Genomic DNA, 72,089 nt, shown 5'->3' on the forward strand with positions numbered 1-72,089 from the left:
TGGGTTCATGCCTCCATTAAATCTGGGACAGTGACGGAAAGTTCTAAGGTTGTGGATGTGCTGTTGCCACTAGGGATAAAACATTGATGCTATGTCCGAGGATGTAGTTATTGATTACATTACGCACCATACTTAATGCAATTTCCTGTTGTTTGCAACTTAATACTGGAAGGGGTTCGGATGATAACCTGAAGGTGGACTTTTTAGGCATAGATGCATGCTGGATAGCGGTCTATGTACTTTGTCGTAATGCCCAATTAAATCTCACAATACTTATCATATCATGTATGTGCATTGTCATGCTCTCTCTATTTGTCAATTGCCCGACTGTAATTTGTTCACCCAACATGCTATTTATCTTATGGGAGAGACACCTCTAGTGAACTCGTGGACCCCGGTCCATTCTTTTACATCGAATACAATCTATCGCAATACTTGTTCTACTGTTCTTTGTAAACAATCATCATCCACACTATACATCTAATCCTTTGTTACAGCAAGCCGGTGAGATTGACAACCCCACTGTTTCGTTGGGGCAAAGTACTTTGGTTGTGTTGTGCAGGTTCCACGTTGGCGCCGGAATCTCCGGTGTTGCGCCGCACTACATCCCGCCGCCATCAACCTTCAACGTGCTTCTTGGCTCCTCCTGGTTCGATAAACCTTGGTTTCTTTCTGAGGGAAAACTTGCCGCTGTACGCATCACACCTTCCTCTTGGGGTTCCCAACGGACGCGTGCTGTACGCATATCAAGCATATTTTCTGGCGCCGTTGCCGGGGAGATCAAGACACGCTGCAAGGAGAGTCTCCACAATCCAATCTCTTTACTTTGTTTTTGTCTTGCTTTATTTTATTTACTACTTTGTTTGCTGCACTTATATCAAAGCACAAAAAAAATTAGTTGCTAGCTTTACTTTATTTACTGTCTTGCTCTCTATATCGAAAAACACAAAAAAATTAGTTACTTGCATTTACTTTATCTAGTTTGCTTTATTTACTACTGCTAAAATGGCCACTCCTGAAAATACTAAGTTGTGTGACTTCACAACCACAAATAATAATGATTTCTTATGCACACCTATTGCTCCACCTGCTACTACAGCAGAATTCTTTGAAATTAAACATGCTCTACTGAATCTTGTTATGTGAGAGCAATTTTCTGGTGTTAGTTCTGATGATGCTGCTGCCCATCTCAATAACTTTGTTGAATTGTGTGAAATGCAAAAGTATAAAGATGTAGATGGTGACATTATAAAATTAAAATTGTTTCCTTTCTCATTAAGAGGAAGAGCTAAAGATTGGTTGCTATCTCTGCCTAAGAATAGTATTGATTCTTGGACTAAATGCAAGGATGCTTTTATTGGTAGATATTATCCCCCTGCTAAAATTATATCTTTGAGGAGTAGCATAATGAATTTTAAACAATTGGATAATGAGCATGTTGCACAAGCTTGGGAAAGAATGAAATCTTTGGTTAAAAATTGCCCAACCCATGGATCGACTACTTGGATGATCATCCAAACCTTTTATGCAGGACTGAACTTTTGTTCGCGGAACCTATTAGATTCAGCTGCTGGAGGTACCTTTATGTCCATCACTCTTGGTGAAGCAACAAAGCTTCTTGATAATATGATGATTAATTACTCTGAATGGCACACGGAAAGAGCTCCACAAGGTAAGAAGGTAAATTTTGTCGAAGAAACCTTCCTTGAGTGATAAGATTGATGCTATTATGTCTATGCTTGTGAATGATAGGACAAATGTTGATCCTAATAATGTTCCTTTAGCTTCATTGGTTGCCCAAGAAGAACATGTTGATGTAAACTTCATTAAAAATAATAATTTCAACAACAATGCTTATCGGAACAATTCTAGTAATAACTATAGGCCATATCCTTATAATAATGGTAACGGTTATGGTAATTCTTATGGGAATTCTTACAACAATAATAGGAACACACCCCTGGACTTGAAGCTATGCTTAAAGAATTTATTAGTACACAAACTGCTTTTATCAAATCTGTTGAGGAAAAGCTCAATAAAATTGATATTCTCGCTTCTAAGGTTGATAGTCTTGCCTCTGATGTTGATCTTTTGAAATCGAAAGTTATGCCTAATAAGGATATTGAAAATAAAATTGTTACTACAGCAAATGCCATCCAAGTTAGAATTAATGAGAATATAAGATTGATGGCCGAATTTCATGCTAGGTGGGAAAGAGAAGAAAATGAAAAACCTGCTAAAGAGAATAATGTAGCTAAAGTTTGGACTATTACCACCACTAGTAATGTTAATAATTCACATGTTGCTTCACCTCCTACTATCAATGGTAAAATAATTGGTGTTGGCAATGTTACTACTCCTAGTGCAAAGCCTGCAAAACTGCTTGGAAGCTGCTAAAACTGCCTGAAACCGCTCGTGATAAAACTGCTGAAATTTTTTCCAACATTGGGGATGATGATCCCATTGCTTTAAATTGTAATGGTTTGGATTTTGATGATTGCCACATCTCTGAAGTTATAAAGTTCTTACAAAAACTTGCTAAGAGTCCCAATGCTAGTGCTATAAACTTGGCTTTCACAAAACATATTACAAATGCTCTCATAAAAGCTAGAGAGGAGAAACTAAAACTTGAAACTTCTATTCCTAGAAAGTTAGAAGATGGTTGGGTGCCCATCATTAAGATGATGGTCAATGACTTTGATTGTAATGCTTTATGTGATCTTGGTGCAAGTATTTCCGTTATGCCTAAGAAAATCTATGATATGCTTGACTTGCCACAATTGAAAAATTGTTATTTGGATGTTAATCTTGTTGATAATGCTATAAAGAAACCTTTGGGGAGAGTTGATAATGTTCACATTACTGTTAACAATAACCTTGTCCCCGTTGATTTTGTTGTCTTGGATATTGAATGCAATGCATCTTGTCCCATTATATTGGGAAGACCTTTTCTTCGAACTGTTGGAGCTATCATTGATATGAAGGAAGGTAATATTAAATATCAATTTCCTCTTAAGAAAGGTATGGAACACTTCCCTAGAAACATAATGAAGTTACCTTTTGATTCTATTATTAGAACAAATTATGATGTTGATACTTCGTCTCTTGATAATACTTGATATACACTTTCTGCGCCTAGCTGAAAGGCGTTAAAGAAAAGCGCTTATGGGAGACAACCCATGTTTTTACTACAGTATTTTTGTTTTATATTTGAGTCTTGGAAGTTGTTTACTACTGTCGCAACCTCTCCTTATCTTAGTTTTGTGCATTGTTGTGCCAAGTAAAGTCGTTGATAGTAAGGTTCATACTAGATTTGGATTACTGCGCAGAAACAGATTTCTTTGCTGTCACGAATTTCGACCTGCCTCTCTGTAGGTAGCTCGGAAAAATATGCCAATTTACGTGCGTGATCATTAGATATGTACGCAACTTTGATTCAATTTGAGAATTTTCATTTGAGCAAGTCTGGTGCCTCAATAAAATCCATCTTTACGGACTGTTCTGTTTTGACAGATTCTGCCTTTTATTTCGCATTGCCTCTTTTGCTATGATGGATGAATTTCTTTGTTCCATTAATGTCCAGTAGCTTTATGCAATGTCCAGAAGTGTTAAGAATGATTGTGTCACCTCTGAACATGTGAATTTTTATTATGCACTAACCCTCTAATGAGTTGTTTCGAGTTTGGTGTGGAGGAAGTTTTCAAGGATCAAGAGAGGGAGATGATACAATATGATCAAGGAGAGTGAAAGCTCTAAGCTTGGGGATGCCCCGGTGGTTCACCCCTGCATATTCTAAGAAGACTCAAGCATCTAAGCTTGGGGATGCCCAAGGCATCCCCTTCTTCATCGACAACATTATCGAGGTTCCTCCCCGAAACTATATTTTTATTCCATCACATCTTATGTGCTTTGCTTGGAGCGTTGGTTTGTTTTTGTTTTTGTTTTTGTTTGAATAAAATGGATCCTAGCATTCATTGTGTGGGAGAGAGACACGCTCCGCTGTTGCATATGGACAAATATGTCCTTAGGCTTTACTCATAGTATTCATGGCGAAGGTTGAATCTTCTTCGTTAAATTGTTATATGGTTGGAATCGGGAAATGCTACATGTAGTAATTCTAAAATGTCTTGAATAATTTGATACTTGGCAATTGTTGTGCTCATGTTTAAGCTCTTGCATCATATACTTTGCACCTATTAATGAAGAATCACCTAGAGCTTGCTAAATTTGGTTTGCATATTTGGTCTCTCTAAAGTCTAGATAATTTCTAGTATTGAGTTTTGAACAACAAGAAAGACGGTGTAGAGTCTTATAATGTTTACAATATGTCTTTTATGTGAGTCTTGCTGCACCAGTTCATCCTTGTGTTTGTTTCAAATAACCTTGCTAGCCTAAAACTTGTATCGAGAGGGAATACTTCTCATGCATCCAAAATCCTTGAGCCAACCACTATGCCATTTGTGTCCACCATACCTACCTACTACATGGTATTTCTCCGCCATTCCAAAGTAAATTGCTTGAGTGCTACCTTTAAAATTTCCATTCTTTACCTTTGCAATATATAGCTCATGGGACAAATAGCTTAAAAACTATTGTGGTATTGAATATGTACTTATGCACTTTATCTCTTATTAAGTTGCTTGTTGTGCGATAACCATGTTCCTGGGGACGCCATCAACTAATCTTTGTTGAATATCATGTGAGTTGCTATGCATGTCCGTCTTGTCTGAAGTAAGGGAGATTTACCACTCATAATGGTTAGAGCATGCATATTGTTAGAGAAGAACATTGGGCCGCTAACTAAAGCCATGAATCATGGTGGAAGTTTCAGTTTTGGACATATATCCTCAATCTCATATGAGAACATTAATTGTTGCTACATGCTTATGCATTAAAGAGGAGTCCATTATCTGTTGTCTATGTTGTCCCGGTATGGATGTCTAAGTTGAGAATAATCAAAAGCGAGAAATCCAAATGCGAGCTTTCTCCTTAGACCTTTGTACAGGCGGCATGGAGGTACCCCTTTGTGACACTTGGTTAAAACATGTGTATTGCGATAATTCCGGTAATCCAAGCTAATTAGGACAAGGTGCGGGCACTATTAGTATACTATGCATGAGGCTTGCAACTTGTAAGATATAATTTACATGATACATATGCTTTATTACTACCGTTGACAAAATTGTTTCTTGTTTTCAAAACCAAAGCTCTAGCACAAATATAGCAATCAATGCTTCCCTCTGCGAAGGGCCTTTCTTTTACTTTTATGTTGAGTCAGTTCACCTATCTCTCTCCACCTCAAGAAGCAAACACTTGTGTGATCTGTGCATTGATTCCTACATACTTGCATATTGCACTTGTTATATTACTCTACATTGACAATTATCCATGAGATATACATGTTACAAGTTGAAAGCAACCGCTGAAATTTAATCTTCCTTTGTGTTGCTTCAATACCTTTACTTTGATTTATTGCTTGATGAGTTAACTCTTATGCGAGACTTATTGATGCTTGTCTTGAAAGTACTATTCATGAAAAGTCTTTGCTTTATGATTCAGTTGTTTACTCATGTCATTACCATTGTTTTGATCGCTGCATTCATTACATATGCTTACAATAGTATGATCAAGGTTATGATGGCATGTCACTCCAGAAATTATCTTTGTTATCGTTTACCTGCTCGGGACGAGCAGGAACTAAGCTTGGGGATGCTGATACGTCTCCGACGTATCGATAATTTCTTATGTTCCATGCCACATTATTGATGATATATACATGTTTTATACACATTATATGTCGTATTTATGCATTTTCCGGCACTAACCTATTGACGAGATGCCGAAGAGCCAGTTGTTGTTTTCTGCTGTTTTTGGTTTCAGAAATCCTACAAAGGAAATATTCTCGGAATTGGACGAAATCAACGCACAGGGTCCTATTTTTGCACGAAGCTTCCAGAAGACCGAGGGGGAAAGGAAGTGGGGCCACGAGGCGCCGCCACAACAGGGCGGCGCGGCCCAGGTCTTGGCCGCGCGGCCTCGGTGTGTGGGGCCCTCGTGTGGCCCCCGCGTTGCCCTTCCGCCTACTTAAAGCCTTCGTCGTGAAACCCCCGGTACCGAGAGCCACGATACGGAAAACCTTGCGAGACGCCGCCGCCGCCAATCCCATCTCGGGGGATTCTGGAGATCGCCTCCGGCACCCTGCCGGAGAGGGGAATCATCTCCCGGAGGACTCTTCACCGCCACGGTCGCCTCCGGAGTGATGAGTGAGTAGTTCACCCCTGGACTATGGGTCCATAGCAGTAGCTAGATGGTCGTCTTCTCCTCATGTGCTTCATTGTCGGATCTTGTGAGCTGCCTAACATGATCAAGATCATCTATTTGTAATTCTATATGTTGTGTTTGTCGGGATCCGATGGATAGAGAATACTATATTATGTTGATTATCAATCTATTACCTATGTGTTGTTTATGATCTTGCATGCTCTCCGTTATTAGTAGAGGCTCTGGCCAAGTTTTTACTCTTAACTCCAAGAGGGAGTATTTATGCTCGATAGTGGGTTCATGCCTCCATTAAATCCGGGACGAGTGACGGAAAGTTCTAAGGTTGTGGATGTCTTGTTGCCACTAGGGATAAAACATTGATGCTATGTCCGAGGATGTAGTTATTGATTACATTACACACCATACTTAATGCAATTGTCTCGTTGTTTGCAACTTAATACTGGAAGGGGTTCGGATGATAACTCTGAAGGTGGACTTTTTAGGCATAGATGCATGTCTGGATAGCGGTCTATGTACTTTGTCGTAATGCCCAATTAAATCTCACAATACTTATCATATCATGTATGTGCATTGTCATGCTCTCTCTATTTGTCAATTGCCCGACTGTAATTTGTTCACCCAACATGCTATTTATCTTATGGGAGAGACACCTCTAGCGAACTGTGGACCCCGGTCCATTCTTTTACATCGAATACAATCTACTGCAATACTTGTTCTACTGTTCTTTGCAAACAATCATCATCCACAGTATACATCTAATCCTTTGTTACAGCAAGCCGGTGAGATTGACAACCTCACTGTTTCGTTGGGGCAAAGTACTTTGGTTGTGTTGTGCAGGTTCCACGTTGGCGCCGAAATCTCTGGTGTTGCGCCGCACTACATCCCGCCGCCATCAACCTTCAACGTGCTTCTTGGTTCCTCCTGGTTCGATAAACTTTGGTTTCTTTCTGAGGGAAAACTTGCCGCTGTACGCATCACACCTTCCTCTTGGGGTTCCCAACGGACGCGTGATGTACGCGTATCCACCCACTGATGCATGGACCCCACGCTGTCAGCTGGCCCGCTGCGATGCTGGGCCGGCCCACCTCCCTCTCTCTCTGCGCAGCCTGTTAACTTTCCCGCCAGCCCACTTAGTTTGAATTAAAATTCTAGTTTAGATAAATTTTGCAATCTGATGTCAACTTCAAAATTAGATAGGGGCAAATCTACTTGGCCAAATTTTACAAACTTTATATTGTTGGAAAGCTGAGAGTTTTATCTACACAACTACACTTGTCCCAACCCTAGATCTTGTGTAGAATTAAAGGGACAAAATAAACAAGGCTGGGCCTTTTTGTGACTTCAAACAATTATTAAAAATCAACCAAAAGTGCTATTAAGTTTATTTCAACTCTCATAGCTCACATTTTACTTACACTAATTGTTTCTGCAAAAATATGGCATGGTTGCTTTGAGTGATCATGGCCTAGTTTAATTAGAGGACTATATGGCTATTTCTAGTCAATGATATTGTCCAAAACTATTTATAAATCATATGGGAGCTTTTCTCTCATTTAAATCTTGTCACAAACATTTCAAAATGAGATAGAGACCCTGGTCTATAGGTTCTGATGTGAAATGGTTTGATGATATTAAATCATTACTATGTTAGGATGAAATTGCATGAGGTGCTTCACCTCATTTAAATCTTTTTCTTAAATGATGAATATGAAGAGGTTGACTTTGGTCAACCTAGGTCATATATGATTCATGAAAGAAATTAAATCTTAATAAGTTAATGAGAGGAAATTATTTCTCTAAAGAAGGAAAAGAAACACCTTAATTAGTATGAGAAGAATTTTTTTTCTTAAATAAGAAAACAAAGTCCACCAACCTAGTATTAATGTGTGATGCTAGCCTAAGTTTGTGTGACTCATGTGTGTGTGCTTAGTCTAGTACTTAAGTATGGTATGATGATTGTATACCTCGTATTCGATTTTAGATGCTAGTAACGAGGAGTATCAAGAGGAGGAGGAGGTCTACTTCCAAGGAGAAGAAGACCACTTTGACCAATTCCCCAACCAAGGCAAGATAATACTCTTGCAAAGTGCAAAGCTCACCCAGAGCAAGGCATCATCCCTTTTACTTTTTGTTTATTGATCCTATTCCAAGTTTTTACTTTACAAGCTTTATTACCTTTGTTTTATCAAAGTACTTTTTGATTTATGATTCACTTGGGTAGTGCTAAAATAAAAATGACTACTCTAGATGGGAACTTGTGTTTGTGAAATGATGGTGAAAACCTTGGAATGATGAGTCATTTCGATTGAAAGATTTTTTAAGGTGAATATGACCTGAATTTGACTTGGTGAACTTGATAAAAACTGATGATTGTGTTGGATGCGATACCATTCCAATTCTTGAGTACCCCCACAATACCTGATTATGGGTAAGGCTTAGCTGGAAATTTATGTGTCTTAGTATGGGTTCCCTCTAAACAAGCGTCATAGAGGTTATGCCGAGGCTGCCTCCGATGAAAGTGAAATGACGTGAAATGAGGTGAATGTACGACCCAAGCCCTGTGCAGTTCCCGGGATAACAGTTGGCTATCACCGGGAGGCCAAGCTCATGGGGAGAGGTGCCTATACTAGGGTGTGTAAGTGAAAGGTTAACAGTTGATGATCCGCGTACTGAGTTACGATTATTCGAGGTTATCCTTGATGGATGTAATCAAATGTTGTGGCACAAGTGTGCAACCTCTGCAGAGTGTAAACCTATTCGAATAGCCGCGTCCGCGGTCATGGACATTTGGAAAGGCCATACTGTTTCCGTCATCAGAAATTTATATATTTTTGACTTGTGAATTGAACTTGAAAGGTGACTTTGGTTTTGAATCACAACAGAGTTGTGGGAATGACACTAATGTTCCCACTTGAGTTAGTTAGCATATGAGGAGTCTTTTACTAAAAGGTTTACGAACTAAAATTGGCTTTATGCAAACAACCCTAGAGCTTAGAACACTCTCAATAGCAATGTTAGTACTTACATTAGTATTAGTTTGCGAGTACTTGAAAGTACTCACGGCTTTGTCCCTTGCTATTCAAATGGCCAGACTATGAAGCCGAACAGCAATATGAAGATGACGGCCAGTAGGACGTCTACGACAACTAGGAGCTTCTAACGTCAAGCGTTGCCTGTGAAATAGATAGTCCACTACTACTTCGCTTCCGCTACGTATTTGTGTAATGATCATTAGATCAAGTGTTGTAATGAGACTGGATCATGTGATCCTACTTATGTAATGACTATGTTGGTATTGTAATGAATGATGACTCCATGATATTCAACTGTTATGTCTCGCAAAAACAATCTTCCCGGGATTGCGATGTATGGCATAATAGGCATCTGGACTTAGAAATCCGGGTGTTGACAGGTGGTCTCACCGAGATGCAAGGGTTCCAAGCTCTAGAGTTGATCTTGCGATGGTTCTACGTGTATAAGTTGTGTTCCGACAAATCCTCTCCTGGCATTTATATAGCAGGCCAGGTCTCGAGAGATCTGTCCAGATTCGACTAGGTACAAAGAGGCATAGTCTAATCTTTCCGTGTATCGTACCTTCTTACCTTGTTCATCAAGAATCTTCCTTCTTTGGATGAGTCTCCTTCTCCAACGTCGACGCGCAAGCCCACTTCGGATGTTAGGCAATCTTCATGGGCCCCTGGCTGGGCCGGTGGAGGTAGCCTATTGTTGGTTACCCGAAGGTTAATGCCCATATCATTTATCATATTGAATTCCCACATATTTGCAACATATATGATGATAATACATGGTTTACATTGATTTACAGGGATTTACCAATGATTCCCTTTATTCGGTTTATAACCATGCAGAACAGGAGAACCATGTACGATTGCCCTGATTTGTTAGCCCACCGACGCATTTTTCCCTAAAAATGACTATATATATATATATATATATGGCCCCGAAGAGTTATCGGGAAGAGAGCGCCGCAGAAAGACAAAAACACCAAAACGGAGGCTGCTGCAGAGAAGATTGGGGGTGAGGGGGAACTCCACCGGGATCACCGCCGGAGGGATCTCCACCTTCTCCAATGTCTTTATCATCATCACCATGATCAAGAGGGAGTAGTCCACCTCTGGACTACTGGTTTGTGGCACTAGCTTGATCTATTTCTCTCATGTTCTTCGTAGTACTTAGTGCCATATGAGTTGCCTATCCTGATTATGGTCATATTTTTAATACCTATGTGGTCTATGATATTATTTTATGAGATCTAATCTTATTATATATGTGAGATGTATTGGTAGATACATATTTTGTAGCCCATTTTTAAGTTTATGTTCTGATCCAACATCTATGCAAGAGCGTGTGTGGGGTGATGTGTGTGTTAGATGGAGTAGCAAGGTTTTAGTAATTGGATAGTGACAATATGTTAAAGAGCGATTATGGTTTTTACCTTTCTTTTGCTACATCACTAGGGATAAAGTGAATGCATGTGCTATGCTCATCTCGTGACAAAACGTGATAATCTTGTTTGTTCAAGGTAGCATATTTGATATTCAAACTTCATGTCAAAGTACTTATTGCTATGTTCTGTTAATTCTTAATACAATATTGATGAAGTTTCTTTCTTGTGGAATATAAGAGAGGTGTGTTGCATCATCTCTATGTTAGGACGTGATGCCCATATTAATTCTAATCTCACATATAATATGATTTGCACCTTCGTATCTCATTGATGAATTTCTTTAAGAGAGAATAGTCAAGTGAACTCTGGTCCACTTTTTATCATAAGAAACACCTTTATCTCGCATTTACATTGTTTTCTATTTGCTGCACTATTTTATTCCGAAAATACAAAAAACATTTACTTGCCTTATTTGCATCCAAAACACCAAAAACAATCAATCTATTTATAGTTTTTTACTTAGTTACTTTATCTATTTTAGTTTACTACTTGTGTTATTTACTTACACGAAACCTTGTGCTTGACAACCACACAGTGGATTTGGGGACACAAGGCATTTATATAGTTGCAGTATTGCTTGAAGAAGAGTGAAGAGAATACTTTTCCTTTCAATTCCCCGAGAGTTCGGTATAAACCCTCGAGTCATCCTTGTGGGGAAAATACTTCCTTGATACAACACACTCTGCACTTGGAGTCCCAACGGTTCAAGATCTTTTTGGCATTGTGGTTTATAGTCATCAAACGCTCTTCCAATTAACCTTGCATTTTCAAGCCGATGCGTTATCCTTACATGCCCAAAGGAAATCCCTCACAATCTTGTTGACGGTTTGCAAAGCGCCAGGAGGGACGACAGACGGTGCAATGTGGAAAATATCTTGGGAGGTGCTCACCGATTTGACAAGGATGTCCCTACCAGCAACAATGATGTTCCTTTCATACCAAGGAACATGCTTGGGGGCTGCCTTGTTCATGAGAGCCTGCACACATCAACATTCTTGAGGCTTCTAGTTGTTGGAGTTAAGCTGGTGTATTTTATTTTCAAGTTGGAGCGTTGTATCGGCAAGCTTTGAATGATGCCATCGAGATCAAGATAAGAGCATTTAATGGGAACGCGATGCTCTTGTGGACATTATTTCCTTGCCCCGTGACATCACCCAATTCATCCAAAATGCGAGCCAAGCTCAAAAACTCCTTTTTGTAAGGCGCGACAAAAATCTCCTCATCATGAGCATAAAGGGAGGTACAGGTCCACAGCCTCTTAGGCGACGATGAGCTCCATTTTCTGTGGCCAAGTCAAGTATATGCTAGAAGGGTTTGATGGCAAGGTCTAATAAGGGCCGCGAAAGTGGGTCCCCTTGGGCCCCATGCCAAGTGCAATGGGGTCGCCCAACCCCCACTAAGCAACAACGAGAGAAGGCGGTGATAAGCAAAGACGCAACTCGATTTCGATATCTAGCGGGGAAGCCACAACGTTGCATAAGGTCAAGAAAGATGTCCCATATCACACGGAGTTCAGCTATTACACTTTTGGAAATTATTTAATTTTTTTCATAAAGGAGATTTATAACCTCAAGGGGTTCATAAAGGCTGTAACACGTGACTTCCACATAAGAAAATGAACACATCTCTCCCCACCACTAGACTTAAAAAACTAGTTAAAACTATTAGATATAAATTGTATGTGTCGTTTTAATGGATAAAACCATTCTATTAAGCGGATACTTGTCTCATAACAAGACATCTAAGAGCATCTCCACGGGTTGCCCCAATAACCTCTCCAATAGGGTTTCCGGCGTCTACAATAAAATAGTCGGCAACCCACCCCACGCCCGGTACTTGGCGGGGAGATTGGAGCTGCCAACAATAACTCCACATGAGCACCATGTTTGTTGCGACACCCCTAAAGAGTCATTCTATCTTCTTTTTCACCTACCTCTCTCTGCCGAATATAGTCCGAGACTCCCTTCCTCTCTCTATGTGGTCCCTATAGCTATTGAGGTTTCCGGTGTGGACACTCAATCAATTTTAGCCGGCATCTGTTGTTGGTGGTCCCAATAGCATGTCCGGCATGCTATTGCGGAACACAATTTGGGAGTCAGCGGTGGAGATGCTCTAAGCCAGCACTTTCAGGCTAGCTATTTCCTTTTATTTTACTCATTTCTTGCTTGTAATTTTCCCTTGGTACAACTAATATTTCCTCGACATTATTACATAGCTAGATATTGTATGTTATTTCTACATTTTAATCAAGCTTTTGAAAACTTTTCACAATATATTTTTGAGCGATCCTTAGCTCACCGTGCTGGGAAAAATATTTTGTTTAGCTCTAGTCTCACAATAGTACTTTATTGACTTTTCCTACTTTAATTGAACACTATTTCAAAAACAAAAAATTGAACGATAGCAGGAGAACTGCTATATGATTGCATTAGAGGAAAAGGTCAAGATTACCGGTTTGACCCAGTTTATAGGAAAACCGGGCCTGAAAATCCTAACCCTAAACTATTTCAGTTTGATTCTTGATATATTTGTATATTTCTATCTTCGAAATCGTCTTGTGGGTAGTGTGGCTTTATTACGGTGTAAGCTTTGTTTTCTTGTGGGTAGTGTATTATTTCGGTTTAGAAATGAGCTGTATTCGATCATGAGAAAAAAACAATATCTACTACATTAATTTACATCACTGAATGGTTATATTCAAATTTGTTATTTTCCTCCTGCAGTAATGTAGTATACTGGCTTTATGTTGAGAATGCATGTTGGTATTGTTTATATTATCAATATATATGATTATGAATTTTCTCCTTTTAATAGTGTTATTTTGTCTATCCTTGCCGATCTAATTGTCAAAACCACTCTACTAAGTTGACACTTGTCAGATCAAAAGACAGCTAAGCAAGCAGCTGTGCAACCAACCTAAGCAATCTCTCCTATTTAACACACCCAACTCGATCAGATCGAAGCACATCACTGTAAGACCCGACCAACAAAAAGCCCTAAAGAGCAGAGTCTAATTGCATCTAGCCTAGCTTGTCATGGAGAACGGCGGCGGCGTTGGCGAAGGGGCAACAGCGACGGCGATGGCCGCGGTGCCGGCAGCGGCGGTGCGGGAGCAGGACTGTCTGATGCCGATCGCGAACGTGACCCGGATCATGCGTCGCGTGCTCCCTCCCAACGCCAAGATCTCGGACGACGCCAAGGAGCTGATCCAGGACTGCGTGTCGGAGTTCATCAGCTTCGTGACCGGCGAGGCCAACGAGCGGTGCCACGCCGAGCACCGCAAGACCGTCACCGCCGAGGACGTGGTGTGGGCGATGGACAACCTCGGTTTCGACGACTACGTCATGCCCCTCACCGCCTTCCTCCAGCGCATGCGCGGGCGCGAGGCCGGGGTCGGCGCCGCTGCAGGGGCGCAGGCGCAGCACGTGGCCACCGCGCCGGGAAACGGCGTGCAGGTGCAGATGCATCGGGCCGTGTACGCGCCGCCGGGTCCGGTGCAGGGGTACGCCGTCGCGATGACGCCGCTAGTGCAGGCCGCCATCGTCTCCCCGCACGTCGGCGGCCGCCAGGGTCGCCAAGGCGACGTGCTTTGCACAGAACATGATGTGACTCGGCAGCAGTGTACCTTGGGAATGAAGCTTACGGCGCGGGTAGTAGCTAGTAGCCGTGGAGGCTGTGGCGACGACGAAAGCTCGTCGAGCGGCGAGCTGGGGCCGACGACGGGTACGGCGCTCCCAGGTCCACAGTAGCAGAACTGTCACTGAGCAAACCTCAATTTCGTGTGTTTAGTTGCCATTGTTCTTCAGTACATTCATGTTTTTCTTCCAGTGCCGCGCGCGGCATACCTGCATTTAACTGGCTTCTCTTACTAGTCAAGGCTACTCGATCATAAACGCGGTCGACTGCAGCTGTTTCACTTTTATTTCCCTTTTTCTTGTGTTTTCATCCATGCATCATGCTGCGTGTGCTCTGAGCTTTGCAAAGTTGGAGCTTTGTAACACGTACGTCATACCGAGACGTCACATTCACAAGTCATACTCTCTCTCTCTAGTCTCTACATGGACGTACGTACGTACGTAACGTATGCGTGTCGGCTACGAAAGTTTAGCTTGAATGGGTTTGGAGCGACGTACATACTCGGTACCTCAAAACCTTTTGACCGGCCATGGCATATTGGCATGTTGCGCTGTTGTTTGAGATGGAAGTGCCGTCACGATCGATCGGTGCATTTTTTAAAGGGAAGGCTTTGCAGCCCAGCTTAAAATTAATTAAGCCACACACGGCAGAAGTACAAGGGTGCTGATCACAGCTTACAAAAACAGAAACAGGTAAAAAGAAACAGGACAGTCCTAAAGCTAAGCAACGAAGAACAGGGGCGCTAGCCAGAGCTCTGCAGCCATCGATCTTCAAGACGTCGCTTAGGAACTGCCCCAGCCGGAGAAAGCCACCTGCTTCCAAGACGGGACGAACTGGAGTTGCAGAGGAGTAGCACCGATCCGGGATCCGAGACGAAGGAGCAGCCCGCACGCAGGAAGGGGAAGAAGAGCCGGGCCTTGACGTCCCTCATGTCAGGATTGCTTCCGGAGGGGAACCCTATCCCCTCGCCTAGGCTCGTGGGTGCCGGACCGCCGGCAAGCATCACCGCCATGAGCACCACGCCAAGGAACCACCAAAAAGGATGCCTGCAGAAACGAGCCCAAGAACTTCCTCGGAGGCCAAGATCCAGCACCGCACCAAACGCCGCCGAGCAACACATGACCAACTCGCCAAACACACGGGGCACCTCGTCCCAAGGCAACGGCTTCAAGAAGCTCACGGCACCGAGGCGCCGCCGCTGCCCGGCCCGGGGGACCTAGGGTTTTCACCCGGGACGCTACCTGGTGATGGAGACCCCCACGACGCCTCCAGGGAGGACCACGGCGCCCGTAGGCGTCGCCGTCGTCGGGCTGGACAAGCCAGCCAGGGCTTTCGCCCGGTTCCACAGGTGGGCGGAACCCATGCGTGCTGAGACCCCAGCCACAGATCGGGCGGCCGGAGACCGACCCAACCCAGATCTGGCGGAGAGATAGCGGCGGAGAGGAGACCGAGCCGCCGGCCTCCAGATCTGACGCCAGGGCGCCGAAGCCACCCGGACGCCCCCACCCATCCGCTCGCCGCCCCCGCGGCCGCGGAGGGTACACCACCCGCGAGCGCCGCCCGCCGTCGAGCCAGCCTCGCCGCCACCTCCCGGGGCCGCCGCCACGGAGCCCGAGGCCCCCGCCGGGGAAAGCACTGGAAGGCGCCACCCCTGGACCACGGCTACTCCAGAGAAGCAGCGTGGAGCAGAAGGAGCCCGCCCAACGTCGTCGCCGGCAGCGGCGAGCCCGGCGCGGAGGTCCTCCACCTATCACCGCGCGGGGAGCCGAGGACCCAGATCCCCGCCGCCCCCTTCACCGGCGCCGCGGGCTTCGCCCGGCAGCGCCTCTGGGGGCGACGAGGCGGGGGGAGGAGGGAGAGGGAAGGGGCGGCGGCGATCTAGGGTTACTCTCCCCCGGTCGCCTGGAGGGGGCGACGGGAGGAGAGCTTTCTCTGGGCCCAATCGGTGCATTTTACGCACATCGGAGCTCTTTGTTTAAAGGGTTTTGCTAATTCTCTGTAATCCTCAGTCTGACTCCTAAATTGTAGGATTGCCCAGCGATTCGTGCTAGCATTCATGAGTTGCAATATAGGTTGCAGTTGAGGCTTTTCTAGCCACTCAGAAAAAATGCCCGAACCATTATTAGATCGTTTTGTGATTCGTAATAGTGATGAGGTGCAACATGGCTTGCAAGTGCCTCTGCCGTTGGATTGCTTCATGATTCACGTTAGTTATGAGTTGCAACGTGATTGTAACTGAGATTCGATGACATCACAGCACTGAGAATTAGATAATTAGTCACAACCTTGATTAAATAATTCTTAACCAAACTTTTAATCATTTTTGGCCTTTGTGAAAACTTTTAACTCTTTTAATCACTCCATTAGTGTTGGCTATATTGACTCAAATAACTGAGCAGTTTTCGCTCAAGCTGGCCCAAAAAATAGCTATGAACTGTTTATTTATTGAGGGGCCTGCACAATAGAATAGCTCGTACCAACACCGAATTCATAAAAGGAAGGTGACAACCAATAACGAAATTAGGACACTAGTAGAAAACAGGCCTTTGGTCAGGCACCTTTGGTCCCGGCCGTGTTCTGGACCGGGACACAAGGCCTGGCCACGTCGCCCTGTAACCGCTACAATTTACGGTATCCATAGGTCCCGGCTCATAAAGACCCAAAGGTCTCGGCTCGTCTCCCAAACCGGGAATAAAGGGTTTTGCGCCACACGGCGCTTGCGGTACCCACCCTTTAATCCCGGCGCGTGTCCCAAACCGGGACCTAAAGTCAAACTGTTCGTTTCCCGCGGAGGTCGATCGCGCGTTGCCGTTACTGGCCGCGTCGAAATCGAGCGTCGGCGTGGAATCCGAGCCGCCGGCGATGGCGCAGCCAGCCACTGTTCATCTTCCTCTTCCAATTGCTTTATAAGCTCCACCATTCTTCACCATTGCCACACACACTCTCTCCATCCGGCCTCCTCTCATCATCCACCATTGCAAAAGCTTAGCTCTCTCCCCCTGGCCTCTTAGTCGATGGAGCACCTCGTGCGCGACCCGGCTCGTCGGACACGGGTGTACTACCTCCAGGCTGAAGGGATGGTGGTGTTCAAGGTCACGGTCACGCTCTGTGCAAGAATCTTGGAGAAGTGGATCCAATGCGTGAAGAGGGACTTTCTCGATGCCGCAACGACCAAGTGCGTTGGGTTGGACCGCGAGTTCACCGACCCTCGCAATCACAAGGCCGGTGAGGTGCAGCGCGCCGCCGTTCTTCAACTCTCAATGGCGTCCAAGACGTTGGTGTTTCAGATTATTCATGCCGATATAAAAGTGCCACAAGTGCTCAAGGATTTCTTGGAGGACGGGATCATCAGATTCTGCGGCGCCGCTATCGGAAATGATGTGAAAAAACTAAGACTCCACTGCATTCACATCACTTATGCGTATGACCTCCAGAAGGTAGTCCCGAACCCCACCACCAAGCCCACTCCAAGTCTATATGATTTGGCAAACCATACCATTGGGACAAACCTTGAGCAGAAGAAGAAGTACAACCACAAGAAGAAGAGGGACATCGATGTGCAAGAAAAAGAAGATGAGCTCATTTTTGGATGAGCGAATTATCCATTGAACTACGAGCAAGTGCACTATGCAGCACTAGACGCTCACCTGGGCTTCGAGATTGCTAGGAACCACTGGATGCTAGTTGGCTACTAGCCATGTTGATCATCTCAATATTTAGAGATGATGAGTAGTGGTGGTCTTCTATATTTGTATGAACTATGAATCGATCGTTTCAATATATATGAACTATGTGTCTTTCAATATATATGAACTATGTGTCTTTAATATATATGAACTATGTGTCTTTCATATATATGAACTATGTGTCTTTCAATATATATGAACTATGTGTCTTTCATATATATGAACTATGTGTCTTGTGTTTGTGCTTGCTTGCTGCTGAGCGCAGTCCTTTTACCATGTGGGAATTAGCCAAATGTGTTCACTAAACCAAGTCTAATTTAGTCCAACTTAACCGTCATGATAATTATGTAGTGAAGATGGAGATCTTTATGCAAAGGAACTATTTTAAGAGAAAATTACGGTTTCACAATTTAGAAAAACAAAATGTATGTAAACCTATCAAGTGAGCAATAAAGAAAAAGGCTTTAATTTATGTTTTATATCGTTGTTCATATTTGGACCAGCACTCTACAGAAAAACAATTTTAACAACAAATCCAATTGTTTCATTCCCAAATGTAGTTCCTTCAAAGTGTATGAATTTTGGTGTATCATGGAATGTGGTATGAATAGATAAAGAAAATTATTCTTTCAATGTATGCCGTGACCGCTGCAACGAGCATGTGTCATACCTCCGACACCTTGTCGATCGAGTTCTACTCTCGTGCCAACCCCTTTCTTTATAAGATCTCACATATCGGTGTGGGTTCTCTATGAGTGAGGGGTTCTCCGTCCCCCTAAACCCAGACAATGATGCCCTAGACGCATTATATGAATAATGCATATATTATTTGATAATAATAATAATAAATGAATAAATACATAATTATTTAATATTCAAATCACTCACATTTTTATAATAATAAATCATATATTATTAGTCCAATTCCGGTTTACATATTTCAAGATATTAATTATTTAGCCATATTAAATGAATAATACATAATTTGAAAATAATAATAGTAAATGAATAAATACATAATTATTTCATATTCAAATCACTCACATTTTTATAATAATAAATCATATATTATTTATCCAATTCCGGTTTACAGATTTCAAGATATTAATTATTTGGCAATATTATATGGATAATGCATATATTATTTGATAATAATAATAATAAATGAATAAATACATAATTATTTCATATTAAAATCACTCAAATTTTTTAATAATAAATCATATATTATTTGACCAATTCCGGTTTACAGATTTTAAGATATTAATTATTTGGCCATATTAAATGAAAAATTCAAATATTATTTGATAATAATAATAAACCAATAAATACATAATTATTTCATATTTAAATCACTCATATTTTCTAACAATAGATCATTTATTATTTGTCCATTTCCGGTTTACAGATATTTTTTGGTTTCAAAAAATACAGAAATGTGACACAATGGTATAAGAGTTAATAGAATTCATATGGTAGTATTTACAACAAGAAACAATCACATTCGCGGAAGAACAACAGGAAAGAACCAAGGAGTTAAGCGTGCTGAGGTTGGAGTAATGTGCGGATGGGTGACCGACCGAGAAGTGATGATCAAGTTTACAAGTTGCCTACAGATTAAGTGTAATTAGTATTAAAAATGGTCCAAGTGAGAGAGTAACAACTCAAACAAAAAGAAAAAAGAAATTAGGAAAATGAAAAACATAATTATTAAAAATAATATCTAGTCGCGGTTGGTATTACGGGCCGGGACTAAAGGTTCTCTAGCCAAGACCATGTATCGCAGCCACATGGAGGGTCATTTATCCCGGCTGGTAACTGGGCTACGACTGAAGACTTCGCTTTTAGTCCCGCCCAATTGGTCGTGGTTGGGGAACTGGGATTAACGATCCTTGCGGGCCGGGATTGAATGCCCTGTCTCCACTAGTGGGAAGAGAATACCTCTTGTACATTTCTCAAGAAGAGAGACTTTTCTAGCCACTAAGAAAACTTGCCTGAACCATTAGATCGCTTTGTCATTCGTAATAGTGATGAGTTGCAACATGGCTTGCAAGTGCTTCTGGCCGTTGGATTTTTTCGTGATTCACATTTGTTATGAGTTGCAACATGAACTGCAACTGAGATTCGATGACATCACCTGACCGAGAATTAGAGAATTACTCACATCCTTGTCTAAATGATTCTTAACCGAACTTTTAATCACTTTTGGCCTATGTGAAAACTTTTAGCTCTTTTAATCACTTCATTTGTGATATTGACTCAAATAACTTAGCCGTTTCCGCTCAAGCTGGCCCAAAAAACCAGCTATGAACTATTTATTTCTTGAGGGGCCTAGCTTTCTTGTTGCCTCTATTGTTCACAATATTATTTATAGGGTATGGGATATGTCTCTATGTTTGTGCATCTGCATAATAGGACAACCCATATGAACACTGAATTCATAAGCGGAATGTGACAACAAATAACGAAATTAGGAAGAGAATACCTTGTCCATTTCTCAAGAAGTAAGGCTCGCTATCTATTCGAGGCATATTCAATAAAAGATACACAAACTTTTCCCTCGTATGAACCAGGAATTGTCTTTTATAGAAAGAATCTATGTTCCCGAAGAATTTCCATAGAATCGAGCATTTTAACTACAATAATCTTGGACTCTCTAAAATTTTCTCGGTCTAAAACAGATATGCCATATAAGTTGGCTGGAATCCAATATTCTTTTACTCTCTAAAAATCATCTAGGAACCACGGGGCCAAAAGAAACCAAGAGACACCTTATAAGTTATATGGACTCCAATAGTCTTGGACTCACTGAAAAAGTTCTCGGACCATCTGGGTAAAAAGCAGCTAAGACACGCGATTTAAGGAACATGGACTCCAATAATCTTTACTCTCAAAATATTAGTATCTCGGAAACTTTGGGTCAAATACTACAAAGAAATGTCATGTAAGGATTACAATTAAGTTGTTATACGGAGCAAGAGATGAAGGGTTGCAAAATCCTTTGGTGATGATTTCATTGTGTACCTTGTGGATGATACTCTCACATCCATTGTAGAGACATATGCATCTCCAGATGCAGATGACTAGAAAGAAGTTATTCATAATGAGATTGATTCGATTCTTTCTAATGGAACTTGGAAATTATCAGACCATACCCATGGTTGTAATCTTGTGGGCTGCAAGTGGGTGTTCAATAAGAAACTAAGACCTGATGGTACTATTGAGAAGTGCACGGCATGGCTTGTAGCTAACGGCTACACACAGAGAGAAGGCGGAGATTACTTTGACACCTATTCACCTGTCGCTAGACTCACCACCATTCGAGTACTACTTTTCATGGCTGCCTCCTATGGTCTTATCGTTCATCAAATGGACGTAAAGACAACTTTCCTTAATGGAGAGTTGGAAGAGGAAATCTATATGGATCAGCCTGATGGGTTTAACGTAAAAGGTGGAGAAAGAAATGTGTACAAGTTGCTTAAATCTTTATATGGTATCAAACAAGCACCTAAGCAATGTCATGAGAAGTTTGACAAAACTTAAACTTCTGTTGACTTTGTTGTTAATGAGGCTGATAAGTGTGTTTACTATCTCCATGGTGGGGGCGAAGGTGTTATACTGTGTTTGCATGTGGATGATATTCTCATATTTGGTACAAACATGAGAGTAATAAACGAGGTCAAGTCTTTCTTATCAAAGATCTTTGATATGAAGATCTGGGAGAAGCTGATCTGATTCTGAACATCAAGCTGATTAAGAGCGAGAGTGAGATTACTTTAACACAATCCCATTATGTTAAGAATATCTTGAGCCGGTTCGGCTATATTGATAGTAAGTCTTCTCCAACACCTTATGATCCCAGTGTGACACTACGCAAGAACCAGAGGATTTCCATAGATCAATTGAGATACTCTTAGATCGTTGGCTCAATAATGTACTTAGCGAGCGCGACTAGACCCGTCATCTCTATTTGTTGTTAGCAAGTTGAGTAGGTTCATGTCAAATCCGGGTACTGATCATTGGCATGTACTTGATAGGATCATGTGCTACATATGTGGTACAATGAGTTACAAAATTCACTATTCATGGCATCCAGTTGTCCTACAAGGATATAATTATTCAAATTGGATCTCTTACGTAGCTGATCTCTACGCCACTAGTGGGTATGTATTTACCTTTGGAGGTGGCATAATGTCATGACGATCTTGCAAAATACCCATATTGACGAGGTCAACTATGAAAGCATAACTTACTGCTTTAGACACATCCAATGTTAAATCAGATTGGATGCATGAGCTCTTGATGGACTTGCATGTGGTTGAAAACCCTGTTCTGGCAATCCTTTTGAATTGTGACAATCGTACTGTAATTGTCAAAGTGAACAATTCTAAGGATAACACAAAGTCATCAAGACGCGTAAAGATATGTTTGAAGTATGTCAGGAAATTGCCAAACTCCAGAGTAATAATTGTTGTGTCTATACAAACACAAAAAAACTCGGCAGATCCCTTTAGGAAGGGACTATCATGTAATGTGATAGAAAGTGCATCGAGGGAGATGGGTTTGAGACACGTAGATGTTACACCATAGTAGTAACCCAACCTTTATAATCGGGGATCCCGTGAATTAGGACCTGGGAGAACAAGCTAGTGGTTTAATTGAGGAGAGTATTAAGTCAGGCTGCAACCGGAGCGGGACAGCCCGCTACGCCGCAATGCCGCCCCGCAAAAAAGGCCGAAGCGGTGCCGCTGGACTTACCGCGTCGTCTCTAGCGGGCCGAAGCAGTCAGGCCGCATTGACCACCAACATCCCGCAAATCACTCTTCCTAGTGAAAACCCTTATCTCTCGATGGGGAAACCCCTCCCGGCGGTGGCTAAGTTCCACCGCAGCACCGCCCCTGAGATCTTCCTCTGCCGTCTCAGTTCCACCACCCTTGAGATCTTCCTCCGCCCACCTGCTCATACTGATGTTGGGGTCAACGGCTACAGTGCATCCATCTCAGGATTGCCTGGTCGGGATGGTCGTCGACGGCGGCGGCGCCTCCATCTCGGGACTACTCGGCCAGGAACCTCCATTGCCTCCCTCACGCGCTGAAGAGGGTGGTTCATCACCGACAACTGGAGCTGGCCTTTCATCACCGTCAACTTCCACACGCCATCCTTGTTGCCCCCTTTTCTGCACTCCAAGAACAAAGGGCATCTGTCAGCTGGAGAAACCGCTGCACCTACAGGTGATTCTTCGACCCAAGTCCAAGGTGTGTGACCACGATCCTCTCTAGCTTGATGCTTTAGATGTGTGCCAGGGCTGATTTTGGTTTAGATTGTATAAGTAATATCATATGGTTTTCCATACATTACATACTTGCTTCAGAGTTTGCTCAAACTGAGCAAGTCTCATTTGTTCTACAATCAAAGTCAGATTTCGGTAGACTAACTTGGACACGGGATTAGGAAATTCCACCCTTTTCCACCTTGGAGAAATGGAAATAGAAGCTCTCGAACCTACCTATTCCGAAGTAAGTTTAGGATCAATAACCAAGCTAGCTGTCTATTGAAAAGAGACCCGATCCTTTTCCGGTCGCCGGGTTGATTGGGGGCTGCTCCGGTCGTCGTTGCGCGCAGTATTTCCGTGTCTCGTCGGAAGCTTCATTTCCCAAACAGATTTAATAACTTTGGTTCAGAGTTCAGAGTTTATACTATCTGCAAATTATTAACAATTTTCATATTGATCAACAGATCAACATAAAAGACATGCAAAAGCTCTGCCAAAGAAAGCTGTAGTTGCGCCTACAAATAGAAAATCCCAAGATCCAAGCCAAGGTACATGCTTGGTTCTTTATTTTCTAGTACCTTTTAAAACAAGGGATTTCTATTTTCGTGCCCCTGGTTCGTTAGTTGTACTCAATTTTCCCCAACCCTTAGTTTTTCCTCAGTTTTCCCCTCCTCTAGTTTGAAACACGACAAGTGCTGGAACAGCCGGTAGCCGTAAGGTTAGAGGCCTTGACCGTTAGTCTGACCGGGTGGGGCTGCACAGGGGCAGCTCCTCCCTGACCATCTCGTGCTGACGGGTAGGGTCAGGAGACACGTCGGAGCAGCCATCCATCTATCGCTGACGTGTGGGCCGTTTTATTTCATGATTTTATACGCGGTGCTGCCAATGACAAATGGGGCCGCTCTATAGGGCTGCCGCAGCCAATGACCAGTGGGGTCGTATATTTTTCAGGAAAAGACATATATTGCCGCTCTGTGGGGCTGCCGCAGCCAATGACCAGTGGGGTCGTCTATTTATTTAGAGAAAATCATATATTGCCGCTCTGTGGGGCCTCCGCAGCCAATGACCAGTGGGGTCGTCTATTTTTTAGGAAAAGACATATATTGCCGCTCTGTGGGGCCTCCGCAGCCAATGACCAGTGGGGTCGTCTATTTATTTAGAGAAGATCATATATTGCGGCTCTGTGGGGCCTCCGCAACCAATGACCAGTGAGGTCGTCTATTTTTCAGAAAAAAACATATATTGCCGCTCTGTGGGGCTGTCGCAGCCAATGACAAGTGGGGTCATCTATTTATTTAGAGAATATCATAGAGAGAAGCAACAAGTTCGCTAATTAATTATTCTTAAGCTAGACCCATCATTAGTCACCGGAGAACCGCTGGCAGCTCGTTCCCCACCGTCGGACGGAGCAGCCATCGTCGGCGCCTCGTCGCGCCGCCGGCTTTGTCCCCCGGCGGCATCGGATAGACTGCGGCGCTGCACGTCAACCACGGTTCCAGCACTTGTTTCGTCCGCACGCATTGTACCCACCGCAGGAAAGTCCGTCGCAAGCAGATCTGCCGCCCATGACGACCGAGATTTGTTCCGCGCACCAATTGGTAGTATAGCTTGGTAAGCCCTCCGCTTCTGCCTCCCCCGCCCCCTAATCGATTCGGTTCCAGTAATTTATTGTAGTTTGCAGGTACGAAATAGTCCTCAATGTCTGGTCATAGCGGGTACACTGGCGAGGGTGGGGACTCGATCATGTCGTGGCCACGTTCTACTTCTCCTACCTCGTCGGAAGTGTAGGTATCTAGCTTCAGCTCTCTGTACTACCGTTGAATTTGAAGTGCCGCCATGGCCTGTTGGAGTGATTTTAGTTGTTCTTTTTTCCATTATTGTTACAGTTAGCCAGGCAAGCCGATGATCCATGGTACATTTGTTGACGTCAGAAACCCACTGGCGGGCAGAGACGGGCAACACCGTAGAGCCGGGAACAACTAGGGCTGCGGCTGGCCCTAGTCCCTCTGAGCGACGGCCCGCAAAGCCTTCTGGTCGCACGCACCGATGTTTATCACAAGGGCGTGCCACCTGACCTATACCTGGTCAGGAAGGTGTGGATGATGCCTCGCTTAGTTTCCTGCAGGGCACACACATAAACGTTAAATACGAGCCTCGATCGGCTCTCAGGTTATCCTGTGAATCGGCTCAAAGAGCCGATCCACCCATGATTCAGACGGGGTGTCCGAATATATGGTGGTCCTGCTTGATCAAGGTAAAGCTAATGAGATCTACGACGATGTGGGGTTTTCACCGCATAATCGGATCATCCTACTCCAGGTTGGGCCTCGCAGCCACGCACGGCGATCGTAAGCCGATCCTAAACAAGGCCTAAAACCAACACGAGGTTGATCCTCGGAACATCCTGCTTAGGGCCAACGAACGACACCCTACGTGCCGCTGGATCCTCCCCCCCTTTGTAAGGCCTAACTATTGCAGATATTAAACTAATCCTTGTAGAACAAGGAGCAATCGTAACGGATCAGATCTACTAAACTATGATCAAGCGGGGTGCCGCCCCTACACCTAAGATAGGTGTAAGGGCGGCTAGACATGCAAGGGTTGCACTACGAAAGCATGTAATATGAAGAACAATGCTAACCCTAACATGTCTAAGATAACTACGTTGCTCGCCATCAAAAAGGCTTCGATACGAGCAACGCATGAACAACGTAGGCAGGCTTGTGCTGCCTAGATCGCAAGATGCGATCTAGGCAGCATGATGCTTACCGGTAGAAACCCTCGAGACGAAGGAGTTGGCGATGCGCCGAGATTTGTTTGTGGTTGAACGTTGGTTGTTTATTCCATAAACCCTAGATACATATTTATAGTCCGGCGGACTTTCTAATGTGGGTGTGCACTAAACCGTGCACGAGATAAACTCTAACTTTTAATCTAGATACAACCTACTATAATTAAAGATACATGGGCAATCTGGCCCAACTTCACCGAGCAAGGCCGCTTCAGAGTTCTTCCCCGTGTAATCTTCCAAGCTCATCTTGATCGCGGCCCACCTCCTGATTTAGCCAAAATCTGGTGATAACACATGCCCCCCTGGTTTTGGCAATGATAATTCCACAACCACTCTATTTTTCCTTCGAAGGGTCATGTCGTTGCAGAGCAGAACTGCCGCAATATTCTTCATCATGATGCCCTGTCTTTTCAGCTTCTCTGGTCGATGGAGTACTGGAGGCGGAGAGCGACGACGACGACCCTCCCTTCCGGGGTAAATTCACCTCCGTCACCAAAGCAGAAAAGGACGACGAAGAAGAAGACGCCTCCTCCGACTTGAAGAAGGAACAGGAGGATGACACCTCCTCCGACGAACCACCACCAAAGCGTATCCGGGGCCGAGCTTGGTCAGACGAGGACGATGATGATGACGAGGAAGAGGCCTCTGCTGAAGGTCACAGTAGCAGCCACGAGGAACCCGCCGACAACAGCAGCGGCGACAGCCACCTTAGTGATGACGAAGACAGCAACAGCCCTTAGAATAGAGATTCACTAACATAGTGCTGGTAGGTAGTAATCCGTCCCCTCTTGTTGGACAATCGGCTTCTCCTTGTAAGAAATTTGATTGTCAATGAAAACTTCTTTTGATTTTGCCGATGTCCCGTGTGCTGATTCAGCTGATTTTTCCTCGTCTGACTTTGTCGACCATTAGCCCAATCAACGTTTAATGACCGATGGCAACGCATCGGTCTTTCACGATAAATCTGCGAAACAGGTCAATTCAATCACCTACCCAGATTAGCCCGGGTCTGGATCTGTTGCTGAACCAGCTTGAACTGACCCGCTTCAGACGAGAATAGTGATGAACCAGCCAAACATGCTACTCTTGGCCTCCAAATGATTAATATGGAACTAGCCGATTCCAACGAAATCGGCTCCCGGAACAAAGATATTTTAGGGCGAGCTGCCCCCCGAGCCTCTTCAATTACAGGTCAGTTTAGCTCCTTCCTTAACCTGATTTGGACGTCCATGTATACCTCTTGAGTCGATGGCCCTGCATCGGCTTTATATCCTTAAGTCGATGACTGCTGCATCGGCTGCACTCGAATTTCGAATTTTTTTTTTAAAAATCGGCCGATTCAAAATCGGCCTCCATGCCTTACTGCCTTAATCGGCCGATGGAAAATCGGCCTCCATGCCTTACTGCCCATCATCCCACATGCTTGGGAAATACTTCTTGAGGTGTTGACCATTGACGGCTACTGGGAACTTCTGTCCGTCCAACTCTTCCAACATATATGCATTACCTTTCAAGGCCTGGACGACTTTGTACGGACCGTGCCAATTAGGAGACCACTTGCCATATGCCTTGTCTCTGGTTCCTAACGGCAACACAGCTTCCCATACCAGATCACCAACTTGAAACTCCTTTGGTCTAACCTTCTTGTTGTAGGCACGAGCTACCCTGGCTTTATTCTCCTTAATCTTCTCCAATGACCAAAGCCTAAGTTCTGTCGCGTCCTCAATAGTGTCACTCATCAAAGCTGCATATTCTTGCGCTGTCAGATCATTCTGAAACGTGACACGTCTTGATCCAGCCGTAATTTCCCAAGGTAATACGGCTTCCTGTCCATAGACAAGCTGGTACGGCGAAGTCTTTATAGCTCCATGGCACGACATGCGGTAGGCCCATAATGCTTCTGATAACTTCTCGTGCCAATCCCTAGGGTTCTCGTCAATCTTTCTCTTGATCAGCTTGATTAAGCTCGATTGGACGCTTCAGCTTGCCCATTAGCCTCGAGCATAGTACGGAGATGATCGGATCGGTTTAATCCCCATGTCATCGCAGAATTTCCTGAATTCTTTAGAAACAAAGACCGAACCCCCATCGGTCGTGATAGTTTGGGGAATCCCGAACCTATGAATCACGTGTTCTTTCACAAACTTGATCACATCTTCTGATTTCACCTTCTTCATAGGGACGGCTTCCACCCACTTGGTGAAGTAATCTGTGATGGCCAAAATCCATTCATGTTTTTTACTCGACGCCGGATGGATTTTGCCGATCATGTCCATGCCCCACCCTCGAAACGGCCAAGGCTTGATGATAGGGTTCATCGCTGATGCTGGTACCATCTGAATTTTCCCGAACATCTGGCATGCTTGGCACCCCTTGTAATAATTGAAGCAGTCTTCAAGCATGGTGGGCCAATAAAACCCTGAGCGCCTGATTAGCCACTTCATCTTGTGAGCCGACTGATGAGTTCCACGGGCGCCTTCATGCACCTCATGTAAGAGCCGATTAGACTCGGTTGGTCCCGAGCACTTGAGTAGTAACCCTTCCAACGTCCTGTAGAACATATCGTCTCCTATGAGGACATACTTCATGGCTTTGTATCTTATCCGTTTGGGTGCCCCCCGAGCCGAATCCTTTAAGTAATTGAGGATTTCGGCTCTCCAATCATCCTGCTCCAGGAATTGCACCTGGACCTCTGACCCTTCAGGGGTATCTATATAGCCTGACGCCATCTGTGCGAGATTGTTGGCCTCGGTGTTTTGGGCTCTTGGGACCCAATTAAAGTTGATGTACCGAAACTGTGTCATCAACTCACGGCATTCCATCCAGTATGGGAAAAGCAATTCACTTTCGCACTTGTATTCATCCGTGAGCTGGTTAATCACCAACTTGGAGTCTCCAAAAAGCTCTACTGCTTCTGCCCCGGCTTCTAATAGCAATTCCATCCCCTTACGTACTGCCTCATACTCTGCCACATTGTTAGTGCACGGGGTAGATAATCTGATGGAGAATGAGTACTCTGCCCCCGAGGCGACACGAGCAGAATACCGATGCCACAACCCTCGTCGCAAGCCGATCCATCGAAGAACATAGCCCATGCACGTATGGATAGTGCTGCTATATTGGTACTGATTCGCTCAGCTATGAGATCGGCCAACGCTTGCCCTTTGACTGCTTTCGCAGGCTGGTACCGGAGATCGAATTCCGACAACGCAAACATCCACTTACCCAGTCGGCCTTTCAACACAGGGGCCGACAGCATGTGCTTGACGACATCCGACTTGCATATGACGAAGATTTCTGCCGTCAAAAGGATGTGATGCAGCTTGGTGCGGGTAAAGAACGAGCGAGAGGCACAATTTCTCGACCTCGGGATACCTTGTCTCTGCGTCCAACATCCTTCTGCCGAGGTAGAAAACGACCCTTTCGACGCCCTCGTGGAGTTGCACCACCACCGAGGCGATGGACGTGTCGGCCACTGATAGGTAGATGTAGAACGGCTTGTCTTGCCGGGGCGGAACTAGCACAGGCGGCGTCGTCAGATACCTTTTAATTTCATCGAACGCCTGCTGCTGTTCCGCCCCCGGTGAAATTCGTCGTCGGACTTGGTCTTCACCGGCGCCATAAATGGCTCGATCCGTCCCGACAGATTGGAGATGAACCGTCGGACAAAATTGATCTTGCCAATGAGACGTTGGAGCTCCTTCTTCGTGGTGGGCGGCTGCATGGTACGCACCGCCTCTTGACTCTTCGAGCCGATTTCGATTCCCCGTTCGTGAACCAGGAAACCTAGGAACCGACCAGCCGTCACACCGAAGGCACACTTCTTCGGGTTCATTCTCAGTCCGAACTTCCGAGTTCGGTCTAGGACGCGCCGTAAATCATCCAAGTGTCCTTCCATGGAAACAGATTTGACTACGACGTCGTCGATATAGATTTCCACCAACTTACCGATCAAATCGTGAAAAATGTAGTTCATAGCTTGTTGGTACGTTGCACCAGCATTCTTCAACCCAAAGGTCATTACTACATATTCAAACAAGCCTACCGCCCCTGGTACTCTGAATGCGGTCTTGTGTATATCCTCTGGAGCCATGAAGATTTGATTGTAGCCGGCGTTGCCATCCATGAAGCTCAACACCTTGTGGCCAGCAGCTGCATTGATCAATGTCTCTGCCACAGGCATCGGATATTCGTCCTTGGGGGTGGCTCTGTTAAGATCTCTGAAATCAATGGCCACACGCCATCGGCCATCCTTCTTCTCTACGAGGCACGATACTGGAGATCCACTCGGCATACCTGCATGGCCCGATGAACCCGGCGGCCAACATCTTCTCGATCTCTTTCTTGACCTCCTCCAGAATTTCGGCTCTCATCCGACGTGCTCGTTGCTCGGAACGGCCGGAATCCTTTCTTAAGAGGGAGCCGATGTTCGGTGATGCTTCTGTCTAACCCAGGCATCTCTGTATAGTCCCATGCGAAGCAATCCGGGTATTCTTTCAGCAGAGCAATCATCTGGCTCCTGAGCTGTGGATCCAACTTCTTGCTGATAGAAGTTGGTCGCGGCTTGTCTCCATGGCCGATGTCGATTTCCTCAAGCTCATCAGCCGAGGTGAACCCATACCCCAGCTTTCCGTCTCCTGTGAGGTCGACGCCAAATACTGGGAGAGCGGGTGGCGCGGATAACATGGTCCGATCGCTAGAATCGGCCTCCATCTTGATCATCACTAGGACTTGGTGGCAGTGTCGGAGCCGATTGCGTGGGTCGGCTCCTTCTTCATTCTTGCTATGAGAGCAGCTGCCCTCATCACTACCCTTACCAGGGCGGTACCCAAGTTCTACCATGTTGATGCTGAACAAGTGTCCTGGTTGACCCTGGGAACGGGTTCTGTGGAAAGAGCCGATGAGTTCGGCTTCGAGAACTGCCTTGATTTCGTCATGCTTCTTCTTGAGCTCATCAGGCAGATCCTCGTACGTAACCGGAGTGTCTTCCGCCATCTCGGATGTAGATGGCGATGTCGTGGATGTCGAAGGCGGTCCCACCGGGCGTGCCAGAATGTGTTGACGTCAGAAACCCACTGGCGGGCAGAGACGGGCAACACCGTAGAGCCGGGAACAACTAGGGCTGCGGCTGGCCCTAGTCCCTCTGAGCGACGGCCCGCAAAGCCTTCCGGTCGCACGCACCGATGTTTATCACAAGGGCGTGCCACCTGACCTATACCTGGTCGGGAAGGTGTGGATGATGCCTCGCTTAGTTTCTGCAGGGGCACACACGTAAACGTTAAATACGAGCCTCGATCGGCTCTCGGGTTATCCCGTGAATCGGCTCAAAGAGCCGATCCACCCATGATTCGGACGGGGTGTCCGAATATATGGTGGTCCTGCTTGATCAAGGTAAAGCTAATGAGATCTACGACGATGTGGGGTTTTCACCGCATAATCGGATCATCCTACTCCAGGTTGGGCCTCGCAGCCACGCACGGCGATCGTAAGCCGATCCTAAACAAGGCCTAAAAACCAACACGAGGTTGATCCTCGGAACATCCTGCTTAGGGCCAACGAACGACACCCTACGTGCCACTGGATCCTCCCCCCCTTTGTAAGGCCTAACTATTGCAGATATTAAACTAATCCTTGTAGAACAAGGAGCAATCGTAACGGATCAGATCTACTAAACTATGATCAAGCGGGGTGCCGCCCCTACACCTAAGATAGGTGTAAGGGCGGCTAGACATGCAAGGGTTGCACTACGAAAGCATGTAATATGAAGAACAATGCTAACCCTAACATGTCTAAGATAACTACGTTGCTCGCCATCAAAAAGGCTTCGATACGAGCAACGCATGAACAACGTAGGCAGGCTTGTGCTGCCTAGATCGCAAGATGCGATCTAGGCAGCATGATGCTTACCGGTAGAAACCCTCGAGACGAAGGAGTTGGCGATGCGCCGAGATTTGTTTGTGGTTGAACGTTGGTTGTTTATTCCATAAACCCTAGATACATATTTATAGTCCGGCGGACTTTCTAATGTGGGTGTGCACTAAACCGTGCACGAGATAAACTCTAACTTTTAATCTAGATACAACCTACTATAATTAAAGATACATGGGCAATCTGGCCCAACTTCACCGAGCAAGGCCGCTTCAGAGTTCTTCCCCGTGTAATCTTCCAAGCTCATCTTGATCGCGGCCCACCTCCTGATTTAGCCAAAATCTGGTGATAACAACATTGCATACCAAGATGAATCAACCTAGTGGTGTAGCCAGATGATGGATTTGGAGGAGAAGGTGGCCAATTTAGGTGATGAATTGGCCCATAAAAACCTGATGATATTCGAGCTGAAGCGTACTGTGGAGGAAGAAAAGAAGGATTCAGAGCTTATTCGCATGGAGAAGTTGAGAGTTGAGACAGATCTTGCCGTATTTGATCAAGTGGTAGAAAATCTAGAACATGAACTTCAAGTGATGGGAGAGGAGAAAAGTAGATTCATCTGGGCAGTTTTATTAAGTGTCATCCTTGACCTATTCTGGTAGACGATTTAGTATAGAATTGTTATTCAGTAGATGACTCTAACAACTGGTATTTTGTTGTGGCTCTAAGCACTGTATTTTGGCATACAATTTCCTAGTTGTGCTAAGTAATACATATCAATATCTTCCCAATCAAGTTGGGATACAATTTCAATCATACATACGGATGTACATGGACACATCAAGAACGTGGAGAAGCTTTTTTGAGACGGAGGTAGCAGTTCGAACAATTTTATCCCAATTGAAAATTGAAAAATACAAATTTATCATAATTTATCCCAATTTACGGCATCGAACACGGCCACGCAGCGATGGGCAAGAAAGGCCGGAACGACGGGCGGGTGAGGGGAGGTCATCTGCGCCATCTGCCGTTGAAGCGATGTTGTCGGCGATGGCTTCAATGTTCGTGGCATCGATGACCACTGTCGGAACCGCCGTTGTCTTGGTGTACTTCATCAGCGACGGATCTGTGGAGGGCTGGATCGGCGGCTTTGCAGCGCGGTTGTAGACATTGAAGGCTGGGTCTGCGCCATCGAAGCGATGTTGTAGGCGATGGCTTCAATGTTCGTGGCATCGATGACCACTGTCGGCACGGCCGCCGTCTTGTTATCCTTCATCAGCAACGGATCTGAGGAGGGCAACGGAAGTGAGACATCAACAGGCTCCGACATTGAAGGCTGGATCTGCGTCGTCGAAGCGATGTTGTAGGCGATGGCTTCAATGTTCGTGGCATCGATGACCACTGTCGGCACGGCCGCCGTCATGTTGTCCTTTATCAGCAACGGATCTGAGGAGGGCAACGGAAGTGAGACATCAACAGGCTCCGACATTGAAGGTTGGATCTGCGCCGTCGAAGCCATGTTGTAGGCGATGGCTTCAATGTTCGTGGCATCGATGACTACTGTCGGCACGGCCGCCGTCTTGGTGTTCTTCATCATTCAACAGATCTGAGAAGAGAAACGAAAGTGAGACAGAGAGAGACATTTCAACTATTTCTGACGGCTAGATCCTCACCGGCACTCTTAGATCAATGCCGCCGCACGGTTAGATCCGCGCCGCCGCACGCCGCCGCACGCACGGTTAGATCCGCGCCGCCGCGACCGCCGGAGTAAGAGAGGAAATAGGAGAGAGGAAGATGCGACTGGAATATGCGACTGCCAGGGTTGGTAGGTATGTGCTCTGCTCTTCTCTCCGTATGCGTCCATCGTGGTAGAGAGAGATATACAGGCCGTCCGATCATAAATGATCGAACGGTGCAAGCGTTCGTTGAGCTTTCAACCAACCAAGATCCGTGTGACATAGATCTCGACCAATCAGAGATCAGCCAGTGAGTACAAGTTAGGAAAACTGAGTAGAACTAAGAGGGGGAAAAGTGAGGAAATGTTTATCGGAAGGGCAAAACTGAGTAGGACTGAGTAAAACAAGTGGGCCCGGAGGGGGGAAACTGAGTAACACTAAGTAAAACAGGGGCACCCGAATAATAAAGGGACTAAGGGAAACTGAAGCCTTTGGCATAAAAATTGTAAAATTGTGTTATTTAAACAATATATTACATTTTGGCCGACGTGATATTGTTTGCAATTCAAAGATACACAAGTGTGACGAATTTGGACTCATTTGGACAAAGTTTGTAAGCATAGTGGGTATTTGGGAGGTGTATTGAGCAGAAAGCCCCGCATCTTCATAGCTAGTAGCTCATGGACTAGGAAGTGGTTTTGAAGCTTTTGGCATAAAAACTTCATATCTCTATATTTCCTTTTCCATTATTATTTCTCTAGGTTGTAGGTAACATAACAAGACTCCATGGGAAGGTTCCACCATGTTTTGAATTATTTTGAATTAAACCCTAAACCCTAAACCCTAAACCCTAGAGAAAATGATAAATGTGGTATACAAATTGTTCATACAAAGTCAAATTGTTGAACACAAAGGGATCCCCAATACAAAGGGAACCCCAATACAAATTGTTCATACAAATTCAAATTGTTCAACACAAAGGCATCCCCAATACAACGGGAACCCCAATACAAATTGTTCAACACAAAGGGATCCCCAATACAAATGGAACCCCAATACAAATTGTTCATACAAATTCAAATTAGTTGTTCAGAATAAAATCTTTCTCTTGCTCCTGGTGTGACTCGCTGGGGCCACCACCTTACTCCGGGTAACCCTACCAGGGATATTACCGGTGCCTACCTTCCTTTTGCCCTCTTTCTTGTTCTTCTTCTGCAAAGCTTGTGCTTTTTCTTCTGCCATCTGCTCTTCGAAGTTAGCACTAATCTGGGCCATACCACTTTCGAAGCAATCTCGATTATACTGTTTCCTCTCCTCTAGACTCATCGGTTGAAGCAGCTCTACATCCATTTGTTCCCTCTGCTCTCGATCCATCGGTTCAAGCAGCTCTACATCCATCTGTTCCCTCTGCTCTCGATCCATCGGTTCAATCTCCTCATGTTGAATTGCTGCTTCAATCTCCTCATGTTGAATTGCTGCTTCAATCTCCTCATGTTGAATTGCTGCTTGAATCTCCTCATGTTGAACTGCTGCTTCAATCTCAAGTTGAATTGCTGCTTCATTCTCCTCTGCATTTTCTTCTCCCACCTGATCTTCCATTCCAAAAGCTGGGTCAGCTCCATTTTTACAAAGCCTAGCAATGTGTCCAGGGATTCCACAATGTTTGCACTTACGTTTTCAAATCGGTGCACCACCCTCTGCACTAGCTCTGATCCTATTCTTCCTCGGCCTACCTGCCGGTCTAGTCAATACTGGAGAGTACAGTTTGAAGCCTGGATCGACTTTCATCCATTGGTCTTTTCCCAACAAGGTAAACATTCATAGCATATGCAGCCCTAAATTTGGCAACAGAGAAATACTCTGACACATACTGATCAACTTCACCTTCTTCACCCCCTATAACACTCATGAAAAACAATGCGTGTATGCAGGGTATCCCACGGATCTGCCATCCCCTACAATGGCATGTCTTATCAACCAAACTCACTGAATACCTCCACTGCATGTTTTTACTGTCAGTGTAGGTTACCTCAGCCTCCATTCCTTTTCTGACGCATTGCATCCTCAATTGTTTTGCCCTGTCATGCAAAGACTTAATCAAAGATGGGAGCATGAGATGGCCAGCATATTTTTTGGATGCAATTCTTTGACGCAGATCGATCTTTATCATGATCATCTGCCTAATCTTATCAAATATTTGCCACAAGCATAAGCCCTTTCAATGACTTGACCTTTGAATTGAAACTCTCCGCAAGGTTACTTGTTACATAGTCTACCTTGCAAATTTTATTGAATTGGCTTCTTGACCACACCCTACCATGATGTTCATCCAAGTACTCCTTCACCCCAGGTTTTTGTTTATACAACACATCCAAATGAAACAGATGCTTCCTAGAGCTGCATGTGTATGAAGCTGGCCATAGGTTGTTAGTAAAAATTTTACCCTTGAATTTCTTTGTACAATTCTGTACCAAGTGTCGCATACATTCCCTATGCTCCACTCCAGGGAATACTGCTTCTACCACACTCTCCAAACCTTTGCAAGCATCTGTGTGGATAACAAGTCCTGGTGGATGACCTATAAGGTCGCGCAAATTCTGCAGAAATCAAGTCCAACTTTCCTCTGACTCAACCTCCAAAACTTCATAAGCAACAGGGAACATCCAATTATGTCCATCAACTGCAGTAGCAGCAACTAGCTGTCCTTTAAACCTGCCATGAAGAGTTGTTGCATCCACGGCCAAATAAGGCATGCAACCGTCCAAAAAGCCTTTCCAGCAAGCTTTGAAACAAACAAAAGCCCTTCTAAAACATTCCTTGTGCATTACCTTCCCGCTTTTCAATTTGTAGGGAACTGTATGCTTGTCTATCGCTACAACACTGCCTGGACTAGCCATCTCCACTTCAGCTTTGAAAGTGTAAAGCAACTGAAAGCTTTCATTCCATGGACCATTGATCTTGTCAAGAGCCATTTCCTTTGCATAGAACATCCTCATGTAAGGTACTTTCATTTTAAACTTCTCAACCATCTTTTTCTGGAGTGCTGTTGGACCAAGTGAAGGAGTTTCTCTCAGCCAATCTAGGATTATATCTGCCAACCACCTAGTCTTCGCTAGCTTTGTTTTCAGCTCTGGCTCTCCCCCTAGAGGTGGACTGATACGTCTCCGACGTATCGATAATTTCTTATGTTCTATGCCATATTATTGATGATACCTACATGTTTTATGCACACTTTATGTCATATTCGTGCATTTTCTGGAACTAACCTATTAACAAGATGCCGAAGTGCCGCTTCTCGTTTTCTCGCTGTTTTTGGTTTCGAAATCCTAGTAACGAAATATTCTCGGAATTGGACGAAACGAAGACCCAGGGGCCTATTTTTCCACGGAGCTTCCAGAAGACCGAAGAGCATACGAAGTGGGGCCACGAGGTCGCGACACCACAAGGCGGCGCGGCCAAGGAGGGGCCCGCGCCGCCCTATGGTGTGGGCCCCTCGTCAGGCCCCCGACTCTGCCCTTCCGCCTACTTAAAGCCTCCGTCGCGAAACCCCTGAGGCGAAAAACCACGATACGGAAAACCTTACAGAGACGCCGCCGCCGCCGATCCCATCTCGGGGGATTCCGGAGATCTCCTCCGGCACCCTGCCGGAGAGGGGATTCATCTCCCGGAGGACTCTACACCGCCATGGTCGCCTCCGGAGTGATGAGTGAGTAGTTCACCCCTGGACTATGGGTCCATAGCAGTAGCTAGATGGTTGTCTTCTCCTCATTGTGCTTCATTGTTGGATCTTGTGAGCTGCCTAACATGATCAAGATCATCTATCCGTAATACTCTATGTTGTGTTTGTCGGGATCCGATGGATAGAGAATACCATGTCATGTTAATTATCAAGTTATTACATATGTGTTGTTTATGATCTTGCATGCTCTCCGTTACTAGTAGAGGCTCTGGCCAAGTTTTTGCTTTTAACTCCAAGAGGGAGTATTTATGCTCGATAGTGGGTTCATGCCTCGCATTGACACCGGGACAAGTGACGGAAAGTTCTAAGGTTGTGTTGTGCTTGTTGCCACTAGGGATAAAACATTGGCGCTATGTCCGAGGATGTAGTTGTTGATTACATTACGCACCATACTTAATGCAATTGTCTCGTTGTTAGCAACTTAATACTGGAGGGGGTTCGGATGATAACCTCGAAGGTGGACTTTTTAGGCATAGATGCGGTTGGATGGCGGTCTATGTACTTTGTCGTAATGCCCAATTAAATCTCACTATACTTATCATGTCATGTATGTGCATTGTTATGCCCTCTCTATTTGTCAATTGCCCGACTGTAATTTGTTCACCCAACATGCTTTTATCTTATGGGAGAGACACCTCTAGTGAACTGTGGACCCCGGTCCATTCTTTTAATACTCAAATACAAATCTGCTGCAATACTTGTTTTTACTATTTTCTCTGCAAACAATCATCTTCCACACAATACGGTTAATCCTTTGTTACAGCAAGCCGGTGAGATTGACAACCTCACTGTTTCGTTGGGGCAAAGTACTTTGGTTGTGTTGTGCGGGTTCCACGTTGGCGCCGGAATCTCCGGTGTTGCGCCGCACTACATCCCGCCGCCATCAACCTTCAACGTGCTTCTTGGCTCCTCCTGGTTCGATAAACCTTGGTTTCTTTCCGAGGGAAAACTTGCTGCTGTGCGCATCATACCTTCCTCTTGGGGTTGCCCAACGAACGTGTGAAATACACGCCATCAAGCATATTTTCACGGCGCCGTTGTCGGGGAGATCAAGACACGCTGCAAGGGGAGTTTCCACTTCTCAATCTCTTTACTTTGTTTTTGTCTTGCTTTATTTTATTTACTACTTTGTTTGCTGCATTATATCAAAACACAAAAAAAATTTAGTTGCTAGCTTTACTTTATTTACTGTCTTGTTTGCTATATCAAAAACACAAAAAAATTAGTTTACTTGCATTTACTTTATCTAGTTTGTCTTATTTACTACTGCTAAAATGGCCAACCCTGAAAATACTAAGTTGTGTGACTTCACTAGCACAAATAATAATGATTTCTTATGCACACCTATTGCTCCACCTGCTACTACAGCAGAATTCTTTGAAATTAAACCTGCTTTACTTAATCTTGTCATGAGAGAGCAATTTTCCGGTGTTAGTTCCGATGATGCTTGCTGCCCATCTCAATAATTTTGTTGAACTATGTGAAATGCAAAAATATAAAGATGTATATGGTGACATTATAAAATTAAAATTGTTCCCTTTCTCATTAAGAGGAAGAGCTAAAGATTGGTTGCTATCTCTCGCCTAAGAATAGTATTGATTCATGGACTAAATGCAAGGATGCTTTTATTGGTAGATATTATCCCCCTGCTAAAATTATATCTTTTAGGAGTAGCATAATGAATTTTAAACAATTAGATAATGAACATGTTGCTCAAGCTTGGGAAAGAATGAAATCTCCGGTTAAAAATTGCCCAACCCATGGACTGACTACTTGGATGATCATCCAAACCTTCTATGCAGGACTAAATTTTTCTTCGCGGAATTTATTGGATTCAGCTGCTGGAGGTACCTTTATGTCCATCACTCTTGGTGAAGCAACAAAGCTCCTTGATAATATGATGGTTAATTACTCTGAATGGCACACGGAAAGAGCTCCACAAGGTAAGAAGGTAAATTCTGTTGAAGAATCCTCTTCCTTGAATGATAAGGTTGATGCTATTATGTCTATGCTTGCGAATGATAGGACTAATGTTGATCCTAATAATGTTCCATTAGCTTCATTGGTTGCTCAAGAAGAACATGTTGATGTAAACTTCATTAAAAATAATAATTTCAACAACAATGCTTATCGGAACAATTCTAGTAATAACTATAGGCCATATCCTTATAGTAATGGTAACGGTTATGCTAATTCTTATGGGAATTCTTACAACAATAATAGGAATACACACCCTGGACTTGAAGCCATGCTTAAAGAATTTATTAGTACACAAACTGCCTTTAACAAATCTGTTGAGGAAAAGCTCAATAAAATTGATATTCTTGTTTCTAGAGTTGATAGTCTTGCCTCCGATGTTGATCTTTTGAAATCGAAAGTTATGCCTAATAGGGATATTGAAAATAAAATTGTTACTACAGCAAATGCCATCCAAGTTAGAATTAATGAGAATATAAGATTAATGGCTGAACTGCGTGCTAGGTGGGATAGAGAAGAAAATGAAAAACTAGCTAAAGAGGAAAATGTAGCTAAAGTTTGGACTATTACCACCACTAGCAATGCTAATGATTCATATGTTGCTGCACCTCCTACTATCAATGGTAAAATAATTGGTGTTGGCAATGCTTCTACTCCTAGTGCAAAGCGCGCAAAAATACCTGAAACTGCTAAAACTGCTGAAACTGCTTGTGATAAAACTGCTGAAATTTTTTCCAACCTTGGGGATGATAATCCCATTGCTTTAGATTGTAATGATTTAGATTTTGATGATTGCCACATCTCTGAAGTTATAAAGTTCTTGCAAAAACTTGCTAAGAGTCCCAATGCTAGCGCTGTAAACTTGGCTTTCACAAAACATATTACAAATGCTCTCATAAAAGCTAGAGAAGAGAAACTAAAACTTGAAACTTCTATTCCTAGAAAGCTAGAAGATGGTTGGGAGCCCATCATTAAAATGAGAGTCAAAGATTTTGATTGTAATGCTTTATGTGATCTTGGTGCAAGTATTTCGTTATGCCTAAGAAAGTCTATGATATGCTTGACTTGCCACCATTGAAAAATTGTTATTTGGATGTTAATCTCGCTGATAATGCTAAAAAGAAACCTTTGAGGAGAGTTGATAATGTTCATATTATGGTTAACAATAACCTTGTCCCCGTTGATTTTGTTGTCTTGGATATTGAATGCAATGCATCTTGCCCCATTATATTGGGAAGACCTTTTCTTCGAACCGTTGGTGCTACTATTGATATGAAGGAAGGTAATATTAAATATCAATTTCCTCTCAAGAAAGGTATGGAACACTTCCCTAGAAAGAGAATGAAGTTACCTTATGATTCTATTATTAGAACAAATTATGATGTTGATGCTTCGTCTCTTGATGTTACTTGAGATACACTTTCTGCGCCTAGCTGAAAGGCGTTAAAGAAAAGCGCTTATGAGAGACAACCCATGTTTTTACTCCAGTATTTTTGTTTTATATTTGTGTCTTGGAAGTTGTTTACTACTGTAGAAACCTCTCCTTATATTAGTTTTATGTTTTGTTGTGCCAAGAAAAGTCTTTGATAGAAAAGTAAGTACTAGATTTGGATTACTGCGCAGTTCCAGATTTCTTTGCTGTCACGAATCTGGGTCTATCTCCCTGTAGGTAGCTCAGAAAATTAAGCCAATTTACGAGCATGATCCTCAGATATGTACGCAACTTTCATTCAATTTGAGCATTTTCGTTTGAGCAAGTCTGGTGGCCTAATAAAATCCATCTTTACGGACTGTTCTGTTTTGACAGATTCTGTCTTTTATTTCGCATTGCCTCTTTTGCTATGTTGGATGAATTTCTTTGATCCACTAATGTCCAGTAGCTTTATGCAATGTCCAGAAGTGTTAAGAATGATTGTGTCACCTCTGAACATGTGAATTTTCATTATGCACTAACCCTCTAATGAGTTGTTTCGAGTTTGGTGTGGAGGAAGTTTTCAAGGATCAAGAGAGGAGTATGATGCAATATGATCAAGGAGAGTGAAAGCTCTAAGCTTGGGGATGCCCCGGTGGTTCACCCCTGCATATTCTAAGAAGACTCAAGCGTCTAAGCTTGGGGATGCCCAAGGCATCCCCTTCTTCATCGACAACATTATCAGGTTCCTCCCCGAAACTATATTTTTATTCCGTCACATCTTATGCACTTTGCTTGGAGCGTCGGTTTGTTTTTGTTTTTGTTTTGTTTGAATCAAATGGATCCTAGCATTCACTTTATGGGAGAGAGACACGCTCCGCTGTAGCATATGGACAAATATGTCCTTAGGCTCTACTCATAGTATTCATGGCGAAGTTTCTTCTTCGTTAAATTGTTATATGGTTGGAATTGGAAAATGCTACATGTAGTAACTCTAAAATGTCTTGGATAATTTGATACTTGGCAATTGTTGTGCTCATGTTTAAGCTCTTGCATCATATACTTTGCACCCATTAATGAAGAAATACTTAGAGCTTGTTAATTTGGTTTGCATATTTGGTTTCTCTAGAGTCTAGATAACATCTAGTATTGAGTTTTGAACAACAAGGAAGACGGTATGGAGTCTTATAATGTTTACAATATGTCTTTTATGTGAGTTTTGCTGTACCGTTCATCCTTGTGTTTGTTTCAAATAACCTTGCTAGCCTAAACCTTGTATCGAGAGGGAATACTTCTCATGCATCCAAAATACTTGAGCCAACCACTATGCCATTTGTGTCCACCATACCTACCTACTACATGGTATTTATCCGCCATTCCAAAGTAAATTGCTTGAGTGCTACCTTTAAAATTCCATCATTCACCTTTGCAATATATAGCTCATGGGACAAATAGCTTAAAAACTATTGTGGTATTGAATATGTACTTATGCACTTTATCTCTTATTAAGTTGCTTGTTGTGCGATAACCATGTTTACGGGGACGCCATCAACTATTCTTTGTTGAATATCATGTGAGTTGCTATGCATGTCCGTCTTGTCCGAAGCAAGAGAGATCTACCACCTTCATGGTTGGAGCATGCATATTGTTAGAGAAGAACTTTGGGCCGCTAACTAAAGCCATGATTCATGGTGGAAGTTTCAGTTTGGACATATATCCTCAATCTCATATGAGAATAATAATTGTTGCCACATGCTTATGCATTAAAGAGGAGTCCATTATCTGTTGTCCATGTTGTCCCGGTATGGATGTCTAAGTTGAGAATAATCAAAAGCGAGAAATCCAAAATGCGAGCTTTCTCCTTAGACCTTTGTACAGGCGGCATGGAGGTACCCCATTGTGACACTTGGTCAAAACATGTGCATTGCAAAGATCCGGTAGTCCAAGTTAATTAGGACAAGGTGTGGGCACTATTAGTATACTATGCATGAGACTTGCAACTTGTAAGATATAATGTACATAACTCATATGCTTTATTACTACCGTTGACAAAATTGTTTCATGTTTTCAAAATAAAAGCTCTAGCACAAATATAGCAATCGATGCTTTCCTCTTTGAAGGACCATTCTTTTTACTTTTATGTTGAGTCAGTTCACCTATCTCTCTCCACCTCAAGAAGCAAAAACTTGTGTGAACTGTGCATTGATTCCTACATACTTGCATATTGTACTTGTTATATTACTCTATGTTGACTATTATCCATGAGATATACATGTTACAAGTTGAAAGCAACCGCTGAAACTTAATCTTCCTTTGTGTTGTTTCAATACCTTTACTTTGATTTATTGCTTTATGAGTTAACTCTTATGCAAGACTTATTAATACTTGTCTTGAAGTACTATTCATGAAAAGTCTTTGCTTTATGATTCACCTGTTTACTCATGTCATTACCATTGTTTTGATCGCTGCATTCACTACATATGTTTACAAATAGTATGATCAAGGTTATGATGGCATATCACTTCAGAAATTATCTTTGTTATCGTTTTACCTGCTCGGGACGAGCAGAACTAAGCTTGGGGATGCTTGATACGTCTCCGACGTATCGATAATTTCTTATGTTCTATGCCATATTATTGATGATACCTACATGTTTTATGCACACTTTATGTCATATTCGTGCATTTTCTGGAACTAACCTATTAACAAGATGCCGAAGTGCCGGTTCTCGTTTTCTGCTGTTTTTGGTTTCAGAAATCCTAGTAACGAAATATTCTCGGAATTGGACGAAACGAAGACCCGGGGGCCTATTTTTCCACGGAGCTTCCAGAAGACCGAAGAGCATACGAAGTGGGGCCACGAGGTGGCGACACCACAAGGCGGCGCGGCCAAGGAGGGGCCCGCGCCGCCCTATGGTGTGGGCCCCTCGTCAGGCCCCGAATCTGCCCTTCCGCCTACTTAAAGCCTCCGTCGCGAAACCCCTGAGGCGAAAAACCACGATACGGAAAACCTTACTGAGACGCCGCCGCCGCCGATCCCATCTCGGGGGATTCTGGAGATCTCCTCCGGCACCCTGCCGGAGAGGGGATTCATCTCCCGGAGGACTCTACACCGCCATGGTCGCCTCCGGAGTGATGAGTGAGTAGTTCACCCCTGGACTATGGGTCCATAGCAGTAGCTAGATGGTTGTCTTCTCCTCATTGTGCTTCATTGTTGGATCTTGTGAGCTGCCTAACATGATCAAGATCATCTATCCGTAATACTCTATGTTGTGTTTGTCGGGATCCGATGGATAGAGAATACCATGTCATGTTAATTATCAAGTTATTACATATGTGTTGTTTATGATCTTGCATGCTCTCCGTTACTAGTAGAGGCTCTGGCCAAGTTTTTACTTTTAACTCCAAGAGGGAGTATTTATGCTCGATAGTGGGTTCATGCCCGCATTGACACCTGGGACAGTGTGACGAAAGTTCTAAGGTTGTGTTGTGCTTGTTGCCACTAGGGATAAAACATTGGCGCTATGTCCAAGGATGTAGTTGTTGATTACATTACGCACCATACTTAATGCAATTGTCTCGTTGTTAGCAACTTAATACTGGAGGGGTTCGGATGATAACCCGAAGGTGGACTTTTTAGGCATAGATGCAGTTGGATGGCGGTCTATGTACTTTGTCGTAATGCCCAATTAAATCTCACTATACTTATCATGTCATGTATGTGCATTGTTATGCCCTCTCTATTTGTCAATTGCCCGACTGTAATTTGTTCACCCAACATGCTTTTATCTTATGAGAGAGACACCTCTAGTGAACTGTGGACCCCGGTCCATTCTTTTAATACTGAAATACAAATCTGCTGCAATACTTGTTTTTACTATTTTCTCTGCAAACAATCATCTTCCACACAATACGGTTAATCCTTTGTTACAGCAAGCCGGTGAGATTGACAACCTCACTGTTTCGTTGGGGCAAAGTACTTTGGTTGTGTTGTGCAGGTTCCACGTTGGCGCCGGAATCTCTGGTGTTGCGCCGCACTACATCCCGCCGCCATCAACCTTCAACGTGCTTCTTGGCTCCTCATGGTTCGATAAACCTTGGTTTCTTTCTGAGGAAAAACTTGCTGCTGTGCGCATCATACCTTCCTCTTGGGGTTGCCCAACGAACGTGTGAAATACACGCCATCATGGACAAGCATGGACGTGCTCATTCTTCTTTATCTGAAACATAATGGTAAGGGATGTCAGTAATAGATAACAATTTTTACACCGTGATCTAAAATACACAACTGGTTGGCGTAGTACCTGAACCAAGCTGCTTCTGCGCATTGTGGATGCATGCAGCCTCCACCTACACCTCTTGTATGGGCATTTAACTGTGAACCTACCTGGATCACTTTTAATAACCTCATAATTATTCTTAGAGAGAATGCAATATGTAGTAATTGCATTACGGAAGTCCATCATCGTTTGAAACATGATGCCTTCTGCAAGCAGAGGATCCTCCCTGTTACACTCAATTGTTGGCAAGTCATCACCTTTGTAATCCGCTAAAACGAGGCTGTCATTGTTCTCATTCTTCTCTTCATCATCAGTGTCATCAAATCTGGCACCAAAAGCAATATCTTTCATGTATTGATCCTCCATTGCCTGCTTACTGCATCGATCTACCAATTCAGGAAACATCAACTCATCCTCATCATCTTGAGGAGACTGATCCTCAATGTCTGCATCGTCCTCCACATCGACCGTACGAACGATCTGGCTACCACTAGCACTGGGGACAGATGGTGCTGCTGTGGACCTACAAGGAGCGTCACGGCGCACAGTATTAGCAGAGGCAACATCAGTAGAGAGACATGATGCCCGACCACCTGATGATGCCCCAGCACCAGATGATGCCTGGCCCCTGTCCACATGGATAAGAATTTTACCGAACCGGCAAGAAGCATTCAAAGCAAAAAAGAATTCCCAGATCGTCTTCGAAAATTAGTGGAACAAATCTTCGCTCTGGGGTGTTGAAATATTCGAAATTAAGTGCATCGAAAGAGCTCCAAGTGTACTTATCGTAGATGTTAGCTTTGAAATCCCTCAACGAGATGGTGGTTGCAACCACCGCAGGGAAGTAAAACCCATTCTTATAGCGTTTAGAATCATGCGTAAAGCTAGAATCCAGCCTAACCATCAGCCGAAAAGCCAGTGCTGGATCCATCTGATACGTCCAAAACGTATCTACTTTCCCGAACACTTTTGCTATTGTTTTGCCTCTAATTTGTGTATTTTGGATGCAACTAACACGGACTAACGCTGTTTTCAGCAGAACTGTTCTGGTGTCTCGTTTTTGTGCAGAAATCCAACTTTCAGGAAAAACCTCGGGATTTTTACAGAAGGCCCTATTTTCCCAGAAAACTCACGGAGCCAGAAGGGCAAGTCAGGTGGAGGCCCGAGGGCCCCACACCCTAGGGCGTCGCGGCCCTAGCGTGTGGCCCCCTCGGCCGGCCTCCGACGCCCTCCTTCGGACTACTTATCGCCCTCGACCTAAAAACGCACGGAGAGAAGTCGAAGTCGCCAGAAACCCTCCAGAACGCCGCCACATTGCGAAACTCCGTCTCGGGAGCCAGAAGTCTCCGTTCTGGCACTCCGCCGGGACGGGGAATTGGAGGAGATCACCGCCATCATCACCACCGACGCCTCTTCATCAACCAGCCATGTTTCCCCCATCCATGTGTGAGTAATTCCCCCGCTGTAGGCTGAAGGGGATGGTAGGGATTGGATGAGATTGGTCATGTAATAGTGTAAGATTGTTAGGGCCACTACTAGGAAAAGGCTTACCGCCGGCACACTGAAAAGGCTTACCGCCGGCGTTTTCGCATTCGCCGGCGATAACCTCGCCGGTGGTAATGCCTTACCGCTGGCACTTTCATTTTCGCCGGTGGTAACATGCTATTATCCCCGGCGTCTTCGCACATTGGCCGGGGGTATCTGTTACCACCGGCACATTAGCCATATTTGTAGGCGCCAGCGATACATATTTAAAGAACTAAAAAAATTTAAAATCAGTTACCACCGGCAACGAAGGCTATTCGCCAGCAGTAACGAATTTAAGAAACAAAAAAAAAATTACAAATTACAAATAAACTCATATATATTCTATCTGTTACAAATTTAGCTAGTTTCAAGATTCAAAATTCCGGCCACCATCTTCATCGGCCACGCCCAAAACTCGGGTAGATCGTAGAACCTCTCTTTGCGCTCCTCCATTGATTGATGTGCCACTGTCACGAGTGTCGAGCTCCGCATCCTCAACATGCTCAAGTCCCAGTCCTCGACAGCTCGTCGTGATCCTCCGCAGCTTGCCGCTACTCGACACCTCATTGTGCTCCTCGGCAGGCAGCTGACCGTGCTCCTCCTCTGCTCGCCGGATCCACCACAATTGCTTGAGCTGGGTCGGACATGCAACAAACAGCAAACGAGTAAGCACATATTATTCCATCTATGCACACAAGTATTCATTGAGCTGAAGCAAATATCCATCTATGCATGTTCGCTTTCCCTACTCGTCTACACAAATATGCATACTACTCGAAAAAGGAAACAATTTTAAGCAAGAAATTATGCAAAACCTCTTTATCGGTTCAAACAACAAGTTCACCAAAAAGAGCAATCAAGAATGTCTAGAATAACAGCAGAGAATAGGACATCTAGGAGTAAATAGCTAATTGCATTAAGGCCAGCTAGTGGAATTTTTCATGCTATGGGCAGAGCAGCAATGAACGAGAGCACCGTGATTATGAGTGTCGAAGAACAACTAACCGACGTCTTGCGGAGGAGGATTGGACTGACCTAGGTTGTGGGAAGCAGCAAGCAGCCTGGCCCGGGCTCGACGGTGTCCTCCTGGTGGCCTTCAGCATCTTGGTGCAGATGCGGTAGGCGCTGGCTAGACTGAACCGCCCACCCGTCGTCGCAAATCGATCCAGGGAGCCGGCGCCACGGCCGCTCCTACCTTTGCTCCACCTCGCCGCCGCATATCCTACACACACGGGCAAAGAGAAAAATGCAGTGATAAAAATGCAGTGTCATTGATATTATGTAAACATCCATAAATCATTATAAACTGGCAGTAACTAACAACACACTGCATATTCTAAAAAATGTCACTACTTCACCCTATAACAACAACACACTGCCCCACCTCTAAACCTTCAGTTGATAGTGTAGTAATTACTCAGTTTCCTCCATAACACAACAGCTACAGATTATACATGCCTGGGATGACTAAATCATCCAAATAGTGACATCATAATTAGCACTTGAAATTAATTAAGTGAATCCATACTTGATTAATGCCAACAACACCACACAGATTGCTTGGATGAGCTATGCAACCAAACTGAAGCGGCACATGATAATCCTAAATCACACATCATATGCAGAATTAAAATTGACATGATCATTCAGGCCAGCCAAGTAATACACAAAACAGTATTGCAATGCATGTATTACCTAATAACCCTTGATACAGATTAGAATGCAATTGGGCAAAAGAACTCGAGCAGCTGTAATCCCTAATAAGAATAAATCAAAGCACGCAAGCCAGGGACGGTAGGAGGACTGATTGGCTGTGCCAAGATCCGTCCATGGCCCCGGAAGCGAATGGAAAGAGGTTCCCAGCTGCGGGAATATGGTTGAGATCGCGAGCGGCGCCTTGGAGATTGGCCCGATGAGGGCCGGCGATGGTGACCGCGCGTGGGATACGTCGACGGCGGACGCGCGCGCTTGGACCAGGAGGCGGGAGGCGTCGCTTGGAAGTCGGAACCGGGGTACATGTGCTGCCGTGGCAAGGTCGCCGGCGGCCGGGCTGGGCCCGTCTCCTTGCGGAGGGCCAGATCTGGGCGAGGGGGGCGGGAGGAGGGCGGGCGGGGTTACCTCCATGGTGGTGACGGTGTCGAGGTCGGCGCCGGCGGTGGCGGGGCGGCCGATGTGGCTGGCCTCCTGGTAGAAGCGGAAGCCGACCTCCGGGGACCTGGTGGAGGATGTCGTATGGCGAGCGCGGGCGGCGCGGGTCGAGTCGAGCAGATCCAGGCAGGTCGGGGACGGACGGATCGGGAGGCAGGTCGGGGACGGACGGATCGGGCGGCGGCGTGGGTCATGGCGAGGAGGCCGGAGGGGGAGGAGCGGCGGTGGCTGAAGACCGAAGGAGAGGGATTGACTGTTGGTTGGAGTCGTGATCTCCTTTTCCGGTGGGTCGTGGTCTCTTTTATCCCCGGCGAAAATGAATCATAGACGCCGGCCATAATTTTGGCCCAAATGACTCATAGAATCCCACTTTACCCCTGTCGCATGCGCATAAATTTCGCCGGCGGTAATTAGATTACCCCCGGCATCTCCTAGACCAAAATGCCGGCGGTAAGGGGAGGGCCATTCGGGTGCTCTCGGCCCAACTTACCCCCGGCATTTGCGGTTCCAACTCGCCGGCGGTAAGGGGACTATCTCCGGCAACCCCAAACCAACTCGCCGGCGGTAACTTACTGCTGGCATCTTCGAACCGAGTGTGCCGGCGGTAAGAAGTGCGGCTATAAGCTAATTCCTAGTAGTGGGCATAGTGCCTAGTGTCCGTAATTGGTACTTTGATGATATTGTCGCAACTTGTTATGCTTAATGCTTGTCACTAGGGCCCGAGTGCCATGATCTCAGATCTGAACATGTTATTGTTTCATCATGATATTCATTGTTTATGGTCTTACCTGCAAGTTGTATACACATGTCGCTGTCCGGAACCAATGGCCCCGAAGTGACGTAAATCGGGACAACCGGAGGGGATGGTAGTGATGTGAGGATCACATGTATTCACGGAGTGTTAATGCTTTGCTCCGGTGCTCTATTAAAAGGAGTACCTTAATATCCAGTAGATTCCCTTGAGGCCCGGCTGCCACCGGCTGGTAGGACAAAAGATGTTGTGCAAGTTTCTCATTGCGAGCACGTACGACTATAATTGGAATACATGCCTATTGATTGATTTGTACTTCGACACCGTTTTATTATTATCTGCAAATGCCCTGCTTGATTGTTACATGAGTTTCTCTCATCCATGCAACGCCCGTTATCCGTCCCCGTGCCTACAGTATTTTAATCCTGCTGTTTACTATAATCACTACTGCTGTCTCTCGTTACTTTGTCGCTGTTATTTCACTACTGCTACTCGCTATAAAAACTGTTACTATCGATAAACTCTTGCGAGCAAGTCTGTTTCCAGGTGCAGCTGAATTGACAACTCCGCTGTTAAGGCTTTCAAGTATTATTTGTCTCCCCTTGTGTCGAATCAATAAATTGGGTTTTACTACCCGCGAAGACTGATGCGATCCCCTATACTTGTGGGTCATCAAGACTGTTTTCTGGCGCCGTTGCCGGGGACATAGCTTTATTTGGAAGTTCACTTGGATTTATATTGTTCGCTGCAAATTCTCCATCATGGGTAAATCTCGCGATCCTAAAGTCGCCATATTACCATCCACTACAAGAAAAGGTACAACTCTGAGTACCTCTGCTGCTCTTGATTCACCATCTCGTGATTGATAAAGTTGTTTCACCGCCACAAGCTTCACTTGCTCGGTACTTCGCTGAATCTGAAAACTCTTATAATATTGATGATGCTTCTGCTGTGCTTGATGATAGTGGTTCATTGGGAACTTTTCTAGATGCTACAATTGCTAGGTCTAGACAAATTGAAAATGCTGAAACTCCTGATGCTACTACACCTGTTAGTTCACCTGAACTTGATTATTCTAGTGATGATCCCGATGAAGATTATGTGGAGCTTAATGATGATCTTATTAATAGATGCAATGCTACCGTTGATGCAAGTAAAATTAAAAAGTTTCTCACACAATATACTGTTAGACATAAGTTATCTCCTGATCCTAAATTTGCCACATCTCCTATATGCATTAAGGATAAAGATTATGATTTTTCTCTTGATCTATCTCATATAGCTATTGTAGAGCAAGCACCCTTTTGTGGTACTGAAAAAGAAAGTGCTGTAGAACACATGATTGAACTTTCTTCTATGATTAGTTTGTTTTCTGATGATATCAAGATGCGTACTTACTTTGTCGCTAAAAATTTTCCTTTCTCATTAAAGGATGATGCTAAAACTTGGTATAATAATTTGCCTCCTGGTTCTATTAAAAATCCAACTGATTTGCGTGATGTTTTCTTTCGAAAATACTTTCCTGCTAGTGCTCAACATATTGCTTTACAGAGAATTTACAGATTTGACCAGGGAGATGAAGAGAAATTGCCTGAGGCTTGGGCAAGATTTTGTTCTCTTATCAGAGCTCGACTTGGACATGATTTAGAAAAGAATGATCTACTTGATATATTTTATAGTGGACTAACCATTGAGTCTAGGGCATACCTAGATAGTTGTGCTGGTTGTGTTTTCAGGAAAAGAACTCCAGACGAAGCTGAAGAATTATTGGCTAAAATAGGCCGGAATCATGATGATTGGACTACGCCTGGAACCAACTCCAACGCCAATATTGAAGAAGAGGGGTTTAATTAAATTGAATGATGAAGATATGAGGGAAGCCAAGAAGTCTCTCAAGGAGAAAGGTATTAAATCTGAAGATGTGAAGAATCTACCCCCCATAGAAGATATATGTGAGATAATTCCCCCTTCATCCATGATTGAGGTAAACTCCCTTCAGCGCTTTACTAGGGAAGATATTCCATATTCAAAGCCTCCTGCGCAATGCTTAGATGAGTTTGATAATTATATTGTTAAGCAAGAAAATTTTAATATGAGAGTAGAGAATCATCTAATGGAAAATTCTCAAGCTATTAGCAATTTGCATGATATTGTGGAGAGAACCTCCAATGATGTTAAGATGCTTGTTAAACATTTTCAAATGGTTCAAACTCAAATTGATCAACTCACTAAAGTGCAAAATGACTTATTACAAAATAATTCTAAAGAGAAACATGCTTACGAAGTAACAACTAGAGGTGGTGTCTCTACCCAGGATCCTCTATATCCTGAAGGGCATCCCAAAAGAATTGAACAAGATTCTCAACGCATTGAACCTAGAGCTCCTTCTAGGAAAAAGAAGAAGAAACATAAAAATGTTGTAGAATCCTCTGAACCTGTTAATGATCCTAATAGTATTTCTATTTCTGATGCTGAAACTGAAAGTGGTAATGAACATGATAATAATAAAGATAATGATAAGAATGATGCTTCTGATAAAGAAGAGGTTGAAGATGAACCTGAAAAGCAAGATAAAAACAAAAATTATACTAAAGAAGATTTTATTGCTAAGAAACATGGTAATGAAAGGGAACCTTGGGTGCAAAAGCAAATGCCTTTTCCTGCTAAGAAACTAAAATCAAAGGAAGAAGAACACTATAATAAATTCTGTGATTGGATGAAACCTTTATTCTTGCAAATCCCTTTGACTGATGCTATTAAATTACCTCATTATTCAAAGTATATGAAAGATATTGTTACTAACAAAAGGAAAATCCCCAATGAGGAAATTTCCACTATGCTTGCTAATTACTCTTTTAATGGTAAGGTTCCAAAGAAGCTTGGCGACCCAGGTATACCTACTATTCCTTGTTCTATTAAGAATAATTATGTTAAAACTGCTCTATGTGACTTGGGAGCCGGTGTTAGTGTTATGCCTTTTTCTCTTTATAAGAGACTTTACTTAGATAAGTTGATACCTACTGATATATCTTTGCAAATGGCTGATAAATCTATTGCTATTCCTGTTGGTATATGTGAGGATGTTCCTGTTCAAGTTACTAATAACCGCTTGATATTAACTGATTTTGTTGTGTTGGAAATGCCTGAAGATGATAATATGTCTATTATTCTTGGGAGACCTTTTCTTAACACCGCAGGGGCTGTTATTGATTGCAACAAAGGAAAGGTTACTTTCAATGTTGATGATAAGGAGCACACCGTCTATTTCCCCAAGAGGATTGAAAAAGCATGCAGAGTTAATACTATTTCTAATGTGAGAACTATCAAAATTGGAACTATCGATTGTCCTATATATGAGCCTAAAGAAGAATATCAAACTCTTGTGATTGGATCCATATCAATACAATTCAAGGTAACATGATTGATTTGAGGTTTATTTCTTCTTATGCTATGTAAAATTTATTTGGTGGCAAGACTTGATCAACCTTGTTAACAAATACTTTTTATATGCATAGAGGCGGTAAACAACATCTCTTTCTTCCTCCACTTGCTCTAGTTGCTGTAGCACTTTTATTTTTCAAAGTTCCTTAGTTAATTAGAGATTTCAAAAAATTTCCTGGCCAGTAATAATAAACTTAATACCCAGAAATGTGCATTTTTCAAAGTTTTCAAAAATTCGCAAAAATTACACCGTTGGTCCTATTTTTCGACGAGGCACCTGGGAGCACCTGGGGATGACCAGTGGGGCACCCCAGGGTGGCACCCCACAGGCCGGCGCGGCCTGCAAGGGGGGCGCGCCACCCTGGTGTGTGGGCCCCCCTTTACCCCACTTTGGCATCTTTTCCTCCCACACTCTTCTCTCTCCCGAAAAAATCGACACCAGTTTCCTCTCACTCGTGTTTTTGCTCAAGAACTCCAGATTTCTCGATCTCTTTGCTCAGCTCAGATTTCTGTCTAAAATTTGGCACATTTGCTCTTCGGTATGTGACTCCTTCGATTATCCAAATAGAATTTTGTTTGGTGGAGTATATCTTGCATATTTTGCTGCTGTAGGTGACATGTTTAGTGAGCTTGCATGCTTGTTCTAAGTGGTAGAAACTAGTTTTGATGCATGATTAGTACTCTAGCAAGTTCCTATGGTAGTTCCCCTCAATTATATGTCACCAAATCAAGTTTTATATTGTTTGTTGAAAAATTTCAGAAAATGGAAGGAGGTAGGCACCAACTCAACCAACATGAGTTGGAGGTGCAACAGGTCATGAGAGTTCACCGAGAAGAAGGAGTATATCCCACTTACTATCCGTGCGTGGATTTCATGAGAAGTGCAGGGATCTTGCAGGACGTTCAAAGTTTAATCTCTCGTGCAGGGTTGGATGATTTTGTTGATGGTGAACCATGCCAATATGCAAAACTGACTATGTCAGTAGTGCAGGATTTTAAATTCAATTGATCACGATCTAACCCTATGGTTCAGTACAAAATTTATAATAAAATTGTCAACTTGCCATTCAATGATTTTTGTGCAGCAATCAGAGTGCCGCAATGGGGATCATGCGAGAAGATAAAGGGATCGCCGCAAGAGTTCTTGGACCTCTTCAAGATGATTTGTCATGGAAGAAGTTTCTCAAAGGATGGTGGTAAAATCAGTAGCATTCATTTCCTAGCTATTCGTTACCTTTGCTTATTTCATTACCAAGTGCGTTCTAGCAAGGAAGAGTGGAAGTAAATTATCTATCGAGGATCTAGCCTTTCTAGCTGCTGCATTACAAGGTAATAGGACTTATAACTTGGGTGCTTTGATAGCCAACAGACTTGCTACTAACCATGAGAAGGGAGGAATTTGTGGAGGTCTCATTGCCTCTCGCTTATTAGCTATGCATAATGTAGAACCTCGCCATCTTGATATTCAGCTCCCCATAGAGAAACTTGACATAGTCTCCATGATTAAGCATGAATTCGTTTCTGATTCGTCTAATTTGAGCAACCTGTCTTATAGAATAACATTTTACAAGAAATCTTAGACAATGTCTAAGAAAACTGAAAAATTAGTAGGATTGCCTGCACCTGCTCTGTTTAACCTTGATTCCAGGGAGGATTGGTCAGTCACGGAAGGTGAACTGAAGGCATATATAGAGAGCGATGACCATCGTGCAAGAGATAACACGGATGAGGTCGAGGAACACCTCGACTCGTCATCAGATGCAGCAAGCTCTTCGCATCAACACGTTGGGCATGAGGAGCCTCCACGCTTTTCTTCTGCATCGGTGCCTTATTATGACTACTCCATATATGATCCACCAGCGATGGAACCCAGACCCTCGTTGGGGTTGATCTCCACTTAGGCCAAAAGCCTAAGCTTGGGGGGAGGTATACCGGCATCACTCATTCTTTGCATATTATGGTTGCTGGATACTTGTACATACTTGTTTAGTTTCTTTGAGTGGATTTCTAGTGAGAAGGAGATGATATTTCGGGAAGTGCTGCCTCAAAAACAGATTCTGGACTGTTACTAGAAAAATTTGTGCGCACAGCCAGAACGTTATTTTGAGCTGCCAATTTTTGTGCATGTTCCCCAGGTTGTTATCTAACTTTCATTAGTTTAACACTTTTCGAGCTGAGCAACGGAAGATTTTTGTAAAAATCGATTTCTGTACTGCTGTCAAGTTTTGGCAGATTTCTGCCATCTCGCTTTTCTGTGTTTCTTTTAGTTTGCTATTTCTTGTTTTTGCTTTGTTTCTTTCCCAAAACACAAAAAGACCAAAAATATTTCTGTTGTTTCTCTTCACCACTTGTTTACTTTGGTTTCTTGCATTTGTTTCGTTTTATTTGCTATTGCTAGTTTGCTATAAGAAAACCCAAAAAAAAATTGCTTTGTTTGCTTGCTTCTTTTTATTCTTGTTCTCAAATTCGAAAACACCAAAAATATTTGCTGTTCTTCTTTGGTTTGTAAAGTTCATTATGAGTTCAATGGTCTTCGGTGGCTGGAGCGTGGTTTTCATTTCATATTATCCAAGCTACACAAGTGAAAAGTCAATAATGACGATATTCGACAATCTGATTGTGGTGAGAGGCTGGTATGAACTCTATTTGTTTTCATTTTTGTACATATACTCATCCATGTGAGCATGCTTAGTTGGTTCATGTGAGGTATATGTCATTTAAGAAAGTCTAGTAGTTCATGATCTCTCATGTTTAGCTCCAATTTATTAATATGAGTAGCATGTCATGGATGTTTGCTTGCATCGTTTTATTCATAGATAGGTATGATATTGTGGTATCCTCCTCTGATTAATTCATTTGAATTAACTTGGCACATGCTCACGCATGCATATGACTGAACAAGAGTCAATTAAGCCTTAATGATTTACATTGCTTCAGAGTTCTTGTATCACTTTTATGCCTCAGTTAATTTATTTTGCCGCAAGCATGATTATGACGATTCATCGCTCTCTTGATTTGTCGCTCCCTAGTCTTTTGCTAGCCTTCACTTGTACTGAGCGGGAACGCTGCTCGTGCTTCCAAACACATGAAAACCAAGTTATTCCGAGTGTCCACCATAAATACCTATGCATGGCATTTCAAACCATTCCAAGTAAATTCTCATGCGCTACCTTTAAAACCTTCAAAATGCTTCTTAATTTGTGTTGATGTTTCATAGCTCATGAGGAAGTATGTGGTGTTTAACTTTCAACCTTGTCATTTACTCTTGACGGATTTTCATATGGACTAGTGGCACATCCGCTTATCCAATAATTTTGCAAAAAGAGCTGGCAATGGGGTTCCCAGCCCCGATTAATCAAACTTCACTAATAATTCTCTTCACATGTTTAGTAAGCAACTTAATTTTGCAAATAGACACTCCTCCATGGTATGTGATTGATGGAAGGCACCCGAGGATTCGGTTAGCCATGGCTTGTGTAAGCAAAGGTTGGGGGAGTGTCACCCATAATAAAACTAAAATACGTGTGTAAACAAAAGAGAAGAGGGATGATCTACCTTGCTGGTAGAGATAACGTCCTTCATGGGAGCCGCTCTTGAAAGTCCGGTTGGCGAGGTAGTTGGTGTACCCATTACCATTCGTTGACAACAACAAACACCTCTCAAAATAATTTTACTCCTGCTTTACAAATAAAAAGCTCTAGCGCATGTTAATCCCTGCTTCCCTCTCGCGAACGGTCAATCTTTTACTTTTATGTTGTGTCTCCATCCTTTCTTTGAGCACTTTCTTGAGAGCACAACTCGTCATTCTTACTGTAATATGCTTGTCTCAAAATATGATTGATTGTGGTATAACTTTGATGCTTTTATCTTTGACAATCACTATTTCTAGTCTTTCTATGAACTTCGGAGGTGCCTGAGCATTTATGTTTTGCTGATCAAATATGGGCAAGCGAGATTCTATCATACTCTTTTATGAACATTGCAATCCTGCTTATATACATGATTCATGATGCTTGTTATTAATTGTTGGTACTTTTCCATGATTGATATAGCTATTAGATGATCTTATTTGCATGTATCTTATTATGAACTGCTTAAGTGTTAGCCATAGCATGAGAATATTTACATCATATGAACAAATGTGTTCGTGAAAGTTCTTTTATCGCTCAATTGTTAACTGAATTGCTTGAGGACAAGCAATAAGCTAAGCTTGGGGGAGTTGATACGTCCAAAACGTATCTACTTTCCCGAACACTTTTGCTATTGTTTTGCCTCTAATTTGTGTATTTTGGATGCAACTAACACGGACTAACGCTGTTTTCAGCAGAACTGTTCCGGTGTCTCGTTTTTGTGCAGAAATCCAACTTTCGGGAAAAACCTCGGGATTTTTACGAAGGCCCTATTTTCCCGGAAAACTCACGGAGCCGGAAGGGCAAGTCGGGTGGAGGCCCGAGGGCCCCACACCCTAGGGCGGCGCGGCCCGGGAGGGGGGCGCGCGGCCCTAGCGTGTGGCCCCCTCGGCCGGCCTCCGACGCCCTCCTTCGGACTACTTATCGCCCTCGACCTAAAAACGCACGGAGAGAAGTCGAAGTCGCCGTAAACCCTCCGAACGCCGCCACATCGCGAAACTCCGTCTCGGGAGCCAGAAGTCTCCGTTCTGGCACTCCGCCGGGACGGGGAATTGGAGGAGATCACCGCCATCATCACCACCGATGCCTCTTCATCAACCAGCCATGTTTCCCCCATCCATGTGTGAGTAATTCCCCCGCAGTAGGCTGAAGGGGATGGTAGGGATTGGATGAGATTGGTCATGTAATAGTGTAAGATTGTTAGGGCATAGTGCCTAGTGTCCGTAATTGGTACTTTGATGATATTGTTGCAACTTGTTATGCTTAATGCTTGTCACTAGGGCCCGAGTGCCATGATCTAAGATCTGAACATGTTATTGTTTCATCATGATATTCATTGTTTATGGTCTTACCTGCAAGTTGTATACACATGTCGCTGTCCGGAACCAATGGCCCCGAAGTGACAGAAATCGGGACAACCGGAGGGGATGGTAGTGATGTGAGGATCACATGTGTTCACGGAGTGTTAATGCTTTGCTCCGGTGCTCTATTAAAAGGAGTACCTTAATATCCAGTAGATTCCCTTGAGGCTCGGCTGCCACCGGCTGGTAGGACAAAAGATGTTGTGCAAGTTTCTCATTGCGAGCACGTACGACTATAATTGGAACACATGCCTATTGATTGCTTTGTACTTCGACACCGTTTTATTATTATCTGCAAATGCCCTGCTTGATTGTTACATGAGTTTCTCTCATCCATGCAACGCCCGTTATCCGTCCCCGTGCCTACGATATTTTAATCCTGCTGTTTACTATAATCACTACTGCTGTCTCTGTTACTTTGCTGCTGTTATTTCACTACTGCTACTGCTATAAAAACTGTTACTACTGATAAACTCTTGCGAGTAAGTCTGTTTCCAGGTGCAGCTGAATTGACAACTCCGCTGTTAAGGCTTTCAAGTATTCTTTGTCTCCCCTTGTGTCGAATCAATAAATTGGATTTTACTACCCGCGAAGACTGCTGCGATCCCCTATACTTGTGGGTCATCACCATCCTATTCGAAAAGCAACGCAGTTAGTTGAGCAACAACGATTGGCGCTCAAAAACTGCCTACTGTTAATTCACATAGGCAGACGATGCTTACCCAGATGGAATCCATGCGTTAGATCCCTCCGATTCCCAATCTTCTCTGCGGCTGACGGGAATAGGCGGCACACCATATGGAATTACAAAGAGGACAGGGGTAGATCCAGATCTGGTGGAGGCGGAGCCCTCTCCGCCTCCCGGGGGTGGTGGTGGGGGCGGGGCCGGCTCGGCGGCGGACGACGCCATAAGGTAGGTGGGCAGGACGGCGTGGCGGCGGAGGGGCGGTGTGTGAGCTCCTCCAGTCTCGGGCGGAGGGGAAAGCTTTGGGTCAGCTCTTCCAGTCAACAGTCAACACATTTCGAAAGCAACGGTCAAGTCAAAACCACCGCGGCTCACTAGCCGTCACCGGTAACGGAAGGCCTCTGACCAGACGGCAACCCTCCCGTCCGAGCCTCTGCGAGGGGTTTCAAACTAGAGGGAGGGGAAAGCTGAGGAAAAGTTAAGAGGCTGGGGAAAACTGAGTACAACTAACGAACCAGGGGCACGAGAACAAAAAACCCTTACAACAAAGCTTGTCAACAATAAAATGATTTCTAGAAGGGGTGTATAGCACACATAGGAGTAGTTAGATGGAGTTCAGTTGATCTATAGGGAGTTATCCAGATATCAGATGTACACAAAAAATAGTATGTTCCGAATGCCATTTCTATGTATCATATATCTGAGTCTGACCAATGAGCCATCTTCTGTATATTACCATGCAGCCATTGTTTCACTCGCAGTATACTTGATAGCATTAATTTGCAATCTTAAGTGATTCTTGACATCTTGTTTTATTTCTGCTCATAGATCAACGAAAAAGACCTGCAAAAACACTGCAAAAGAAGAGGGTGAAGACACCTGTGGTACTTCCTGTAGTGGGATCTCCAGGGGTTAATCTGATTTTATCTCAAGGATCACCGAGGACAATAGGTTAACGGTCCTCACCAATACCATCACAGTTTTCTGGTGTGTTCACATGTCTTTATATACATTTTCCTTTTTCTTGAGCTGGATGCTGCCATTCATCCTTTGTTATATGCTTGGCACATATACTCCTATATTATGTATTTGTTAGTTGCTTGATACGTACCAAACGTATCTATAATTTTTGATGCTCCATGCTTGTTTTGTTACAATTTTTATATGTTTTATGTGCACTTTTCCACACTTTTTAGCATTTTCTGGGGCTAACCTATTAACGCGGTGCCGCAGTGCCAGTTCCTGTTTTCTGTTGTTTTTGTGTTACAGAAAAGTTGTACATGAACGTTTCTCGGAATTGGACGAAACAAAAGCCAGAGTCTTATTTTTCCGGGACGAAGACGGAGCCAGAAGGACACGTGCAGGAGAGCTGCCAAGTGGCAGTACATAGGGTAGGCGCGGCCCCACCTGGCCGCGCCTGACCCATGTATTGGCACCGCGTCGCCTCGTTTGCTCCGCCCTTCCGCCTATTTATTCCTCGTATCGGGAACACCCCAGGGACGAGAGCCTCCATCCACGAAAAGTTCCGACACCACCGTCAACCGAAATCCTAGTTTGGGAGGGTTCTGCAGTCCATCCCGGCACCCTGCCGGAGAGGGAAATCACCGCCGGAGGCCACTACATCGCCATGTCTTCATCCGAGGTGATGCGTGAGTAGTTCTCCACGGGACCATGGGTCCATAGCAGTAGCTAGATGGCTGTCCTCTCCTTGTTGTGCTTCATGTATAGATTTTGTGAGCTGCCTAACATGATCAAGATCATCTATTTGTAATTTCTACATGTTGGTTTGATGTGGATCCGATTTATAGAGAGATTGCTTTGGTTGAGTTTATGTATTATGTTATTATGATCTTGCATGCTCTCCGTTTCTAGTAGATGCTCTGGCAATGTAGATGGTAGCGACTCCAAGAGGGAATATTTATGCTCGATAGTGGGTTCATGCCTCTATTTAACCATGGGAAGTGACCTTGTTCTCTACGGTTGTAGATGTGTTGTTGCTACTAGGGAGAAAACAACGGTGTTCTATTCAAGGGTAGTTTCATCGTTTACTTTACACACATTGCTTAAAGCGATAGTCCGTTGCTTCCAACTTAATACTGGAGGGTGTCGCGGATGCAATCCTGAAGGTGGATTATTAGTCATAGATGCAGTTGGATTACGGTCTATGTATATTGTTGTAATGTCCGCATACTTTCATAGCATGTATTCTGCACCAACCATTAGCGTAGAATCTCTGTTTGTTAATTGTCCATCTGTAATTTGTTTACCCAGCATATTTATTTTATTGGGCAGGCGCCTCAAGTGAACTGTGGACCCCGATCCTTCTTCTTTTAATTGCAATCTTCTACATCATTTTTCTGTTCTGTTCTCTGCAAATAATTATTTTTCCACACGGTTCGTTTAATCCTTTTTTTTAGCAAAATTAGTGAGCTTGACAACCTCGCTGAAAGTTGGGGACAAAGTACTTGGTTGTTTGTGTGCAGGTCTCCACGTTGCTGCTGACGCCGGCAGTGCGCCCTGCTATGAGTTGGTTCGCAACACCTCGGGAGAGAACGTTTTTCTCCTACTGGTCGAGAAACCTTGGTTTCTTACTGAGGGAAACTTCCTGCGGTGCTCATCATACCTTCCTCTTGGGGTTCCACTCAACGTTGTGCATAAATTCTCCTTCATCAACTTCGCGCTCAGCAAGACTTTTTCTGGCACCGTTGCTAGGGAGAAAAGCATCTCTTCTGCGAGGGGAGTCTCTCACTCTCAACTCTTTTACTTTTTTATTGTTTTGCTTGCATATTTTATTGTTATCTTGTTTGCATTTTATTTCGAAAATCCAAAAAAATAGTATAGCTTTTATTTCTATTGCTTGCATTATTTTTGTTCAATGGATATTCACATTACTATGTCTCCTGCGGGCATGATTTTCACTTTCAAGCAAGGGAGTGAGAAAAGTTTTAAGGAAGCTTACGATAGGAATTTTTATTGGATTGTTACTGAGAATTTATTTGATGAAGAAAGTAAACCTAAAAGTGCTGAGAGAGGAACTTCAAAAACCACTATAGATAGCATTGAATGCCTGGTTGAAACTACTTTCATTCCCGATCTTAATGATTTCCCTCTTGACAATACTTGATTTGCACCATTTCTGCGCCTAGCTCAAAAGCGTTAAAGAAAAGCGCTTATGGGAGACAACCCATGTTTTATTTCTGTTATTTTTGCTTTGTTGAGTCTTGGAAGTTATTGATACTGTAATAACCTCTCCTTATCGTTTTTATTTCGTTTTTGTGCCAAAGGTAGCCTCTAATAGAAAGAAAGCAGTGTTTGGCGTATTTGCAATTCTGAAACAGATTCTGTGCTGGTCACGAAAAAAATTCTTAAAAATCGCCAGAACGTTATTTTGAGCTGAAAATTTTTTGTTCTTATACCCCAGTATGTTAGCTAACTTTAGTTAGTTTAGCATTTTTCGATTGGAGCAACAGAAGTATTTCTTTAATTTCGATCTCTACCTACTGGTCTGTTTTGACAGATTTCTGCCATGTTTTGCATTTGCGTCTTATGCTTCGTCTTTTTGAGTTACTAGGAAATTTGCCCGTGCGTTGCTACGGATTATTTTTTACTGAATTTATATTAAAATATGGAAAATTAATTTTACAATGAAAAAATATTTTTACGGGGGGAAAGCATTGTCGATAGGGACAAATTATTGCCAACAATAATAAAACAGATCAGATATGTCTCATTATCTGTCACCTATAAAAAGGTGTTTTAGTTGTACTTTTCTACTAAAAGGGTGTAATTGCACGATGCAACTGGACGTTGTGCTTTCTTTGGACTGCAATTGAATTTTCCTCAAGTGATTGAGACTTCAAAAAATCCAAATTTACTGAGATATAGAGAAGCCAATACCATAATACATTAAGTGTTGCACCTTTGTTATATTTTTACATATTTTTAAGTGTGGTTTTCCATGCCAACAAGTTATAAGCTAGCTAATAAAGAGGTCACCGAACAGGCTCGAGGGAAAAAAAAGTTCCCTACCAGTAAGCATATTATATGTCTATATTTGATTTCTATTTGATTTCTGCTGCTTAATATTTACATATAATCAATTAACACACGAAAAGGAGGTTCTGGGTACCTTTTTTTCACAAGAAGTATGGCTAACTGAAATCTTGGACTACCAGCATAGACGACGAAAGCCAGGACGCTCACAGACAAGCTCCCATGAGCAAGCCCAACATCAATAATCAGTAAGTAATCTCTTTTTTTTTTTGACACAAGATCAGTATGTAAACTGAAGAGCGCTGACGAAGAAACTCAAAAGCACTACAGCGGCACGTGATGTAGAGCCAGGGGCGGAACGGGCTGCGGCGCGTATGGTGAACCGGTCAACTGGTGTCTGCAGCCGCCCAGGCGCGTGGAGCAGCTAAGAGGATAAACGCGTCGGCAACGGGGTTATGGGGAGGTCAGCAGCCACTTCTACCGGGTTGGACGATCCGGTCGCCGGTCGTGGCGACGACGGCCTCCTCGGTCTTATTTGTGGATAGCTCCATGGAGACGACGCTGGGCGTTACGCCTCGAGCACTTATCCTGTAGCTCCGACCGTCGTGACCACTGACCAGCACGAGCTCTCTGCCTCCTCTTGGCCTCGCCACCGTGCTAGATAAACCGTCGGGCGGCGCAGAACTTGGCATCGTGGACGTGGACGCGAAGAGGTGCTGGATGCGGAGCTCTTGGTCGACGGATGCGGAGCTCTTGGTCGACGGATGTGGAGGCCGGGGTCCTTGGCGGAGCGGGCAGCTACCAGCGCGGAGCGGAAGGATGGCGCCGGGTCGCAGAGGTGGTCAAGGACGCGCGGTCGACGGCGGTTGAGGCCAAGCGCGTGGAGGCGCGCAGGCACGCACGAGGACGCGGAGGTGAACGGCGCCACACAGAGGTCGGAGGGAGGCAGGCGACGGCGCGGTTGCAGGCGGCGTCTCGCGCGCGAAGGAGAACAGGCGTCCGGCGGCGAGACGGGAGGAAGGAGAGGCGGCGCTCACGCGGGCTCCTGCAAGCGCGAGGACGGAGAACCGTTATCGGGGAGGGGCCGCAGCGACCGGGAGCACGCAGGCGGCCGGGCTGGAGGCGGATGCGGGCGTGGCGCTGGGTGGAGGTGCGCGACCAGAGGAGCAGGACGTGGCTTCCTCTCTCCGTATGGTGCCCAGCCTCTCGTCACCATGGCGCTGCTGCAGTCCGGGTACCCCTATCGACGGTGCACGTCGCAGACTCGTCCTCGACTGCGCCGCCGCCTGAGACGGCCCAATCTCTCCAGCCAATCCGGATCAAGGATCATGTGCATGATGCCTCGTCATCAAGCTCACCTCCTCATTCTGTGCTCGGCGCCGTACCCGTGGATCATCAAGTTCCGGGAAACCATGTCAGCCTCAATGATCCATGACTTCGAAAGCGAGCCTCCGGACTGCATCATGGCGACGGCATCATCGCTCTCGGCGAGCACACCAAAACGGGAGGCGTTGTCGAATCCCCTTGCTCTTTGATTGGTTTACGTCGGCGTTGGTGCTCTGGAGGTTCGCAGCTTGTTTGCTTATATATACGGGGACAGGCAGCGTGCCTAACGCTGATTCTTTTTGTTATCTTCCCCGGTTTCCTAACTCAGGTCTGTTAGTATTTGTTTTCTTCGAAAAAATACGTAATTCCAGCCGGACTTTGCTTCCGGACAGCGCTCGTACCCAACCGAGAAGGGACGAAGGCAGCGGTCGGTACGGATGCATCGGGGTGGGGTGGAAAAAAACAATCCAAACGTTTTTCACTTATTGGTGGCATTGGTGGGTAATTTTGTATCAACTTTTAGGATAATTTTAAGTGAACGAACGACCGAGGGAGAAACCCTTTTACTTTTATTATTAGGTATAGATTTTGTGAAAAAGAGCTTTGGGAAGAAGTAGCTACAGTAGCATATGTTAAAATTAGTGTTTGATATGTGCCATTACTGAAGCCTTGCTGGTTTGATATATTTTTATTTGCACTAATGTTGCTAATCAATCGTGCTGAGTTTTGTGTGAAGGAAGTTTTCAACTGTAGGGAGAGAAGAATGATGCAATAAGATGAAGCATGGACAAAATCTCAAACTTGGGGATGTCCCCTGGACCCTCCAAGAAATATCCAAGAAGTACAAGCGTGAAATCTTGGGGATGCCTGGGCATCCCCTCTTCATCAACAAAAAGCACCAGGTCATTTTTCAACACGCTATATTTTTATTCCTTCATGTGATATGTGTTATCCTTGGAGCGTCTTTACTTTTTGCTGTGTGTTTACTTTTAATAAAGTTGGATCCCATCATTCATGTTTACTTTGGAGTGAGACACGCTCCACCGCTTTGCATATTTACTTTGGAGTGAGACACGCTCCGCTGTTTTGCATATTTATTTTGGAGTGAGACACGCTTCACTATTATGCATTTTGCGTTGGAGAGAGACATGCTCCACTTTTACATTTATTTGAGTTTCAATAGCTCTCTGGACATTTACTTGTTTTTCATATATGAGAGTTGTTTGGTTTCATTTGGTTGGCGTTGGAAGCATGAAAAAAAATTTATGTGTATGTGATGCAAATGGAAGCATTTTTAGACCGTGGCATAATTATTTTGCATATCTTGCTAGATATTATTCTCATGATGAGCTTGTTAATTATGTTTTCATTATGATTAGTCTCAAATACTGATAGTGTTTAGTGTGCCATTGAAGGTTTCATGCATTGTTTTTAGCATACAATAGAAAAGCATATTATTGTGGTATATATTCTCCTCCGAATGTTTTTATTTGGGTCGACTTGGCACATGTTTTGCAACATGTTATGACTACATTCCAGTCAATTCTTGCCTCTATGATCATTTAGTTTGCAACTTGTGTATCACTTTATGCTTTGATTAATATATTTTTTCGCTGTGCATGATTATGGCCATTATGCTCTCTTAGTTGGTCGCACCCGGTCTTTTTCTAGCCTCCATTTGTATGAGTATTTTATTCATGCATCCAACCACCAAAAACCAAATATGCCAAAGTGTCCACCATATCTGCCTATATGTGGTATTTCATTGCCATTCCATAGTAGTTTGCTCATGTGCTACCTTTAAATTTTAAAGTATTATATTTTTGTTACTCATGGGAAAGTAGTCAAAAATGACTATTCTGCCTAGCGTGTGTTCCTTGTGTAACCGTAGCTCTTTTAAGTTGCTTGTTGTGTGATAACCATTGAAATAATGGGGACACCTCATCGTGCTTTGCCGCTGGATATCATGTGGGTTGCTATGCATGTTCATCTTGTCTTAAATGAAGGAGATTATCCATGCAAAATAGTTTGAATATACATTTTTGTTAGAGAAGAACATTGGGCGCTAACCGAAGCCATGTATCATGGTGGAAGTTTTAGTTGGACAAATCCTCAATCTCTTATGAGAAATCTTCTAGCAATAAAAATAATAATAAGAGGATTCCATTTATCTGTTGCTCGTGTCGTCCCGGTATGGATGTCCCAAGTTGAAGGTGCTTTAAAAATGAGAAATCAAAAGCAATGCATCTCCTAGGACCTTTGTACAGGAGGCACGGGGGTACCCCTTTGTGATACTCGGTTAAAACAACTTGTATGTGATGAGAGCTAATGGTGATCCGAGGTGAGTAGGACGAGGTGTGAGCACTAGTAGCAATTATGCATGAGGCTTGCGACTTAGGAGTAGCACTTTTGCACAACCCATATGCATTGTACTTACCGTTGACATCATCCGCCTCTCAAAAGCGCATTTTATACTCTTGTTGTTTCAATAAAACGCTCTAGCACATGAGTGATCTTACTTGCCTCTCAAAGAGAGACCTTCTCTTACTTTTATGTTGAGTCTCCACCTTCTAGTTTATGCACCACTTATGAGAGCATAGTTGTCATTCTTAGTTTTATGTCCATGGTCCCAAGATTTTATTGATTGATTCATAAGTATGGTATTGCTTGTTCAAACTTTTTGTTTCTAGTCATCCTTATAATCTTTTAAAGGTGTCCAAACATTTATGTTTTGCTTCCACTTATGGGACAAACTGAGTACCACTTTATTATGTATCTATGCTATGCTCTTGACAATCACTTTGCTTTCCATGCACATTATACATTTTCTTTTGTTTGATTACTATTCATGTTTTAGTATGGTTATTAAGTTTCATTGTTTGATTATATCTATCATGCTTATGTTAGGATTCTATGATTCCAGCTATGTTTGCTTTTACACTTAGATTGATCAAAGTAGTGTGACAGCATGTCACCTCAAAAATTATTTGTTTGTTATCACTTACCTACTCGAGGACGAGCAGGAGTTAAGCTTGGAGATGTTGATACGTCCCAAACGTATTTATAATTTTTGATGCTCCATGCTTGTTGTGTTACAATTCTTATATGTTTTACGTGCACTTTTCCACACTTTTTAGCATTTTCTGGGACTAACCTATTAACGCAGTTGCGCAGTGCTAGTTCCTGTTTTCTGTTGTTTTTGTGTTTCAGAAAAGTTGTACATGAAAGTTTTTCGGAATTGGAGAAAACAAAAGCCCAGAGTATTATTTTTCCATGACGAAGACAGAGCCAGAAGGACACGCGCAGGAGAGCTGCCACGTGGCAGTACATAGGACAGGCACGGCCCCACCCTTGGTCGCGCCTAGCCCATGTACTGGCACCTCGTCGCCTCGTTTGCTCGCCCTTCCGCCTATTTATTCCTCGTATCGGGAAAACCCCAGGGACGAGAGCCTCCATCCACGAAAAGTTCTGACGCCGTCGTCAACCGAAACCCTAGTTCGGGAGGGTTCTGCAGTCCATCCCGGCACCCTGCCGGAGAGGGAAATCACCGCCGGAGGCCTCTACATGGCCATGTGTTCATCCGAGGTGATGCGTGAGTAGTTCTCCACGGGACCATGGGTCCATAGCAGTAGCTAGATGGCTGTCCTCTCCTTGTTGTGCTTCATGTATAGATCTTGTGAGCTACCTAACATGATCAAGATCATCTATTTGTAATTGCTACATGTTGGTTTGATGTGGATCCGATTTATAGAGAGATTGCTTTGGTTGAGATTATGTATTTTGTTATTATGATCTTGCATGCTCTTCGTTTCTAGTAGATGCTCTGGTCAAGTAGATGCTAGCGACTCCAAGAGGGAGTATTTATGCTCGATAGTGGGTTCATGCCTCTATTTAACCATGGGAAGTGACCTTGTTCTCTACGGTTGTAGATGTGTTGTTGCTACTAGGGAGAAAACAGCGGTGTTCTATTCAAGGGTAGTTTCATCGTTTACTTTACACACATTGCTTAAAGCGATAGTCCGTTGCTTGCATCTTAATACTGGAGGGTGTCGCGGATGCAATCCTGAAGGTGGATTATTAGTCATAGATGCAGTTGGATTACGGTCTATGTATATTGTTGTAATGCTCGCATACTTTCATAGCATGTATTCTGCACCAACCTTTAGCGTAGAATCTCTGTTGGTCAATTGCCCATCTATAATTTGTTTACCCAGCATATTTATTTTATTGGAGAGGCGCATCTAGTGAACTGTGGACCCCGGTCCTTCTTCTTTTAATTGCAATCTTCTACAACATTTTTCTGTTATGTTCTCTGCAAACAATTCTTTTTCCACACGGTTCGTTTAATCCTTTGTTTTCAGCAAAACCAGTGAGCTTGATAACCTCGCTGAAAGTTGGGGACAAAGTACTTGGTTGTTTGTGTGCAGGTCTCCACGTTGCTGCTGACGCCGGCAGTGCGTCCTGCCACGAGTTGGTTCGCAACACCTCGGGAGAGAACGTTTTTCTCCTAATGGTCGATAAACCTTGGTTTCTTACTGAGGGAAAACTTCCTGATGTGCTCATCATACCTTCCTCTTGGGGTTCCACTCAACGTTGCGCATAAATTCTCCTTCATCAACTTCGCGCTCAGCATTGCTGCATGATTCTAGTGATTTGTTAACTGGCTAAGAATAGAGAGGCTAGCTTGGTTGATTAGTAGTTTGTTACATACAATTATCTATCTAGGAGGTAAACATGGCTTTTTAAGCATACCTGCATTAACAAATACCTATTGCTCTGTTTGGTAATTGCAAGTTTGGAAGTCTATAAGTAGTCACTCAATCTTCTATAGATAGTCATAAGTAGCAACTTCTATCTAAATTACGCATACTAGTAATACTTTTATTACTCAATTGATTTGTTCTTTTCAAATTATGTAGGTCTTCCAAGTAGAAATAAAAGAAGAAAACTTAAATGTGAAATTTCGAATGATTTTGATCCAGTGTATGATGGAAACAAACTCATGGAAGCCAAATGTAAGCACTATCATAGAGTTTTTCCGGCTACCAGAGAAGTTGGTACCAGTCAATGCAATAGGCATTTGTTAGTTTGCGAGGAAAGAGCTAAGATGAATGAATTTCTTGACTCAGTGAAATCAACTCTGTCAGGTCCTAGTAATTTAGAAGAATAGAGATATGACCCTGATAGAGCATTCATGGAATTGGTGAGGCTGATTGTCTTGCATGAATTGCCATTCCGAATAGTAGAATATGAAGGATTCAGGCGCTTTGTTTGAAATCTCAATCCAGCATTTGAATTGGTCTCTAGCACAACAATGAGACTTGAATGCGTCGACTTGTTTTATCACCAAAAGATAAAACTTCGAGAGATTCTACAGGAATTGAACTCTCGAGTCTCTTTAACCGCGGACATGTGAACGTCACGTCAAGTTGTGAGTTATATGTGTATAACCTGTCATTATATTACTAAAAAGTAGAAATTAAGAAAAAAAGTGATTTGGTTTTCCGAGGCTGATACCCCACATGATGGAACAAATCTATTTAATATCTTGTATGAATGAATGCAAGATTGGGGTCTGCAAGAGAAGGTTTTCTCCATTACGCTAGACAACGCAACAAATAATAATTCATGTGTGAGCTATATGAAAGCAAATCTGCTAGGAAAGAATTTGTTACCTTCCAAAGGAGATATTTTGCATGGTCGATGGGCAGCTCATGTGATCAACCTTATTGTTCAAGATGGGTTGGCAATTACCTGCATGGAGGTGGACAATATCAGAGAGAGCATCAAATATGTTAGAAGCTCCCCACCGCGGAAAAAGAAGTTCAAAGACATAATTGTACAAGAAGGAATCAAATGCACAAACAAAGTTACTTTAGATGTTGCTACAAGGTGGAATTCCACTCATTTGATGATCAAGACAGCTTTAGTGTATAGGAAGGCATTTGCCGCTTTGAAGTTGCAAGATCCATCATACACATGTCAGCCTACAAGTGAGCAATGGGAAACGACATAATCAGTTTGCAGTTTGTTGGAGGTTTTCCTCGATGCCACTATGGTGGTGTCTGGCACTTCATATCCAACAGCTCACTTGTATTTTCACGAACTCTGGAAAATCCATCTAACCTTGGAAAGAGAGGCAAACAATGAGGAAGCTGCCATTAGATCTATGGTTCAAGTGATGAAGACAAAGTTCATGAAATATTGGAAATTGTCGTACTTGAACATTTGCCTTCCGGTCATTCTTGACCCGAGGTACAAATTCAAATTCTTGGAGTTGTGCTTGAAATCTGGACTTGAAAACGAGGCTACAAAATATCTTACTAGAGTGAAGAAAACATTCAAGAATCTCTTCACTGAATACTCTTCACAAGAAGATGACTTAACACTACAGAATGACCATGGAACCAGCAGTGTAGCAACTATCGATAACCCATGGGAACAATGGAATAAACAAGTTCAAGAAAAGCAACAAAATCGAGCAAAGCTGACTGAACTTAGTATTTATTTGAAAGATGTTGTTCACCCGCAAGAAGATGGGTTTGATATACTCTATTGGTGGTCTGAAAATGCACATAAGTACCCCATCATTTCTCGCATAGCAAAGGATGTATTGGCTGCACATGTATCAACCATAGCTTCTGAGTCCGCCTTCTCCACCGGAGGGGGAATACTAAGTGACTATAGGAGCCATATGATAAGCTCTACTGTAGAGGCATTAATATATCTTCAAGATTGGTTGCGGCCTCCCGATAACTAACTCTCTCTTATTGCTATCTAACATTATTTGGTGTTACTCCCGGTAACTAATATCGTTTTATGTCATTCCAGGAACTACTAATGTCAACACAATAACAAGCGATGATATTTTTGAGCATTGATTGGAACATTAGGTAAGCACTGATTGGAACCTACAATAATCTATTATTGTATATATTTGGTTTAGATTGAATAACCAATCATTTTTAGCAAAGCCTTTCGTCTCCGGCTCTGGCTGGTTAATCAATACCCATGCCTGGTGACTCTTAGCACTTGGCAGTTCCATTTAATTGAAGAAAAAAACTGTGATGCTTATTGAAAATACATGTGATGCTTTGATGCAAGCCTGGCACTGTGTTTTTCTTAAGTAATGCAAACTGAATCCTTTTCTTCTTCACTTAATTGCTTCAGAGTTTGGTTAAACTGAGCAAGTCCAAATGACCAGGGTAGTTTTTCACCTATGAAGCACTAGTTCGAAATGTTTGCTTTATACCTCAGCATTTTAAGATGCAGTTTCACTTCACTCTTTCTTTGTAGTACATGATTCACTACTTTGTCCCCTGTACATGTTTGCATCTGTTAGTTTATGTAGTATTCAGTGTGGAGGTTCAGTTTGCTGCCAGTGTATATGATGCTTGCAATAAGATGCATATTTCCTTGGATCAGCAAGTTCTCATGCAAATGCTACTTTGCAGGTCTAGAATGATGATGTTCAACATGCTTCTTGAGGATCAGTACCATCTTGTGAATAAAGACGAACCTAATGGATCTAATTCAAGCACAATTGTTATGGAGTATGGACCATGGTCCTAAGTTACATTAATTAGCCTAATTACTGGACAGTGTTATGCTTTGTTTCAATTAACCTTGGATTATATTGTCTACAATTCCAGCATTTGCTAAGATTGCGTGGTACTTGGTACTTAATGTTTCACTACCTTTTGGGTTAGAATCAGCTCAGCCTGAAAGATTCATGGTTCTATCATGTTGCAGCGTGGTCATGACAGGTTCAGGTATGTCTGCCCATTTTCTTGTTTAAACTAATCACAGGCAGCTAGCTACGTGGTTATGATTCGGTTCCGATCCATCAACTTTTTTTTCGAAATGGGGGTATATACCCCGGTTTCTGCATCGTGACGATGCACACGGCCTTTTATTAGATAATTTTTTTCCGGAAATGTAACGTTTACAACTCACGCATCACCGAGGATTGATACAAAAATCAGCCATCTAAAACAACTCATACTATGGCTACACATCAACATAACCTTCTAGTATGCCGCCAACCAGCCTGACACAAGATATCCTGAGCGACATCAGGAGCCGTGTGCAGCCAGTAGCCATAGCATCCCGCTGCCCCTCCGGAGAGAGTAGGGCCCAAAGC

At 43.6% G+C, this 72,089-nt stretch overlaps 1 protein-coding gene across 1 annotated transcript; it reads left to right on the plus strand.

Annotated features, from left to right (window-relative positions):
• The first annotated feature begins 13,785 nt into the window (after window positions 1-13,785).
• On the plus strand, window positions 13,786-14,499 carry LOC124655868 (nuclear transcription factor Y subunit B-2-like). Its single transcript, XM_047194698.1, has one exon. The coding sequence runs from the start codon at window positions 13,786-13,788 to the stop codon at window positions 14,497-14,499; it is 714 nt and encodes a 237-aa protein (XP_047050654.1).
• The last annotated feature ends 57,590 nt before the right edge of the window (window positions 14,500-72,089 follow it).

This window comes from Lolium rigidum, chromosome 5, assembly GCF_022539505.1.
Source record: "Lolium rigidum isolate FL_2022 chromosome 5, APGP_CSIRO_Lrig_0.1, whole genome shotgun sequence".
In the NCBI taxonomy this organism is placed as follows: domain Eukaryota; kingdom Viridiplantae; phylum Streptophyta; class Magnoliopsida; order Poales; family Poaceae; genus Lolium; species Lolium rigidum.

What these genes read in the sequence shown, in the direction of transcription:
- LOC124655868 (XM_047194698.1), top strand. Translation starts at nt 13,786, where the DNA reads ATGGAGAACGGCGGCGGCGTTGGCGAAGGGGCAACAGCGACGGCGATG.